Source organism: Jaculus jaculus, chromosome 7, assembly GCF_020740685.1.
Source record: "Jaculus jaculus isolate mJacJac1 chromosome 7, mJacJac1.mat.Y.cur, whole genome shotgun sequence".
NCBI classification, from domain to species: domain Eukaryota; kingdom Metazoa; phylum Chordata; class Mammalia; order Rodentia; family Dipodidae; genus Jaculus; species Jaculus jaculus.
This window is the reverse complement of record NC_059108.1, coordinates 22746597-22818448: the sequence shown is the minus strand read 5'-3', so window position 1 is coordinate 22818448 and position 71852 is coordinate 22746597. Positions and strand designations below refer to the sequence as shown.

The 71852-nt window shown below is 46.1% G+C and overlaps 1 protein-coding gene and 1 pseudogene across 1 annotated transcript; one reads left to right on the top strand and one right to left on the bottom strand.

Moving 5' to 3' along the window:
* Positions 1-13700: 13700 nt before the first annotated feature.
* On the bottom strand, positions 13701-35713 carry Tmem272 (transmembrane protein 272). Its single transcript, XM_045155536.1, has 3 exons — positions 35695-35713; positions 19714-19805; positions 13701-14057 (listed from the first exon to the last, which is right to left on the bottom strand). Exons 1-3 carry the CDS (start codon positions 35711-35713, stop codon positions 13701-13703), a joined length of 468 nt encoding a protein of 155 aa, XP_045011471.1.
* Positions 35714-38035: 2322 nt separating this feature from the next.
* On the top strand, positions 38036-42077 carry LOC101597309 (annotated as a pseudogene).
* The last annotated feature ends 29775 nt before the right edge of the window (positions 42078-71852 follow it).

Here is a 71852-nt window from a genome sequence, read left to right as displayed (position 1 = left end):
GGCGATGGAAATAATAGGCGTGAAGGGCTTCATCCGTGGCAGCATGGTCCATTATCTCACTTCATTCTCACAGTGATCCCCTAACGTTGATCCTGCTGCTGTCTTCATTGTACAGATTAGCCAACGGAAGGCTTAATTAATTGGTTGAGATCACAGGAAATAGACTATACAGCCAGGATTTGAAGCCAGGTGGTGTGGTTCTGGAGCCCGTGTTCCTCACTGTATAATAAACACTGTGTGGAGGCAAGCCTGCCCTGTTGGGCCCGTTTTCTCATTGAAAATAAAGGGAGTTGGATTTGATGACATCCAGGGCACTTCTAACTCCAACTTTCTGTAAGTCTACGAATTGTATCACGAAGATATTGCTGCATTCTGGACACAGTGTGTTCCCCCAAAAGTACATGCATTAGAGGCTGAATCTTCACTATGGTGACGCTGAGGTGGTGGAAGCTCCTTGGGTCAGTGCAGGTGTGTCCTAGAAGGGACTGAGATATGTTCCAGGGGACACTGCTTAGTTCTGATGAGAGGGTTGTTATAAAAGTCTGACCCCAGTCTCTCTTTGACTTCCTATTTGGAGATGGGATTTCTTTCCCAACAATTGCTATGGAGGATGAGGGATGGGCTGTTTGGATTGCAGCCTCCAAAACTGTGAGAAAAAAAAACAACAAAAAAACCTACCTATAAAGTTAGCCTGCCTTGGACAGCTCATTATGGAAACAAATCAGAATATAGATGTCCAGTAAATTAAGCCCAACATGCTTTTAGCAGCAGTATCAGAGCAGCGTGGCTGCTCCATTCCGCATGGGGACAAGCTGCTACGCTATTTCTTATCATCTCTGCCTCCAATTTGGCCACCTCAAAAGCCAAACAAAAGAGACATCCTCCCCAGCTTCTTTCCCATTTAGATCTCTGAGGCTAATTTCAACAAAATTGGGAGAAGCAAAGGCAGGCGCTAAGAAATTCTTGGAGATGTATATATCAGGAAGCTTGTGTCCTTTACCCTCCCCCCCCCATACACACCAGTGTTCATATTGCCTTCTGAGGATGCTCAATACCAGTTTCTCTAGTGAAGTTGTCATGGCAACACCAGCTGCCAATGAGATCATGGAATATGAGGTCATAATGGCAATGGTGCCTTAATATTTTACCTGGCAAAGCCACTTTGTTGATAAGATGAATAGCCATAAATCATAAGTCCAAAGGAAGCCAAGGCCCGTTCACTGTGCATGTTTTGTGTGCAGATGTGGGTGGGAAATAGAGATGAAAGAGAAGGGGAAAGGACAAAAGGAAGAGGGAACAAGGCAGTGGCTAGAAAAGAAGGTATCTGATAAGTCTTTATTTTTATGTTTTATTTTCCGAGGCAGGGTCTCACTCTGTAGCCTAGGCTGACCTGGAATTCACTGTGTACTCCCGGGTGGCCTCGAACTCGCAGCAATCCACCCACCTCTGCTGGGATTAAAGGCATGTGCCACCATGGCCGGCTTGGTATCTGATATTTCTTGTTCTCAGTGTAGACCACACACAGACCTGGCATCTTGAGCATGAATGAAGGAACTGGAACTAGGTTCTGCCTAAGGACAGGAAGGGATAGTAGGTTTCAAGCCTGAATCATAAAACAAAAGTCTTAGAACAAACCCAAGGCATGAGTTTTCTTTGATTCACACCAGCAGAGAGAAGCAGCCCAGAGAAGATGTGCATGGGGAGGGGACCAAACCACCCTCCTCCAGCCATTTGGTGGTTCACATTGTCACTATTTAGACACAAATTTCTTCCTTTGTCCCTTGATGCCTGTCAGTTTTTAGACTGGTTTGCCCCAGGGCTGTCTGTTGCCTATCCAAGCCACTTTCTAATGGGCAACTTTAATTTGATTTAAGGGTTCCTGCCCTTTCACAAGAAGCCAACCACAGTGCAAGCCTCTCCAAGAAAGCTGGTGGTGAGGAGCCAGGAGGGAGAGACTGCTCACACTAAATATCCCTTTCTACCTTTGGATTTTGTACCATATACATGAATCGCTTACTCAGATTTAAAAAAAAAAAAAAAAAGTGGGATGACGAGATGGCTTATTGGTTAAGGCACTTTCCTGCAAAGCCAAAGGACTCAGGTTTGATTCCTCAGGACCCACATAAGCCAGATGCACAGGGTGATGCATGTGTCTGGAGCTCATTTACAGCAGCTGGAGGCCCTGGTGCACCCATTTTCTCTCTCTCTGTCTGTCTGTCTGTCTCTCTCTTTCTCTCTTCCTGTTCCTCATTCTTAAATAAATAAAAATTAAAATGAGCAAAAAAAAAAAAACCCACCCACCAAATTAAAAAATAACATGTAAAGTTCTACCTTCCATCCCTAGCTGTTCACTGTACAGGGGCTGAACTCATGGCTGCAAGGAGACCCTAAAAGTGTTGAAATCTGGGATGTGAAGAGACATCTCGCCGGGTATGGTGGTAAACGCCTTTAATCCCAGCACCTGGGAGCCAGAAGTAGGAGGATCATCATGAGTTTGAGGCCATCCTGATACTACATAGTGAACTCCAGATCAGCCTGGGCTAGAGCAAGACCCTACCTCAAGAAAAAAAAAAAAAAAAAAAAAAAGGACATCTCTTCAAAAGAGACCCTTAACCTCTTTGAGCCTGTTTCCCCTCTACATGGGAATACAAGGGAAGTTTGCTGTTATTTAGTATGCTACACATACTATGCCAAGGCTTTTTCTAAGCTCCTTACAAATGAGGAAATGGAGGCATGAGAATTTAAGGAGTATGTTTGCAATCACAAGCACCTAGGAAGGAACATAGCCAAGATTCTGCTAGACTGGGTCCAGACACCTCTTTGTGCAAGAACCAAGATATGACCTATGGTGGCTTCTCCTCAGTTTCCTCTTTTATTAACTTCTGTGGGGCTGGAACCTCACACCATCCTATCTGGGCTGGTGGGCTTGTTCGTGTGTGACTGGTGGTCTCTGGTCACCATTCCTCCCTCTAGCAGCATTCTCCTTCCCAGCCATGAAGCCAGAGCCCCTTGAGGCCTGAAGTGGGTACTCCCTCTTCAGGTGACCAGTACTGCAAAGTGGTTTGTGCATGTGCCATGTGCCTTTTGGTGTGTACCCAATAACCCAGGGACCCTGTGCATGCTGGCTATTCAATAGAACTGGATAGAGGCTTTGCAGTATGTAATTTATTTATTTATTTATTTTGTCAGGAAGGGGTTGAAACAGGATCATGATATGTGCCCTAGGGTAGGCTCAAACTTGAAATCCTCTTGCCTCAGCTTCTTGAGTGCTAGGATTTTAGGAGTAAACCACCACCCCTAGCGCCATTTAAAAAAAATTTATGTAGCTGGGCATGGTGGCACACACCTTTAATCCCAGCACTGGGGAGGTAGGAGGATGGCCATGAGTTCGAGGCCACCCTGTGATTACATAGTGAATTCCGGGTCAGCCTGGGCTAGAGCGAGACCCTACCTCGAAGCCCCCACCCCACTGGAGGGATGGCTTAGCGGTTAAGGTGTTTGCCTGCAAAGCGAAAGGACCCAGGTCTTTACAGACACAGAGTTTCAGTTTGGGCAGATTGAAAAAGCAGAGCAATAAATAAATAAATAAATAACCAAACAAACTTCTCTCCAGCTTGGGAGCTCTGCCCCATTGTTGGGGACAGATAAGTCATATGCCTTTATCCAGAGGCTCTGTGACGATCAGGAATTTCAGTTCCATGGGAACTCACAAAGGGGAAAATGACAAATATTGTTTGGTTGTGTTCCTGTCATATTCTCCTCCTCAGTTCCCTCTCCCCACTCCCATCGGCTGAGGACCCTCCTCTCTGAACATAGCCTTTCTACTGGTTTGTTTTCTTTCCCTTTGTCCTCCTCCTCAGGAGCTCTTAGTTCATGTAGCAAGTAAAATTTCACTTTACTCGTGAATTACTTGACTACTGTTAATACTAATTTTAATCTTTTTCTTTTTGATTAACAGAAATAGGGAAAGAGGCTCTTTAAAGAAGGCTTATGATAGCCAGGCTGGTGGCACACACCTTGAGTCCCAGCACTTGGGAGGCAGAGGTAGGTGGATCGCTGTGAGTTCGAGGCCACCCTGAGACTCCATAGTGAATTCCAGGTCAGCCTGGGCTAGAGTGAGACCCTACCTCGAAAAAGCAAAAAAGGCTTACGAATATGGGTCTGTTGGAGGCAGACCTCAGCACCGCTTGTGGAAAAAAGCCCACGATCCAGGAAGCAGGAAAAAAGCAAGTTGCAGAGTCATATAAATAGTCTGCCATAATTTATGCAAAAGTACACATACCTGCTTAAATATACATAGACGTGTTCTGTAAGGACACTGGGAAATCAATGGTGATATCTTATTGGGGGGCTGTTGCTGGGAGTTGGGGTAGGGCTTGAAATCCTTTACGTTTTACCTCATATTAGGGCATTATTTGAGTTTCTAGCTATACAATGAATCATCTTTATAATAATGTTTAAAAATGGTCATTTTAGGAAACTAACGTGGGCTATAAAAGGGAATGTGTTAGTGATTCATCTCATGCCTCCCACTGGCTACTGGAAAAGCTCTGAGATGGTGCTCCCCATGTAGGGAGGCAGGGAGGACAAGGCCTCAGGAGACACCAGAGCTGCCGAGGGAGGAGTCAGGGAACTGGAAGTCCTGAGAAAGATCGAGGCTTCCGATGAAGTGTACTTCCGCCCACCAGATCCCTGGAGGGGTTGAAATGACAACCCAAGTTTGAAGCGGGATGTTGAGCTTTCCTTTCTCCTACTCACTCTGTCCCCTGTGGAGTGAGGCGTGGCCAGCCAGTGGGGAGAAGAGGGTGGCTGAGCCTTGAGGCTTAGGTTCCAGGTGAGCAAATCTCCAGAATGGAACCTTTACAGGCGACATTTGAGAGGACTGGGAACCACATGATACTTGGGGGTGGCGGGAGGAAGCGGGGAGACTGGGAACCACTTAACAGGAGACTGACAAAGGGATCCCAAAGGACCTGAGCCGCAATCCAGCAACTTGGGAATTGAACCAAAACTGGCCTCTTCGTAAACTGTAAATTGATTTATGGAATGCTTTTCTTCTTTCCTATGAGTGCGGAGACACGGCAGAAGTACGGATTTGCAAACTGTTTTAGAAGTTGAAATATCCAAGCGAAGAAATAGAGTAAAAAATATTCTTATTTTTAAAATTTTATTTAATTTTTTTTGTTTATTTATTTGAGAGTGACAGGTACAGAAAGAGGCAGATAGCAAAAATGGGCACGTCAGGGCCTCCAGCCACTATAAACGAACTCCAGACTCATGTGCCCCTTTGTGCATCTGGCTAACGTGGGTCCTGGGGAATCAAACCTCGAACCGGGGTCCTTATGCTTCCCAGGCAAGCGCTTAACCGCTAAGCCATCTGATCTCCAGGCCCCCAGAAATATTCTTTAAAAGAGACAAACACCTCAGTTTGGAAGAATCAATCAGATGGAGAGAGTTTTGTAACTGTGGTTAAAGGAAAGGCCTGGCTGCCAGGGTGTCTGCTCAGGAAGGGGACAGAGACTGTGCTGGCCCGCCTAGCCAAAGGGTGGTTTTGTTTTACCTCATGGACAATGTGTATCTCAACATTAGTTAGAACTCCCTTTCTGCTTTGATTAAGAAAATTCAAATTTACGGCTGGAGAGATGGCTTAGCAGTTAAGGCACTTGCTTGGGAAGCCTAAGGACCCAGTTTCTATTCCCCAGAACTCACGGAAGCCAGATGCACACGGTGGCACGTGTGTCTGGAGTTTGTTTGCAGTGTGGCTGGAGGCCTTGGTATGCCCATTTTCTCTCTCTCTCTCTTAAATATAAATAAATAAACAAATTTAAGATGTTCAAGGAGAGCACTGGGGAAGGAATTGTCCAAGGTTTATTTCATTGAAAATGAAACTACACAAAGAAATGAAGCCCACAGTTCAGTCAGACAAAAATAAAATCCATCAATACTTTGCCTCTTAGAATAGATGGAAGTGACTTGAAGTACCGCGGTTAGCATCATACTGTCCTCCTAGGGCATGCCACCCATCCTCCTGTGTGGCCTGGGTCACAGTTGGGTCTCTGGCTCACTGAATCTGAATCATCTCTGGGGCTGAGAGGATGAGTTTAAATAAGCCCTCGGGTAATTCTGTTGGTTTGCTGAGGTTTGCGAACCACTCATGTGACTGACTCCCGCAAAAGAGTCTCATTTATTACTGTTTCAACTGTCATTCCCACAGGCTGAGGCAAAGAACAGTTCTTTGGAACGATGTCCAATGTAGCAAATAAAGTGAAATGACTTCAGTATATGGTTTCTCTTTGCTGTAGGCTTTTCTCCGATCGGAACAACTCCCAGGCTTCATGTGCTGAAAGTTCAGGAGTCTCCAAGTCCATTTCTCCTAGAACTGTCATATTCCCACGAAGCAGTCATGGCAGGCTCTTTGGGTCAGTGTTTTGCGGGTACTTGAATCCTGCCTATTTAATGCTGCTGTTGGATGCCCGCCTCAGACTGTAGCAGCATGACAACCATGAGTGTCTTGGGTTCACCTATCAATATATTCCCCAAGAGGAGGAAAATGATTCCACCAGTGGTTAAGTGGTCACTTAAAGAACAGACAGCTCATAGCTTCCTGAACAAGTCAGCTCTGAATTAAACTAGACATTCAGAGAAGCATTGGTGTGGGCCCTGGAGCTTCTATCTTGAAATAGGCCTCATCATGACCACCTCACCATCCACTGAAGGAGGCCCTGATGAGTGATCAAAGTGATCAGAGTTGTGAATCTGTACAGCCTGCTGAAGACTTCACCCTCTGAGTCACTCAGGGCACCCTCTAGGCTTTGACACAAGAATGTTCTCTTTCACACAGCAGGACAGGAAGTGTCTTTTATTCTAGAGATGTTTGCTGTTCATCCTTCTGCTTTAGTGGCAATAAAACTCAGTCAGAAACCTAGACCAGGGCTGGAGGGATGGCTTAGCAGTTAAGGCGCTTGCCTGCTGTGGTGGTTTGATTCAGGTGTCCCTCATAAACTTGGGTGTTCTGAATGCCAGGTTCCCAGCTGATGGAGATTCGGGAATTAACATGTCCTGGAGGCAGTGTTATTGCTGGGGGCGGGCTTATGGGTTTTATTGCCAGCTTCCCTTTGCCAGTGTTTGGCACACTCTCCTGTTGCTGTTGTCCACCTTATGTTGGCCAGGGAGTGATGTCTACCCTCTGCTCATGCCATTGTTTTCCCTGCAATCATGGAGCTTCCCCCTCAAGCCTGTAAGCCAAAATAAACCTATTTTTCCCCCCACAAGCTGCTCTTGGTTGAGTGATTTCTACCAGCAGTGTGAACCTAAGAGCAACAGTAAAGTGGTCCCAAGGAGTGAGTGAGATTGCTGCTAGACAGCTGACTGTGTGGCTTTGGCCTTTTGGAGCTGATTGGAAGTATTTGAAACCTTGGCCTAAGAGATGCCTTGCAGTGCTGTAAGTACAGCTTGATGGACTATTCTGGACAGAACTGAAAGACCTGAAGGCAGTAAGAACTATGGACTGTGAGGTTTGGCTTATGAAGGTGAGAAAGAGCTTTGCTTGGACTGGGCTAGTAGTTTATGTGAGAGGCTTGCTGTTATGCCCGTGTCCTGAGAAGTTGTGCAGAGTTGCTTTGCATAGAAATGAACTGGTGTGAGCAGAGGAATATGGCACAGAAAAAAATGAAATCTTTGGGTGAATTGCTGCCTATTCAGCTGCAATTGAGAGATTATAACCATTGAGATTGGGCCAGCTGACCTGCACTGGGGCAACAGGAAGAATGTAGACTCTCTTGAAGGGGCCTAAGTGCCCAAGAAGTGTCCTGTTCTTCAAAATCTGCTTTATTCCCCCTGGATTAACAAATTGGCACCCTACCTAGTATTGTGGAGTATAAGAAATGCAGGAAAGAGAGGGTCATCGAGTTTGCAACATGGTCTCATGTTTTAGAAATGGCCATGGCAGTGTGAAGCAGGTTTGCTGGATGCCTGCATGGAGACCCCATGGGGCCATGAGGATGAGTAGTGGGCTGCAGTTGAGACCCACTGGAGATACCAAGACCAAGAGATGGCTGCCAAAGAAAGCTGCCAGCCCCAGATAAGGTTTGTCAGGACTTGTGAGTAGCCTAGCTGGAGGGGCAGAATTGGAACTCCAGAGACTTGTTGCTGGTTAGAATTACCAGACTTGAAGACTTGTTACTGGCTATATAAGGGTCCAAGAAGTGCTGAAGAAAGACCCCGGACTCAAATAGTATGTAAAAACAAAGAGCATTTATTCTGCAAAATCAGCCAGCATGTGGGGTCAACCATTCACATAAAATGGCGACCCTGGGAAGAGCACACAGGCCCCTTTTAAGCACAACTAGTGCAGTTCCAGGAAGGTTAGGGAATCTTTTTAAATGATTAGCTAGACAAGCAGCAGTTACAGTTGTAAGTCTTTGATTGGTTGGGGCAAAAGGCACAAAAGGGTTGTGAAAGACATGAAAGGGACATGTCTGGGCATGTTTGGACATGTCTCTAAGAACTGACTCAGCCCTTGGACGGCTATCTTCTCTGGCCACATGTCAGGGTCACTGTTGATTAACAGCCCACCCTTTCCCAGAAGTCTTGCCTGCTTCTCCGGGATACTGAAACTTAGGCCTAGTTAGGGTGGCATCTTACTGGAGCCTGTCAATGGTGTCAGTTTGGTCCCTTCAGCTAGAGTTGTTGGACTTGGAGCTACAGAGTTTGATGTTTGCTCTGTTTAAATCTTGTATTGGTGAATATTTCTTTGCTATGCCCAATGCCATCTTTTGCAGTGTGAATGTTTATTCTGTGCCATTATGGGTTTTTTTGAGGTTATTTTTTGTTTTTTTGAGGTAGGGTCTCACTCTAGCCCCCATATTTGGCACACTCTCCTGTTGCTATTGTCCACCTTACATTAGCCAGGGGGTGATATCCACCCTCTGCTCATGCCATCATTTTCCCTGCCATCATGGAGCTGTCCCTTCAAGCCTCTAAGCCAAAATAAACCTCTTTTTCCCCAGAAGCTATTCTTGGTTGGGTGATTTCTACCAGCCATGTGAACCTGACTGCAATACCTGCAAAGGCAAAGAACCCAGGTTCGATCCCCCAGGACCCACGTTAGCCAGATGCACAAAGAGGCGTATGCGTCTAGAGTTTGTTTGCAGCTGCCAAAGGTCCTGGTGTGCCCACTCTCTCTCACTCTGTCTCTCTCTTGCTATCTATCTATCTCTGAAACTTTAAAAAAGAAGCAGAAATGCTTTAATAATAATAATTTTTTAAAAAGCCTAAACCAAGTGTTGGCAGTTCTTTAGATCCCATGACAACTGGTGGAGATTGCGGGAGATGGGGTAGCATAAAGTTGAGAATGAGTCCGCTCCCACCACTCCATCAGGGTTGAGAGGACCGAGTGCTGGGAGATTGAGACCCTCTGATTTCTTTTTTTTTTTTTTAATTTTTTTGTTCATTTTTATTTATTTAGTTGAGAATGACAGAGAGAGAAAGAGGAAGAGAGAGAGAGAATGGGCGCACCAGGGCTTCCAGCCACTGCAAACGAACTCCAGATGCATGCACCCCGTTGTGCATCTGGCTAACGTGGGTCCTGGGGAATCGAGCCTCGAACCAGGGTCCTTAGGCTTCACAGGCAAGTGCTTAACCACTAAGCCATCTCTCCAGCCCGAGACCCTCTGATTTCTAATCATTGTAGCTCTTCCTGTAGTTCTTCTTCTTTTTTTAATCTTAAACATTTTATGTTTTTTCCTTTAATTATATGGAGTATAGTATTTAAAGACTCCAAATTTGTTTTGAAATAAGATATAGAGAAAGGAAAAATGACAAAGGTTTTCTTTTGCCACACCATTTCTGGGAAAGGGAATATTTTGCCACATTTACAGGTACATTTGATATATTGTCAGCTGTGTCAAGATAAAAGTCACTGCAATGCTCCAGGGATATCCAGACCTGTCCACAAACAAACTCCAGATGTATATGCTACCTTGTGCATCTGGCTTATGTGGGTCTTGGGGAATTGAACCAGGGTCCTTTGGCTTTGCAGCAAATGCCTTAACCACTAAGCCATCATCTCCAGTCCTAAATCCTTATCTTTATGCACACATATTAATGCTGTTCTCACTTTTGGTTAGAGAAGCTTATCTTTCCAGATGGTAGTGACTACTAGGGAGATTCAAAAACCCTATTAAATGAAACATCACTATCACACCCTCCACGGTTCAGAGTCCAGTGAGGAGGAGGTGGACAAAAGAATGTCAGAGTCAAAGGAAGAGGAGGAATGATTTGCAATACTATCTTCCAGACACAAAGTGGCCTTGATATTCATGACCTCACAGTGGCTAATGCTACCTACACAAGACCTGCAGAATAGTAGGGAAGAAAATGATGACATCAAAATAGAAGAGAGACTTGTTGGAAGGAAGAAGGGATTCAGTGGAGGAGGGGGAGTGGGAGGGAAGGACAGTTGTAGGAGGGAACTATGAGCGTGATATATTGTCTATATGTATGGAAGATGTCATGAAAAATAAATTTTAAAAACTGCATGTGGAAGCCAGGCATGGTGGCACACGCCTTTAATCCCAGCACTTGGGAGGCAGAGATAGGAGGATCGTCGTGAGTTCAAGGCCACCCTGAGACTCCATAGTGAATTCCAGGTCAGTCTAAGCTAGAGTGAGACCCTACCTCGAAAGCACCCCCGCCGCAAAAAAAACAAAAAGAAAAACCTGCATGTGGAGGCCAAAAGTCAGCTCTGGGCATCTTCTTCAATCACTTTCTATCTTTTTATTTATATTTTTATTTTTGTTAAAGACAGGGTCTTGCACTAAACCTGGAGTTCACTGATTCCGATCAATTGGCCAGACAGGAAGTCAGGGATCCTCCCGTCTCCACCTCCCCAGTGTTGGCATTACAGGCACATACTTCCTTGCCCAGACTCCGTGGGTTTAGGGTATTTGAGCTCAGGTTCTCACACTTCCACAGCAAGCATTTTACCCATGGGGGTCATATCCCTAGCCCAGCTCTTTCTCTTAGCGAGTCTGGGCCCAGCCTCCAAGTCATTCTCAACATAATGGACGGCCGTGAGCGGAGTGAGCAAGAGGAAACCAATGGTTTGCTTTCTTGTTTTGAGAAAATTAAACAGACTGCCCAGAGAGACAGGGCAGAATGAAAGCTGTTCCCTTTAATCCAGCAAAGAGGAGAGAAGAATGGAGGGGGCGGAGAAGGGAAAAGGAGAGAAGAGAGCAGAAGAAAAAAAAGATAAAAGGTGACAACTGATGACAAGGCTTCGAAAGTGCTCCCAAACCCGGTGGGAGGGTACCGAGTACTGAGAGCCAGGGAAAGGAGTGAGCCTCTGCTTTAAGCGGGCAGTTCTGCTGTCGGGAAGGCCTCACATTGAAGAGCACCACGGCCTGGCTTGATTATAAATCACCAGAAATTAAATGAAAAGCAGCCAAGCCTCACAGAGAGACAGCACACGGCCAAAACCAGAGCACAACTGAGCAGGCGTTGCACATCCCTACAAACATCCACAACAGCATCATCATGGGAAATTTGACGGCTGCAACTGGAGCTTAGTCATAGAACGCTTGCCTAACATGCGCCAGGCCTTTGGTTCATTCCCAGCACTGAAAAAAAAAAAAAAATCAACTAAAGGGCTAGAGAGATGGCTTAGCAGTTGAGGCACTTACTTGCAAAGCCTAAGGACCCAGGTTTGATTCCCCAGTACCCACATAAGCCAGATGCACAAGGGGGTACATGTATCTGGAGTTCATTTGCAGAGGCTAGAGGCCCTGGTACACCTATTCTCTCCCTCTCTGTCTCTCACACGCACACACATACACACAAATGAATAAAATATTTTTAAAAATTCAACTAAAGTAAGGGTGCTTCTGCTTCCCCTAAGAGGGAACACCCTCCATGCCCAGTGAAGACAGATGACTCAGAATTACAGCTCCCTGGAATGTCATATCATAAGGACAGCAACAAACAGAAATGCCCCTGGGTCTCCATTTGTGCTCCTAGATCCAGACAGCCTGGTTCAGAAAAGCCTTCCAAAGCTGGACTGGCTGTTGGGAAGAAGAATCAACTGTATAATATTTATACTCAAAAACCAAAACACCAAGCCGGGCATGGTGGCACATGCCTTTAATCCCAGCGCTTGGGAGACAGAGGTAGGAGGATTGCAGTGAGTTCGAGGCCACCCTGAGACTCCATAGTGAATTCCAGGTCAGCCTGGACCAGAGTGAGACCCTACCTCAGAAAAACAACAACAACAACAAAAAAAAAAAAAAAAAAAAAACACCTGCATGGACAGCGGTCCATGCAACTTGGCTGGAAGCGCACAAAGCTGGACAATGGTGCAGACCCATCCACAGGCACCATTGCTATACACAGCCAACCGGGCAAGAAACAGAGCAGAGGCTGAGTACGGAGCGTGCGGTGGCAGCCGCAGAACTCACCACCAAAGGAGTACTGCTCTCCACCATGCCCCGCCAGCCGGCCAGCCAGGGCTCCTCAGTGGCATCTACTTCCTTGAATTTGGCAGATGCTACACTGTCCTCAGGATGTCCCCACCCATCAGATCAAACCTTACTGATTTAGGATTGGGAAGGGCTGTTCCCCAACCTTCCCCAAAGGCAGCTGGAGTTAACAAAGGCCATCTGTGAATAGTCAGTGTTTTCTTTCATTTCCGCATGAACCCTTGAGGAAACTTAAAAGGAGGAAAGGTTTGTTTTGGCTCATGGTTTCTGAGGTTTCCATTTATGGTCAGTTTGCTCCACCGGCAGCAGGGGCACGCGGTGAAGCCTGGTGTGGGCTCCGGACCAGCGTGGGCTACACAGAACATTGAAGTAGATAAAGAAGAGAGACAGAGGAAAGAAAGAGGAGAGAGAGGAATGGAAAAAAGAAAAGAAAAGAAAAAGAAAGGAAGGAAAGTAAGAAAGTGGAACTCACCTCATGGTGGTCAGGAAGAGTGACAGGAAGGGGCCACAGGTGACAAGATGACATCATCTGTGGCCCACCCCAAGCGGGCCTCGCGTTCCACAGTCTCGCAACTTCCCCGTGGTCTGTTCGTATTCACTGGACTTCTCTGTTGATGGAGGCGGAATCCTCACGATCCAGCCACTTCCCAAAGGCCTAGTCTCTGAGCACTGAACACCGGGAGGCCCCAGCCTTCAATACATGAGCTTTTTTTATATCAAAACCATAATAGCATCTTTCTCCTTTTAATAACAGAAGACATTGTGCTAAAGCTAAGGTAGACTTGAGTTGAAGATCTACACTTCCGTAACTTTGGGAAGCCTGTCTGTAGATGAAGCCCCCCATCCCACCCCACCCCACCCCCGCCCCCAGCAGTAGCAATAATAATCACAGCTGACTGTGCTCTGTGACGGTCCTCACAACTGCACTGGGATTGGGAGGGGCCTCCCGTTCTTCACCTCCCTTGTCTCATCCCCTCAAAAAACAAAAAAAAAAAAATCCCTGTGAAAACACTCGTGAGTACAAATTTCCCACCTGGAGAAGAGTGTGAGCGCTTTCTGTATGTCCGTGTGAAGTTTCTTGAGTCTGTTAGAAGCCCCTGTGTGATTTGGGGTTTACGCAATGCCTGTGGGAAGGTTCTACCAACTCACCAATGAGCTTTTCTTCCAAAACTCTGTGTGTGTGTGTGTGTGTGTGTGTGTGTGTGTGTGTGGCTGGAAAGCGTGTTGTCAGTCTTCACTGGCAGCAAGTCTCCACCTGGCGCACACGTAGACATAGCCGTTGCCCAGGATGAGCATGGCCAGCACAGGGTGACTGAGCCCCAGCACCCCGACTGCAAAGAGACACAGGCTTCTCTCACAGCAAGCCTGAGGCTGCTGGATAGGCGGGATGAAGCTAGGCAGATACACAGAAAAGACCCAGTAATTTCCCAGAGTGAACCGGAGGAAGGGGCCGAGGCCGAGGTGGATGCAGTACTTGTGAGCGTTCTGTCTCCAGGGATAGTCATCTTCATCATCGTCGTCTATCAGCACAGCCTTGGACAGAAGGCGCCTCATCCTGGTGGAGTCATACAGCAGGAGGGACACCTGGGGCATGGGGCAAGGGGCAAGGGGCAAGGGGCAAGGGGCAGAGAGGCCGAGCAGTCTGGAGAAGGGAAGGTGGGGGAGAAAGAGACGGGGAACTTCACATTTACAACTAGAACTAAAACCGACAAGAAGAAAGGCGCAAGCCAGGACCAGCATCCTGGGATGACAATTTTCTCTTGGATACGGGAGCTGGTCCAGGATAAGGAGTTAACTGGCCTAAACATCTCTGTAGGGAGACTTGGGCTGACATTCTCTTTTATCGTCCAAGCACATGCACACTCTGGTACTGGGTAAAGTACTTAAGATACATTATCTTGATTAATTCTCAATCATCCTGAGGTGAAGGTATTAAAGGAGTTTGTGTACACAAGGCCTCAACCCAGAGTTATTCAGGCTCCAATGCTAACAGTGATTTCTTTTTTTTCTGGGTGGTATAATTTGCAGATAACTTTCATTTTCTTCGTGGTGCTTTTTTTGTATTTTTTTTTTTTTACAATGAAGAGCTATTCCTTATGAAAAGATAACAAATATTGACTTGGAGAAATGGCTAAGCGGTCAAGGTGCTTGCCTGCAAAGCCTAACCACCCAGGTTCAATTCCCCAGTACTCACATAAAGCCAGATGCATGAAGTGGTGCATGTATTTGGAGTTTGTTTGCAGTGGCTAGAGGCCCTGGAGTGCCCATATTCATTCTCTCTCTCGCTCTGTTTCTCTTATCTCTGCTTGCAAATAAATAAATAATATCTAAAAAAAATAGCAAAACTTAAGTGGTTAGACTGGCTGCCTTCCATGCCTGCATTAACTTGTGCATGTAATGACCCATGTCTCTCAGATGAGGAAACTAAGACTCAGAGAAGTTGAGGAACCCAGTCCACAGTTATTAAAGAGATGGTCCACACCGCCCAACTTCTGTCTACACCATCCTCTGAGGTGCTTAAATCCAAATGGTTATCAGGAGAGCACTCCTGCAGGCTCTCTGCATAGATTCTGCAGGAATAAGACATGCAGTCTGGCTGAGGGACAGAACTTTTCTATAGAAAAAGCAATGTGAGGACCTGGAAGAGCCGGAGGTCCAGAGCCAACTCTTCCAGGAAGGGCTTCCCATGAGCTGAGAGGTGGGAGGGTTCTCTGGAGATGAGGATGATGCAGTAAAGGGGGAGGGTGGAGGGTTTAGCGGAGAGGAGAAAACCAGTTTCACTTTGTTCAAGAGGCCAGGGTTGAGTCCCACCCTCATCTACCGAAGCTGGAAAGGATGGTCCAGGTTTAGTTTCTGTCTCTCCATACTATTTCTCTGCCTCCCAAGGCTCCATTCCCTGGACAAACACCCTTCCCATCTCATATCTAGGAAGGATAAATTGTGCCACCTGCCCTCCCAGAAGAACCCCTCCCTCACTCTTGGCATACCAGGGAGCCACAGGACACCCAAAACCTATGTATCTGGCTGTCCTCCAAGGACTGGTTCTGGATCTCAGCGATACCAGGAAAGAGAAGATAACAAGGGCTCACTCATGTCACCACCAATCCAAGGAAAGCCGCAAGAAGAGAGTCCTGCTGCCCAGGCTTTCTGGAAACATCTGGTTCCTTTCTCCTTCACTGACCTTTCAAGTGTGAGTTCTTCCAATAAATTACCTCTTAGGTTAGCCAGAGATTTTTTTCTTTTCTTTTTGGTTTGTTCTATTCAAAGACTCCTTCCTACCCTAAGTACCTCCCTCTGGGGATTTTTTGAAGACTGAATAAGTTCCATACGGCTCAGAAGCCAGTGTTTCAATTCATTTTTATTTATTTTTTATTATTATTTTTATTTATTTGACAGAGAAAGAAGGAGGGGGAGAGAGAGAGAGAGAGAGAGAGAAAGAATGGGCACGCCAGGGCCTCCAGCCACTGCAAACAAATTCCAGGTGCGTGCCCTCCCTTGTGCATCTGGCTAACATGGGTCCTGGAAAACTGAACCTGGGTTTTTTGGCTTTGCAGACAAATGACTTAACCGCTAAGCCATCCCTCCAGCCCATATTTATTTTATTATTTTTTTTTTAGAGAGAGAGAGAGAATTGGCGCACCAGGGCCTCAGGCACTGAAATCAAACTCCAGACGCTTGTGCCACCTAGTGGGCAGGTGTGACCTTGTGCTTGCCTCACCTTTGTGCATCTGGCTTCTATGGGATCTGGAGAGAGAACAATCATGGGTCCTTAGGCTTCACAGGCAAGCGCCTGAACTGCTAAGCCATCTCTCCAGCCCCATTTTTATTTTCTAAATTTTATTTGTGAAAAGAGAGAGATGACAAGAGAGAATGAGTACACCAAGGCCTCTTGTTGCTTGTGTGCAGTGGCAAACAAACTCCAGATGATACACCATTTTGTGAAGCTGGCTGTGTGTGGGTACTGGGGATTCAAACCTGGGTCCACAGGCTTTTCAAGCAAGAGCCTTCGACTGCTAAGCCAATCTCCCCAGCCCACAGTGCTTTTAGTGGAAGCACTTATCACCAAGATGTTGGACACTGGAAGTGGAGCGGACTGGTGGGCCACCACTTTCTTTGAAACTTTCTTCTAACATGGCCCATGGTAACAAATATATTTTACAACACAACCCAGCAATTTAGTGTCCTTGTGGGTTCAGAGAAGTTCTGGCCTCTGATCACTAAAGCCTCAGTACTCACACAGATGTGGTCCAGTTTGGATGACAAATGATACTTTCTCCAACACTCCCTGGATCTATGTATCAAACAATGCGTAACTCACGAGGCACATTAATATGCTCTGTTTCATTTCATTTCATTTGAAAAGCAGATCACAACCTACCAAATTCATTTCATGGTTTTCTAATGGGTCATGATCCTCAGTTCTTTTTGGTCACTGGGAAGTGTCCCCTTCATTTCTGAGATGTTTCTTCAATAGAATGCACTGGCGTGACACTACACAACATCGTTCAAAAGGATGCTGGGGTGCAATGTGCAGCGATCCAAGGGGGTCTCAAACAAAGCATTACCACCCCAAGGAAACAAACAAACCCGTTTGTTGTGCCGACGGTGGTAGACTCACTGTGAATTACCTTGCCGTGAGAAGCACACAGATTTACTCTGGCTTTAAACTGTTTTAGATTGCTAGGAGAAAAAAAAAAAAATCAATGCTGCTTATTAGGGCTCTGGTTTATTCATTAAAATAAATTACCTCTGGATTCTGGGCTGGCTTTCATAAAGGGGAAAAAATGGCTGTTTTGAGGAGGAACAGGCCCCACGGACAGTCACTTCTCCCAAGGAAAGCTCCACTTAGCAGCCTCATGATGAGGGCAGAGGTAATTACTGCTGAAAACTCTGCCCCTGTTTTGAGCATCTCCATGGTGCCCAAACCATTGGAGTGTTCACCTAACTCTGTCAGGCCACGGGGAATACACAGCTCTGCTGAGCTCAGAGCCTTCAGTCCCAGGAGGATACCAGCAGGATGTTGTCATAGGGATGATTGTGTGTATTTGTACATTCCAGAACACTGCCCACTGCTTCGGGAGACAAGGACATAAGGGCTCTAATGATTAGACATATTCTTTGATAGCATCAAGCTTATGGCTACTAATTGGATATGTGCATGCGTGTGTGTGTTTGTGTGTGTGTGTGTGTGTGTGTGTATGTATGTATGTATATATTTATGTGTATGTGTAATAGTATAGAGGGTCTTATGCATATTAGGCAAGCACTTTATATCTGAGCAACATCCCTAGCCTGAGAACATTTTTTTTTTTAATTGAGATAGGGTCACACCAGGGCCTCTAGCCACTGCAAATGTACTCCAGTTGCATGCACCACTTTGTGCATCTGGCTTTAGGTGGGTACTAGGGAATCAAACTCAGGTCATTAGGCTTTGCAGGCAAGTGACTTAACCACTGAGCCATCTCTCTAGCCCTCAGAACACATTTCTTTTTTTTTTTTTTTAGCAATTTTAAAAAATTTTTGTTTTTATTTATTTTTTGAGAGTGACAGAGAGAGAAAGTGGGAGAGACAGGGAGGGAGAGAATGGGCACACCAGGGCCTCCAGCCACTGCAAACTCCAGATGCATGTGCCACCTTGTACATCTGGCTTATGAGGGTCCTAGTGAATCAAGCCTCGAACCAAGGTCCTTAGGCTTCACAAGCAAGTGCTTAACCGCTAAGCCATCTCTCCAGCCCAAAGACTGAGGATTGAGTTGCTTTATTTCTTTTTCTTTTTCTTTTCTTTTCTTTTTTTTTTTTTTTTTTGAGATAGGGTCTCACTTTGATATAGAACTCACTATGTAGTCTCAGGGTGGCCTCGAACCCATGGTGCTTCTCCTACCTCTGCCTCCCAAGTGCTGAGATGAAAGGCGTGCACCACCACACCTGGCCCTCAGAACACATTTCTAAAAGACATTCCTTTGACGACCTAGGTCATCATGGCCAACACTGCTAACCAGCATCTTTGCAAAACCTCAGCATTCAGAAGCTGACAAAGAAACCAAAGAGTAGGGCCAAATAAATTTTATACATGGTACTTGATTCTGCTTTCTCGTGTGTTCATTTTTGCCTATCTTCTTTGGAAAAATCCAGATACTGTGTATTCTAGCTTTGATATAGGAAGCTGAGAGGGTTCGGCTGGTTGTGAAGTCGTTGGTAAATGCAGGCTGACCTAACAGACCTTTAGCAGGCTTACCACTTCCTGCCAGCCAGGGCTTCAGTGCCCTTTGCTATGTCTTCCCCAGTTGCTTTTCCTGTTTAGACAGAGACCATTACACTCCATGAGTAAATCCCTTCCTGTACTGACACTAGCTGAAGATCCAGAGAAACCCTTCTAGCCACACATGCGGGTTCACCAGTCAACGGGCAACTGAACCCAGCTAATTCTACATGACTGACTGACAACTAGGGGCTACAGGAAATTTAGGAGCATAAACCCCCGGATCAAAATCGTTTACCCAGGGCTGGAGAGATGGCTTAGCAGTTAAGCGCTTGCCTGCGAAGCCTAAGGACACCTGGTTCGAGGCTCGGTTCCCCAGGACCCACGTTAGCCAGATGCACAAGGGGGTGCACACGTCTGGAGTTTGTTTGCAGTGGCTGGAAGCCCTGGCGCGCCCATTCTCTCTCTCTGCCTCTTTCTCTCTGTGTCTTTCGCTCTCAAATAAATAAATAAATAAAAACAAACAAAAATTTAAAAAAATCGTTTACCCAAATGCAAATTCTCTTGCCCTAAACAGTTTTGTTTAAAAGAGGCACAGAGGGAGGTGAGTGTTGGGGTGAATACTTGAAGTGACAGCATTTGGAGCACTTGGAAGGCCGAGGCACAAGGAGTGTCTCTCAAGGTCATGGCCAATCTGGTCTACATAGCAAGTTCCCTAGGCCAGCCAGCTGACGCAGTTACAAGGCCTTGATTTTATTAGCTGAGTTCAATAGCCAACTAGCTCTCAGTTGTCACCTCACTGAAGCAACTCTTGTTAGACCAAAGCTGCAGCTTCGCACATCGAGCCTGACAGCAGCAAGGAATCTGTTGTGAAAATGCATAGCCCTGGGTGAGTGAGTTCTTCTGGAAAACTCTGTGCCCTTGTCACCCCACCCTCAGTGGGGGCCCGGCTGTTCTGGAGCTTCGGTGAGTGGTGCATCATGGATGTAACTCCACTGTGCCTGAAAGCCACCCGTCTACAAGCACTACAAACAGACAAACACACCTTCCCTCTAAGGCGCCGATGATCCCACCCCCTAGCAGATATGAAGGGATGAGGAGCTGTGTGGGGCAGTCCTCCAAAACCTTCACCCCTACGTGGGCAAGGAGAAAAGGAATGAGAGTGACGTGAGAGCGGAAGGTCTGGTGATGACCATGAATCAAACACCTACAAAAGCCCCAGTGTGCATTGCACAAACTATAAACTTATTCCCTGCCCTGTTGCCGGAATCTGCTCAGCCTCCACAGCCCTCCAATTTCTAGGATGCCCCTGGGGCTGACAGGGCAGAACCCCACTGTCCTGGCATCATGGTGAGAAGTGGACCCCTAACCAGAGCAGGGACAATGTCGCTGCTCCTTGTGTCTGAGTGTTAAGTGCCAATGGGTGCCCTCTGCTTTTATGAAAAGCCAAGAACGTGCTGGCTTAGTGGTTAAGACATTTGCCTGCAAAGCCAAAGGATCTCGGTTCAATTCCCTAGGACCCCCGTAAATCAGATACACAAGGTGGCATATGCTTCTGGAGTTTGTTTGCAGTGGCTGGAGACCCTAGTGCTCCCATTCTCTCTCTATTTCCCTCTTTCTCTCTCACTCTGTCAAATAAATAAATATTTAAAAAAAAAAAAAGAAGGAAAGGGCTGGAGAGATGGCTTAGCGGTTAAGCACTTGCCTGTGAAGCCTGAGAATCCCAGTTCGAGGCTCGATTTTCCAGGACCCACGTTAGCCAGATGCACAAGGGGGTGCACGTGTCTGGAGTTTGGATTGCAGTGGCTGGAGGCCCTGGCACACCCATTTCTCTCTTTCTATCTGCCTCTTTCTCTCTCTCTGTCACTCTCAAATAAGTAAAAGTAAACAAAAAAAGAAGGAAAAAGAAAAGCCAAAGAAGTATGACACTTTGTTTTCAAAGATCCATTTGACAGAAGTACTCCAAAAAAAAAAAAAAAAAATCCCAGCTTCCTAGATACGCTTAAAATAAAACTCAATTCATGGATAGCATTCTCAAAATGTATGCACAGTGTAAATTGGGGCTCTTTTTCTTACACTGTGCCCAGGAGCCAGGAGGAGCCAACAGGGAACGCTTCCCTCTGTGTGGCGTTAGTCACCATCACCTGATCACCACTGACTATTTCCCGTCACTGGACCCCAAGCTGGGAAACGTGTGTCTTTGTGAGCGATTAGAAATGAACTTCTGCCAAACTAGCAGGCTCAGACCGCTACCCTTTCTTTTTGGTAACCTGTTCCAAGGCAGTCTCTTCTTAGGTCTTTGTAGGCCTGTCATTAACTAGCCAGAAATGCCTGTTTTGCTCAGTCACCATGGCTTGAGTAGCCAGGCTGCAGAAGGGTTCTAAGACACAGCTTTGCTGTGCACAAAATATTGATGGGTGGCCCACCTCTAGGGGTACACAGAGCTGTGTGACTAGCTCTGCCCAATGGGTTGTGGGTCGCTTGGGACCAAACCATTTGGAAACTGATACGTGGTCCATTATTTCCTTTCTCTGGAAAACTCGAGTTGCACTGGTCCCTCTCAGGATTGAGGCAGCTTGGAATACTGAGTCATCACATTACCTGGAGGAATCCCCTGGGACTCTGGGGGTGCCCCGAGTCGCGGTGGAGTTTGCATAAACAAGAACAAAACCTTATCAAGTTAAGCCACCGAGGATCGAGGGTAATTTATTACCACAGCTCAGTTAAATGACCTTGACTAATCCATTTATCGGAATTCTCACTGGAGAGCTAGTCTCCTGTTTAAGACATTTTAAAGTTTTAACTTGGGCATTGTCCCCCATGAACGCCGTGATGAGAAGGAACTGCAGCAGAGGGAATGAACGCTTTTCCTATGATCGCATCATATCCCATCAATATCAATAAAAATGTCTAGGGATACAGACAGCTATAAACTCAGGGCTGAAAACAGAGCGAAACATGCATGTTGATCCAATCATCTTCAAGTGTGGAGACGTGCCCTTCTAGCTATCTCTCACATTCAGCTGAATCCATTATTAGGTGGTAACATGTTCCAAATCTCAACACAAAGACCTTCAAGTACCTGATGCCAAATCTGCTGGATATGAACTGCCTTTCAATTCAAAGCCCAGCTGTGAAATGAGCATTGAGTAATGACTTAAATATCCGCTCATTCCTAATGGATAAAAGCAGCTGTTCCACACAGGAGAGTCAGCCACACACAGATGGTTTCAAAGGACGCCAGTCATTTAATAAACACTGCCTTCCTCCCCGGGTTCCTCCCGCCCTGCTCTGCACCTACCTTAACTCATTTAATCGGCAGAGCCCCAATGCCACCTTTGGCACTTTCATTCTCGCCAGTGGAGCTGACGAGATCGCAGACATTATATGGTGTTTGGATTTTTCTTTTTACATTTTTTATGTGACGTAATAGTTTTAAAAGTGGGGCCTTAAGGCTGGAGAGATGGCTTAGGGGTTAAGGCGCTTGCCTGTGAAGTCTAAGGACTCATGTTCTACTCTCCAGATCCAACGAAAGCCAGACACACAAAGGTGAGGCAAACACAAGGTAGCACATGCCCACTAGGTGGTGCAAGTGTCTGGGGTTTGATCTTGCTCTCTGTAAAAAAAATTTTTAAAATTAATTATAATTTTAAAAAATGGGCATGGTGGCACATTCCTTTCATTCTAGTACTAGGGAGGCAGGGGTAGGAAGATCACTGTGAGTTCAAGGCCAACCTGAAACTACATAGTGAATTTCAGGTCAGCCTGGGCTAGACTCTACCTCCAAAAAATAAACAAAGAAGCAACTTTAGCCCTTTGAAGAGTACAATTAAGTGGTATTCATTATGTTCACCAGAAGCCTCTTCTTCTTTGAATAACTCTCCACTACCCCAAACTCAAGCTTCCTTCTCCGCAGTGGACAAGGGGACTTTAGTACAATGCCCACAGGAATTGGCGATATGGGATCTTGTCTCACTGAGGCAGCCTTGCTGAATGAATGGTTCTGTTAACTTCATACAGCAGCTAGCTAGCCACGGCCCCCTCAGGTCCTCTTCCTCCTTACGTTTTGCACAGAATACTCTTTTAAAGGCATTCCTGACTCCTAAACAGAATAACCCTAAATCTTATGAATTCTTCTGGAAAGAATAGAGCTAGAAATGTAAATTTTTAATTAAATAATTTCTATTGTTATGGCATGCATGGGTACATGGTGTGGGCACATGTGTGTTCAAATGTGTGTGGGCACATATGTGTGTGTGGGTACGCATGCTCATGTGTACACATGGTGTGGAGGTCACAGATCAACATCAGGAGTCTTTCTTAGTCACTCTTCACTTTATTAATTGAGATAGGGTCTCTTTTATTTAATTTTTTAAAATATTCATTTATTTATATTTATTTATTTGGCAGAGAAAGAAGGAAAGAGAGAGTGAGAAAGAGAATGGGCGTGCCAGGGCCTCTAGCCACTCCAAACAAACTCCAGATGTGTGTGCCCCCTTGTGCATCTGGCTAACATGGGTCCTGGGTACTTGAACCCAGGTCCTTCAGTTTTGCAGGCAAATGCCTTAACCACTAAGCCATCCCTCCAGCCCTCTTTTTTTTTTAATTTTAAAAATATTGGATTTATTTATTTCAAAGAGAGAGAGAGGAAGAGGCAGATAGAGAGGCAGAATGGGCACACCAAGGCCTTACACCACTGCAAAGGAACTCCAGACACATGCCTCCTTGTGCATCTGGTTTACATGGGTCCTGGGGAATTGAACCTGGGTCCTTAGGCTTCACAGGCAAGCACCTTAACCTCTAAGCCATCTCTCCAGGCCAAGAATCTAGAGCTCATCTAGTCAGCTAGAGTAATTACCCAGGGATTCTCTATTTTTGCCTCCCTAGTGCTGGCATTGCAGGGATGTGCCACTCACCCAGCATTTTACGTGGGTCCCAGGGCTCCAAACTCAGGTCCTCATGCTTGTGTGGCAAGCGCATTATCCACTGAGCTATCTATCCAGTCCCAGACCCGTTGAACTGGCCCAGTTATTTGCCATAATATATTAAATAGCCACGGGTTATACTGTGGTTTTATTCCTGGCAGTTTAAGTTTTGTTTCCTTATACCTGTTAGTCCATCATCTTTCAGATCTAAGGTTCAGTTTTTTTTTTTTTAAATTGTTGCATTCTGCCAGGCGTGGTGGCGCCCGCCTTTAATCCCGGCACTCAGGAGGCAGAGGTAGGAGGATTGCCTTGAGTTTGAGGTCACCCTGAGACTCCATAGTGAATTCCAGGTCAGCCTGGGCCAGAGTGAGTCCCTACCTTGAAAAAAAAAAAAAATGTTGCATTTTGGCTTGAGAGATAGCTCGGTGGTTAAAGGTGCTTGCTTGCAGGGCCCGCGGGCCCACGGTTCAATTCCCCAGGACTCACGTAAAGTCAAATACACAAAGTGATACGTTTGTCTGAAGTTCCTTTTGCAGTCTCAGGAAGTCCTGGCATGCTCACTGTACGTGTGTGTGTGTGTGTTTATGAATATAAGTAAATTAAAACATCTTTAAAAAGAATTGTTACATTTGTAAGATAAGAGTGACAGAATACAGAATTATCTATTTTAAAGAGAGTGATTCAGTGGGGTTTAGTATGTTCACAATGTTGTGTCACCACCACTTATAGGCTGTCCCAACACTTTTTTTAAAGTCTTATTTAAAGAAGCAGAGACAGATAGAATGAGCCCGCCAGGGCTTCCAGAAGCACACACCACCTTGTGCATCTGGCCTGTGTGGGTCCTGAAGAATCGAACCTTGGTCCTTTGGCTTTGCAGGCAAGTGCCTTAACCGCTAAGCCATCGCTGTAGCCCTGTCCCAAAACTTCTTAATCCTCCCCAAAAGGAAGCCACCGAAAAGCAACAAGAGTGCTGAGATTTTTTTGGTGTTATCCTGGGCTTTTCAACAGCTCCTGTGCCCTTTTTAACTTCTGTAGAGCCTAGAACACTAGCTTGCTAGGGCTTTAGGTGAATGGCTGGATTCTATACCCAGAGTTTAGGAGTTTCCTTTTGCATGTTCAGGAACACGAGATTAAATTCACTGACAGGTGACAATAAATTTTGGGGGGGTTGAGATAGGGTCTCACTCTAGCCCAGGCTGACCTGAAACTCACTATGTAGTCTCAGGGTGGCCTTGAAGTCACGGCGATCCTCCGACCTCTGCCTCCCGAGAGCTGGGATTAAAGGCGTGCGCCACCACGCCCGGCTTGTGACAATGATTTTGAGGTACTCAAAGAATGTACCCCTACTCCCCTCCCTACTTCTTCCCGTATACTTCACACTTCTAGATTCCACATTCAGCAAAGCAACAAATATGGAGCTGGAGAGATGGCTTAACATCTAAGGCACTTGCCTACAAAGCCAAAGGGCCCAGGTTTGATTCCCCAGGACGCAGGTAAGCCAGATGCACAAGGTGGCGCATACGTCTGGAATTTGTTTGCGCTGGCTAGAGGCCTCGGCATGCCCATTCTCTATATATGCCTCTTTCTCTCTCAAAAATAAATAAATAAAGTAGTTAAAAAAACAACAAATGCTAGAGTGTTGCATGCAGGGCCTCAGTATGAGATGCATTCGCATACTGCGTACCACAGCCTTCCACAAGGGAACATGAGAGCCCGAAAGGGGCTTTGGGCAATCTGGAGCCCAGAGGTTCCCAAGCCCAGACTGGGGAATAGAATCATTTTGGGTCAGAGTTGTTTTTCGTTTTTCTTTTTTTTTTTTTTTTTTTCTAGGTAGGGTCTCACTCTAGCTCAGGCTGACCTGGGATTCACTATGTAGTCTCAGGGTGACCTGGAACTCATGGCAATCTTCCAACCTCTGCCTCCCAAGTGCTGGGATTAAAGGCGTGCACCACCACTCTGGCTTGGGCCAGAGTTTTAAAAAGCAGATACCTGTCCCCACCCCAGACATATCGCATCAGTATCTCCCAGGGTGGGTCCCTGAAATGTGTATTTTTAAGTCATTCTGTGACAGCAAACAGGTATTTGGGAATCACTGATTTGAGCAGCTCATCCTTCCCTTCTTCTCTTTTCCCGCTTTCTCTCCTCTCCCTCCCTCTTTTTCCTTCCCTGCCTTCCTCCTTCCCCTTCCCTCCCTTCTTTACTCCCTCTGCCCTCCCTCCCCTTCCTCTTTCCCTAGCCTTCCTTATTTGCAGTACTGGGGATGGAACCCAGACCCTCCCACACACACTTCCAATATGCACTCAAGTTCTGACACCCAGCCCACGGCAGCCTCCCCACATGTTCAAGCCATGGGCAGCAGCAGGGCCAGAGAAGCAAGGAGCGCAAAAGCCGAACAGGCTGCAGGGAGACGGAGCTGGGCTAGAAACACACTCCCTTTCATTTCCTTTCCATTGCAGTTTACTTTGCGTCCTACAAAGCCTGACCTTCTCTCAAGTCTGGAGTCAGCAGATGGGGGAGAAGGTCATTACTCGCCTGGGGCTGACACAAGGTACATACAAGCCAAGACTGGCTTTGCTAAAGATCCCAGTGCTGCTGCCAATCCTAGGGCCCCGATTTCCTGTACCAGCTCCCCACGTCTGTGGCTTAGAGAAAGGGAGGCTATGTACGGCTTCTCTGTTCGTGCAGATGCTGGAAGCCACCCCTGTACTTCCTATGGGGCGGGGGCAGATGGTTCTAGTCTTTCTTTTTTAAAAATAAAACTTCTTTTAAATAATTTTATTTTTATTTATTTACTTGAGAGAGAGAGAGAGGAGAGAAACAGGCAGATAGAGATAGTGGCCTCCACCCACTGCAAACAAACTCCAGATTCATGTGCCCCTTGTGCATCTGGCTTACGTGGGTCCTGAGGAGTTGAACCTGGGGCCTTTGGCTTTGCAGACAAACGCCTTAACAGCTAAGCCATCTCTCCAGCCCTCTCGTCTTTCTTAAAACAGTTCACTGGTGGTGTGCTTTCTCGCTTACAGAATTTGCTTCAAGCAGGGAGTGGTGGTGCACGCCTTTAATCCCAGTGCTCGGGGAGGCAGAGGTAGGGGGATCGCCATGAGTTCAAGGCCACCCTGAGATTACAGAGTGAATTCCAGGTCAGCCTGAGCTAGAGTGAGACCCTACCTCAAAAAAACAAACAAAAAAGAATTTGCTGCAGAGATGGCTCAGTGAGGATCCACAGCACCTCTGTTTAAGCAGGGCAGGTGGTAGGTACTTGTAATTCCAGGGCTGGGAAGGCAGAGACAGAAGGACCCCTACGACTTCCTGCTTAACTCATTTGGCTGAATAGGTGTGAGCTCTAGATTTAGGAAGAGACACTGAGAAAACAAGGTGGAGGCCATCCGACATCGACCTTTGCCTACACACACATGCAACACACAGCACATGCACATGCAAAAATAATTTGCTTCATTAGATCCTTTCTTTACATTTATACCTGGCTACATGTACCATGTATATGACATTAAAGTTTCCTATGGTTTGAATTGTGTCCCCAAAAGGCTGCTGCGCTAGAAGCCTGGTCTTCAGTGAGGTGGTGGTGAAAAGTGTTGGACTACTTAAGAGGTGACGCCTAGTGGGAGGTAACTGGGCCACTGCGTGTGCGCCCTTGAGGGGATTGTCTCACTTTCCTCTCCTCCACCGTGTTGTGATACAGCAAGGGCCACAATAGCCCCTTTCCAAGACGCTTGATCTTGGACTTGGAGCCTCCAAATCTGCCAGCCAAATAAACCTTGGTTTCCCGTTTAAAGTCCTCAGCCTTGTACTTTGTTTCAGCGACAGAACACAAGCTCATACAAGTGGCCACCTAAGGCCTCCTGATCATGCTTGGTGTAACAGAGCTCTGAACGGCCCGGAGGCGTTCCTTCGTGTTCATGCCATCAATTAAACTCACCTTTTAGGCGACAGACAATGATCGAGGTGTGGGAGATAGACAGATGTTTGGGGAGGGGGGAGGTCTAATTTATAGGCCCATCTCTCATTATTAGTGTGGCTTTGGGCAAATTTTCTGACCTCCTAAGGCTCATTATCCTCCTCTGTAAATGAATTAGCAGGTACATAACCTGAGAGGGTCAGCATATGGCAACTATTACAGATAAGCAATTGCTCCCCCTCTTTTGTTCCTCAGCTATTAAATGACCTATAAATACAGATCTTGCTTGAGCAGAATTATTTTTTTTAATATTTATTTATTTATTTATTTATTTAAGGAGAGAGAGAGAGAATGGGCATGCCAGGGTCTTAGCCACTGCAAACACACTCCAGACACCTTGTGTCACAGTGTGTATCTGGTTTACATGGGTACTGGAGAATCATGTCTGGGTCCTTAGGCTTCGCAGGCAAATGCTTTAACCACTAAGCCCCAGCATTTTGTTTGTTTGTTTATTTTTGTTTTTTGAGGTAGGGTCTCCCTCTAGCTCAAAATAGACTGCATAGCTGTAATTCGCTATGCAATCTCAGGATGGCCTTGAATTCATGGCAATCCTCCTACCTCTGCCTCCTGAGTGCTGGGATTAAAGGAGTGTGCCACCATGCCCGGCTTCACAGAATTACTTTGTTTTAATAACCCAGTGATAGTAATTTAATACCAATAAGTACATTAATGCATCAACCTAGATGAACGGTCAACACCTTACAGATTTGAATATTTCTAATTACACAGCAAATGTATATATATGATGCTTGAAATATCTTTCGGGTGGACTTACACCCAGCTCCACTTTCAACATCTAGACAGAAGCACAAAGGTGAGGCAAGTGCAAGGCCACACATGTCCACTAGGTGGCACAAGTATCTGGCGTTCCATATCAGTAGTTGAGGCTCTGGCTCACCAACTCTTTCTCTCTAAAAATGTGGGGCATGCTGGGCCTGGTGGCACATGCCTTTAATCCCAGCACTCAGGAGGCAGAGATAGGAGAATCACTGAGAGTTCGAGGCCACCCTGAGAATACATAGTGAATTCCAGGTCAGCCTGGGCTAGAGGGAGACCCTACCTCAAAAAAAAAACAAAAACAAAAAAAAAGGTAGGGGGAATGATGTCTTTAGTGGGTCACCTTGGTGCCACTGGATAGGCTATCAGTTGATGGATGGGCTCTGTGGTGGATTGATTCAGGTGTCCCCCATAAACTTAGGTGTTCTGAATCCCCTCCTAAATTAGCTTGGGTTGGGTTTCTATGGTTACACTAAACCCACTATGACTGGTTTAATCTGTAAGGTCTGTTTTATGCTTTTTTAGTTTTTATTTTTACCTTTTGGTTTTTCAAGGTAGGGTCTTGCTCTAGCCCAGGCTGACCTGGAATTCACTGTGTAGTCTCAGGGTGGCCTCAGACTCACAGCGATTCTCCCACCTCTGCCTCCCCATTGCTGGGATTAAAGGCGTGCGGCTCCATTTCAGTTCTGAATTAGCAGATTCACCGCAGATCTCAGTCCCCTCAAGGAGAAAAGATCCAGAGCTATGAGTGCCTCCACCTGGTGGTGGGTTTCACAGACTCCACAACCAACACAGTGCCATGACCCTGATACCACCCAGCCCCACAGAGCAGGAGGGAGGGGGCAGGGCTGCTCTTCCCCTCTAGGGCCCCCCTGAAATTGCTCTCTGTGCCAATCTCGATCGTCACTTCCAGGAAGGCCAGACACGCAGAAGGCTTTTCCCTCCTTCCCTCTGCACCCCTCACACAGTCACTCTCTGCATTGGTGAGAATCCTGGCCATCAGGCTGGCTTCGTGGGCACACGGCCTGTGCTTTCAAGACCCACCATTTGGCTCTTCTCAGTGTCTTTCTGTTGCCATCTTGAAATTCTCAATGACCTTTCCTTGGAACTTGTGTCTTTTTGTTGTTTGTTTGTTTGCTTGTTTTGTTTTATTTATTTATTTATTTGAGAGCGACAGACACAGAGAGAAAGACAGACAGAGGGGGAGAGAGAGAATGGGCGCGCCAGGGCTTCCAGCCTCTGCAAACGAACTCCAGACGCGTGCGCCCCCTTGTGCATCTGGCTAGCGTGGGACCTGGGGAAGCAAGCCTCGAACCGGGGTCCTTAGGCTTCATAGGCAAGCGCTTAACCACTAAGCCATCTCTCCAGCCCTTGTTTTGGTTTTTCTAGGCAGGGTCTCACTCTAGCTCAGGCTGACCTGGAATTCACTATGGAGTCTCAGGGTGGCCTCGAACTCACAGCGAGCCTCCTACCTCTGCCTCCCGAGTGGAAACTTGTATTTTTCAAGTGCCATCTAATGGGATGGTGAAGCACGTATATGAACAGAAAGCACCTACAATGTATATGCCACTCCTTGCTGCCACGTTTTCATACAGTACTGGAGAAATTGACGTGCTCCTGGCACGTGGGAGTTCCTTGGGATTCGAATGAATACGAGGTAAGTTAGGTGGTGTTTTTGGTGGACTAAGCCGGGGCACTGAGCGGCCACACGCTCCTTTCAATCAGAAGTGCTTCAACTGAAGGCAGGGGACAAGGCGGTTCCAAGAAACACAACAACCAAGGAACACGTCACCTCCCTGTTGACTCATGCAATGCCCCTACATCAGCCAACGACTCACCCTGCCAAGGATGACATAGAGAGGAAAGAAAGCCACCCAGGGCTCTTGTTCCCTTGGGCTGGGCTTACGCACCGGTGAGCAGAAGGCGCTGTGTTGGCGGTAGGTGTGTGTTTCAAGACGCGAAATGAAAATAGTTAAGTTGCTTTTGTGTAGTGTTTCCTCTGCTTTGGTAAAAACAAAAATATATGCAATCATCAGCGCTGTATGACACAGAACGTGTCATTTGGTGACTCCACACATAAGGCAAATGTTTATGGAGTTGCTTTCAGCACTGGCATTACTCAGGGTGCAGTGCTGCATGCCCGTATACCAGCAGAGGCAGAATTTTGAGTGAATTTGGGGCTAGCCGGGGCTACGTAGCAAGACCTTGTCTCAAGAAATATGATACGATGATGGGGCTGGAGAGGTGGCTTTGTGGTTAAGGTGTTTGTCTGCAAAGCCAAAGGACCCAGGTTCAGTTCCAGGACCCACGTAAGCCACATGCACAAGGAGGCGCATGCATCTGGAGTTCATTTGCAGTGGCTGGAGGCCCTGGTGTGCCCATTCTCTCTCTCTCTTTCTCTCTCTCTCTGCCTCTTTCTCCCTCTCAAATATATAAATAAAGAAATAAAAATACAATACAATACAATGAGATGGGTGTTTTTAATTTATTTATTTATTAAATTTATTTTTTAATGTATTATTTCTTTATTTGAGAGAAAGAAAATGGGTGCTCCAGGGACTCCAGCCACTGCAAACTCCAGACACATGTGCCACCTTGTGCATCTGGCTTTCAGGTGTCCTGGGGAATCGAACCATACTCCTTAGACTTCACAGGCAAACGCCTTAACCACTAAGCCAATTTTCCCAGCCCAAATTTTATTTATTTATCAGAGGAAGAGAGAGGGAGGACGGGTGTGCCACGACCTCTAGCCACTGCAAACAAACTCCAGACACATGTGCCACCATGGGCATCTGGCTTACATGGGCTCTGGGGAGTTGAACCTGGGTCCTTAGGATTTGCAGGCAAGCACCTTAACTGCTAAGCCATCTCTCCAGCCCTAAAATGGGCATTTTAAAGACTGGTAATGTGGCTCAGTGGCAGAATATTTGCCCACATGTGGGCTCCATCCCTAGCACTTCAAAACAACAACAGAAGTACAGATCAATGGCTTCCTGGTGTGTGAGTTACTTTTCTCCTTTCGGTGACCAAATACCCGAGACAAAGCAACTTAACTCAGGAGTTGGGTTTCACGGGCGGATGCTCTCCAGCCAGCAGGAGCTCTGTGAGCCTCTTGACGCTGTGCGGTCTGGGTAGGGGAAGAATCTAGCTTTTGGCGAGTTTGTTTCAAGGTTCCTCAGGCTCCGTTTCCTGTAACAAGCAGGTACACGCTACTCACTTGCTTAAATCGTTTAGTGGAGAAACTGTGACCAGGGCCACGTCTGTTTTCCCGGTAGCGCTGTCCTCTAGGGTTTCCACTGAGCTACCAAATCCACAGGAGGCAACTGGCAGAGGGCAGGAAGATGAATTCAAACAAAATTCTCTTCCAAATCCCTCTCTTCCTTGACTTTAATGGCTCCAAGCCCTCAGTCGCCTAGAGCGCGTCCGCCCTCTCCTGGTAGATCCAGTAATTCTCTCCACCTTGTGGTCAGCATCAGTCCCTTTATCGGAGCCCAGCAGTAGGTGGTCTATTCCATAGCCACCCACTAATCGCCAGAGGTCATGGTCAAGAGCAATTGGCATTTGACAGCATTTTTCTTTTTATTATTTAAAAATATATTTTGTTTATTTATTTGAGAGAGAGAGAGAGAGAGAGAATGAATGGGAGCTCCAGGTCCCCTAGCCACTGCAAACGAACTCCTTAAGCACTTGAACATGTGGCTTTACATGGGTACTGAGGAATTGAACCCTGGCCCTTAGGCTTTGCAGGCAAGTGCCTTAATCACTGAGCCATCTTTATAGCCCCATTTGTCTCTTTTTGGTTCCTAACCTGCTTTAAATGGGGAAGAACTCCTTTTTATAAATATTCAACCATTCACTCTTGTTGACAAAGGCTGAAGGCAAGTTGGGTGTGGTGGCACGTACCATCGATCCCAGTGCTCAGGAGGCCGAGGTAGGAGGATTGCTGTGAGTTCAAGGCCAGCCTGTGACTACACAGTGAATTCCAGGTCAGCCTGGAGTAGAATAAGAATGTTACCTCAAAAAAAAATAATAATAATAAAGGTTGAAGGAACGATTTGGGCTTCACGAACCTTACAAGTGACACTGCGGTGTGGAAGGGGCTAGAAGCCGGGCATAAGGAGTGACGAAGCCAGGATGGGGCGGGCTGGAGGAGTCCTGAGGAAACCAAGGAAGGCTTCAAGGAGAAGGCGCTAACAGCAGTGGGTGTCGGATGCTGGCAATCTCTGTAAGGAGATGGGTTTTCAATGAAAGGGTGGGGCAGCCTAGAGGACGTAGCTCATCAGTACAGCAGGTGCATAGCATATACAAGGCCCTGGGTTTTAACACCAGCGGTAAATGATAAATAAATAACGTGCTCTTGAGCCGGGCGTGGTGGCGCATGCCTTTAATCCCAGCACTCGGGAGGCAGAGGTAGGAGGATCGCTGTGAGTTCGAGGCCACCCTGAGACTACATAGTGAATTCCGGGTCAGCCTGAGCCAGAGTGAGACCCTACCACGAAAAACCAAAAACAAAAAAACAAAAAAACCCAACAAATAAAAAATAATAATGTGCTCTTTCTCATCAAAAGGATTATAGACTAAAACCCACTGTTCTCTACTGTATGTGTGTGCGTGTTGAGATAGGGTTTCATTATACTGTAGCCCAGGCTAGCCTAGAACTCACCATCCTCCTACTTCAGCCACCTCAGTACTGAGATGACAGGTTTGTGTCACCATGCCTGGCTTCCTATTCATTATACTGATTTGCATCTCTTAGGAGCTCTGGGCAACACGGTTCCCTGACTCCTGCCTTGAGCCCGGACTTTAGGGGGCTTCTTTATCCACGGGGAGTTAAACATGGCTTCTGAGCACCCCTCCCAAGACAGGTGCAACTGCCCAAATTCACTGTGCCTGTCGCATTTAATTGAGTTATCTTGTGAGGAGGGCTGGAGGCCGCTGCACACCACACAGGCATCCGTCAAGACTTCATTGCATCCCAAGCCTGCGAGTGAGCCTCCAGGCAGCAGCAGGGAGCGGGCAAGCCAGTGTCCTCGGGCAGAGGAGCTTGTCAGAGACAACAGACCAGATGGGGGATGGGGGGGGATGGGGGGCTGGCAGCCAGCACAGCACAGTGGCCCCGGGAGAGTGCCAGAAAGTTCCCTCCAGCAACTCACTGGGGTCCAAAAGCACAGGAAACTGAAAAGCCACTCAGCGATGGCCTCGACCCCCACCACTGAGCTGACTTCATGCCAATCCAAGGGGGTGCCTGAAGGCTCTTCTTAAAACAGAAGTTTCTCCCCAATTACATACCATGTGGTACCTTATAGAAAATGTAGAAAAAATTATTCAGAAGGATTTTTTTTCTATGTTTGAAGGGAATATACTATGGCTTATATTTACATATTTGGGTACTGTTTTATTAAATTTGGGAGCAGGCCAAAGTAATTGTATAACTTCTTAAGTATTCCTAAAAGTATAGAGAGTAATAGAGCAAACATTCAGATATCCGCTCTTGACGTTTTTGACTTTGGGCATCTTAAAGTTTTCTATGTTTTAGAAAGAAATTATCCCTGCATATATTTCCTGAGGACCTTGTAGTTTTGTTTTGTTTTTCTTTTTTGGTTTTTCCAGGTAAGATCTCACTCTGGTCCAGGCTGATCTGGAATTCACTATGGAGACTCAGGGTGGCCTTGAACTCACGGCGATCCTCCTACCTCTGCCTCCCCAGTGCTGGGATTAAAGGCGTGCGCCACCACACCCAGCTAGATTTTGTAGTTTTCTTAATCTACCATGTATATTCCAAGGTCCATACTCTAACCAAATCCCTGGAGCCAATCCAGAGTTGAGTATCACTTTTTTTTTTTTTTTTCTGGAGATAGAGAGACAGAGACAGAGAAAGAGAGAGAGAATTGGCACACCAGGACCTCAGCCACTGATATCTAACTCCAGACACTTGTGCCACCTAGTGAGCATATGTGACCTTGTGCTTTCCTCACCTTTGTGTGTCTGGCTAATGTGGGATCTGGAGAGTTGAACATGGGTCCTTAAGCTTTTCAGGCAAACGCCTTAACCACTAAGCCATCTCCCCAGCCTGAGTGTCACTTTTTGTTGTCATAGCTCACTTACCTTTACTAGAGTCTGAGCATGTCCCCCAGAGCTCATGTATTATAAACCCGAGCCCCTGTACAGCAGTTTTGGAAGGCGAGGGCTCTACAGGATGTGAAAAAGACAGAGGGCAGAGTGAATGGATTAATTCTGTTGCCACAAGGGTGAGTTAGTTATTATAGGAATGGGTTCATTATTAAAAGAGGGATTTTGATCTATCTGTCTACATCTCTCTATCATCTCTCTTTCCTTCCCCTCCCCTATTTGATGCCTTTTCCACAGGATGACACAGCAACATACAGTCCCCACCAAATGCCAGCCTCTCAACCTTGGACGACGACCCAGCCTCCAGAACCATAAGCCAGCAAATTTCTGTTCATTATAAATTACACACTCTGGGCTGCAGAGATGGCTTAGTGGTTAAGCGCTTGCCTGTGAAGCCTAAGGACGCCGGTTCGAGGCTCGATTCCCCAGGACCCACGTTAGCCAGATGCACAAGGGGGCGCACGCGTCTGGAGTTCGTTTGCAGTGGCTGGAGGCCCTGGCACGCCCATTCTCTCTCTCTCTCTCTCTGTCTGCCTCTTTCTCTCTATGCCTGTCACTTTCAAATAAATACAAATAAACAAGAAAATTTTAAAAACATAATGTAGACTCCTTAAAAAAATAAATAAATAAATTACACACTCTCCCTATTCCTGAGGACTCTACATGCTTCAGTTGCAGGACACTGAGAAATCAAGCTGGTCCTGAGCTGGAAGCCTCCTCTCTGCTGGCTAGCTGTCACCGTGCTGGAAAGTTCTATGCAGGCTGCTGGGAAAGAAAAGTCATCAGCAGTCTTAACCCGCAGTGGATCCTGTGAGCTTTACACCTATCCGGTCAGCCAGGCACGATGTGCCCACTGCTGCAATAGTGGTGTGACTGTTATGGAGCAGCCAGCTGCTACTGGATTTGAGGCCTGCTCCGTGGGGGAGAGTTTATGCCTGGTAATGTAAACCTAGCCAAAAGCTGTGGCTGAGACAGTCATAGGCCCTAGGGAGAAAGTTATTACTGCTGTTTGGCTAAATGGATATATTGTGCCCATCAAATTACCCTCTAAATATTTATGTTTATGCCAATATGTTCGTGCTGTTGTTACTTTGGGTCAGAGAAGCTGCTTTTTCAGATGATGGTGACTATGGTAGAGAGACTCAAAACTCATCAAAGTGCTGAGAAGAGGTGACAGTTGAATGCTCAGCACTCAATGAGACCTCTCTGTCACACCTTCCAGGCTCAGGAACATTGCCGAAGAGGTGGTAGAAAGGACGTAAGAGCCAAAGGGAGGGGAGCAGTGCTTTGGGATGCTATTGCATTCAGCACCTCACAGGGACTGTCATTACCTGCATCAGACCTGTACAAGAATATTGGGTCCATCAATGTGTCATGGGTGATGGAGGAAGGCAAAAAATGACATCAAAATAGAAAAGGGGCTAGGAAAGAAGAAGGGGTTCAGTGGAAGAAGGCAGGGAGGACAAAACAAACTAATGAGGGTTGGAGAGGTGGTTCAGTGGTCAAGGCACTTGCCTGTGAAGCCTAAGGACCCAAGTTCAATTCCTCAGTACCCACATAAGCCAGATGCTCATGGTGGCACATGCATTTGGAGTTTGTTTACAGTGGCTAGAGGCCCTGGAACGTCCATTCTCTCTTCCTCTCTTTCTCTCATAAATAATAAATATAAAATAGTATTTAAAAAAAAATTACATGAGGGGGCTGGAGAGATTGCTTACCAGTTAAGGCGTTTGCCTGGAAAGCCAAAGGACCTTTGTTGAATTCACCAGGACCCACATAAGCCAGATGCACAAGGCAATGCATGCATCTGGAGTTCATTTGCAGTGGCTGGAGGCCCTAGAGCACCCATTCTCTCCCTCTCTCTCTCTCTCTGCCTCTTTTTCTCTCACTCTCTTAAATAAATAAATAAAAATTTAAAAAATTATATGAATGAAATTTTCCAATCAAAAGCTTTTTTAAAAATAAATTATCCAGGGCTGGAGAGATGGCTTGGTCATTAAGTGCTTGCCTGTGAAGCCTAAGGACCCTGGCTCGAGGCTTGATTCCTCAGGACCCACGTTAGCCAGCTGCACAAGCGGGCACATGCATCTGGAGTTCATTTGCAGTGGTTGGAGGCCCTGGCTTGCCCATTCTCTCTCTCTCTGTGTCTCTTTCTCTGTCTGTCACTCTCAAATAAATAAATAAAAATAAACCAAAAAAAAGGTGTGTTGCCATTATACCTGGCTTAAATTTTAAAAAGTAATAATAAATTATCTAGTCTCTACTGTTGTTATAGCAGTACAAAACAAACTAAGACAGCCCCATGGAAACTTTTTTGTTTTGTTTTCTATGATCTTTAGGGTTTTTTTGTTGTGCTTGTTATTCGGTTTGTTGTTGTTGTTTTGGTTGTTTGTTTTTCACAGTAGGGTCTTACTGAAACCCAGGCTGACCTGGAATTCACTATGGAGTCTCAGGCTGGCCTTGAACTCACAGGGCTCCTCCTACCTCTGCCTCCTGAGTGCTGGGATTAAAAGCGTGCGCCACCACGCCCGGCTTTGAGTTTGAGATGTTTGAAGCGCGCAGTCCTTTCCGCGGTGTTTAACGCTCCTCGCTCTGGGTTCGTTGGTGCTCCCTGTGTGTAGACTAACGTGCTACTTTCTGGGCCAGTGGTAGTTGCTTTTCTTGTTGCTGAGAAAACTGCGTGCTGGAAGCCACTTGGGGTGGTTTATTTTGGGGCATCACATTCTGCCCATCACGTCACGGTGGGGAGGACATGGCATGGTGGATCAGGAAGACAGGGCAGGACTGGAAGCAGGGCAAGCCCACAGCCCTTAAGGCCTGTTGGCAGTGGCCTTTATCTGCCAGCTGAGGCCAACAGCCCAAAGACTCCACAAGTCCCTTCAGCAAAGGGGGTCAAGTATTCAAACGCATGGGCCCATGGGGTGCATTTCACATCCAAAACATAAGAGCTGGACGAGTGCACAGCGAGAGCTATCTGCCCCTTGTTGGTAATGTTAATTTTGAACTCCAAAGGTGGGCTCCATTTCTCCGTTGCATAATCACTATTTTCCCTTCTTTTGCCATCAATAAGGGTCCGCGGTTAGACTTTCGGACAACTCCCTGCCTGTCATCAAAATCTCCTCTTAGACTAAACATCTACTGATGAAGCTGGGCGCGGTGGAGCACGCCTTTAATCCCAGCGCTTGGGAGACAGAGGTAGGAGGATTGCAGTGAGTTCGAGGCCACCCTGAGACTCCATAGTGAATTCCAGGTCAGCCTGGGCTAGAGTGAGACCCTACCTCGAAAAACCAAAAAAAAAAAAAAAAACAAAACATCTACTGATGGTTCTTGCCTGCTCCAGCCTTTACCTGGTTGGGGTGGGGGCAGGTGGGAAGGAGTCTGGGCAGAGATGTGCCTGTTTGAAATTTCAGGGGACAAACTAAATGTCATGTTTTCAGGGAGGCTAAAATATTTCTGTCCTGCTGTGTTTTCCAGAGGGAGAAAGGAAAGAAGTGAGTTAAGAGGAAGCAGGGAGACCGGGGGATGCGTCCGTGGGTCAAGTGCTTGCCGTACAAGCATGATAACGTGGGCTCGGATCCGCAGCACCTATGTAAATGCCTGGGACAGCAAAGAGGGCCTGGAATCCCTGTGTAAGGGAGGCAGAGACGGGAGGATCCCAGGGTTTGCTGACCAGCTCGCCTAACTGAATGGGTGAGCTCCAGGCTCAATGAGACTTTGGGAGAGATGACTCAGCAGTGAAAGGTGCTTGCTTGTAAAGCCTGTCAGTCTGGGTTCAAGTCCCAGGTCCCCACGCACAAAGTGGCACATGCATCTAGCATTCATTTGTGGTGGCAAGGGGTCCTGATGCATCCATTCTTTCTCTCTCCTGTGCACGTTCTCTCTCTAATAAACAAAAATATTTTAAAGGGCTAGAGAGATGGCTTAGCGTTAAGGTGATTGCCTGCAAAGCCTAAGGACACAGGTTCAATTCCCTGTTACCCACATAAACCAGATGCTCAAGGTGACACATGTGACCAGAGTTTGTTTGCAGTGGCTGGAGGCCCTGGCATGCTTATTCTCTCCCTGTCTGCCTATCCAAGTCCATGGTGAGCCAGTGAGTTTATTAAGGTGACTTCTAGAAGTAACAGTGAGGGGTTAGTTACAGGTGCATGAATGAACCCAAACAGTTGCATCACCAGAAAGTCCTACCTCAGTATGGTGACACTCTCCAGAAGGCTGTGTCAATGACGTTCCCTCTTCAGTTAAACGTCCACCTCCTGTGCGCAACCACAGCTCCCTGGACCACTTGCAACTAAGTGGGACAGTAGGCAGGAGGGGGTGGCTGGAATCTCAGCTGAAGTCCAGTGACCCTCCCCAACCCTCTTTCTGTGAGGGAACATCAACAGATCCTAGCCTGTGAGGGTTTCACACACGTGGTCACAGCTGCTGTGATGTCAAGATGGCAATGCCACATAATGTCTTCGGGCAAGTGCCTTTCACCACAGAGTCCTCCCCACAGGCCCCCTGTCCTGTCTGGAGGCATTTGGATTTTGCCCACTCAGGACAGAGACTTCTGTTTTCTGTGAATCCTGAAGAATAGTGTCTCACTGCAAAAAAAAAAAAAAAAAAAAGTACGGCTATTGATTTTTTTATTTGACTATCTTGCATTGATGAATCTCTTTAGCCGCTAAGTGCAAATGACAGTAGAAACATCAATTTAAAGGAAAAAAAAAAAGCCAATATCCTAATTGGGAGCACTATTAGACCCAATCAAGTGGCAGCCAATCAAAGAGGTTATTACATCCATTTTATAAATGAGGCAATTCTTTCTCCTTTAAGCTGTTTATTTCTGTAACTGGAAAGATGGGCATGAATGAATGAAAAAAGAATGATGTGCTGTTAATCCTGTCACACCTTAAAGAATGCCCCCCAGGGTCTAGAGAGATGGCTTAGTGGTTAATGTGCTTGCCTGCAAAGCCTAACAACCCTGGTTTGGTTCCCCAGTGCCCATCTAAAACCAGAACAGTGGGGCATGCATCCGGAGTTCATTTACATTGCTAGAGGACCTGGCATGCCCATTCTCTCTCTCTCTCTCTCTCTCTTTCTCTCTCTACCCCCCCACCGTAAAAAAAAAACAAAACAATAATTCAGATAACCCCAGTTGCTCAGGGAATAAAACCACTGATCAACCACTGGGACTTCATGAAATTACAAAGCTTTTGTACAGCAAAGGACACTGTGAATAGAGCAAAGAGGCAATTTACAGAATGGGAGAAAATGTTTGCCAGCTATACATCTGACAGGGGATTAATATCCAGGATATACAAAAAACTCAGAAAACTAAATAAGAAATAAAACAACCCAATTTAAAAAATGGCTATGGAACTAAATAGAAAGTTCTCAAAAGAAGAAATACAGATGGCATATAAACATCTAAAAAAAAAAGTTCTACATGCTTAGCCATCAGGGAAATGCAAATTAAAACGACTTTGAGATTCCATCTTACTCCTGTCAGAATGGCTACCATCATGAAAACAAATGACCATAAATGCTGGCGAGGATGCAGCAAAAGAGGAACCCTTCAGGGCCCTGACCCAGCCAGGGGAGACTTGCTAGGGGCTGGAGTGGCCACCGGCTACCTTGGGGCTGTTGGCTTCTCACAACCCCGTTGCCCTGCCCCCGAGGTTGGATCACCATGGCCACCCACATCCAGCCTGCTCTGGGATGGTGAGTAGCGAGGCAGATTCACCTCGAAAGGTGGTGATTTCAAGCCCAGGAATCTTTTTTTTTTTTTTTAATTGTTTTTATTTATTTATTTATTTGAGAGCGACAGACACAGAGAGAAAGACAGATAGAGGGAGAGAGAGAGAATGGGCGCGCCAGGGCCTCCAGCCTCTGCAAACGAACTCCAGACGCGTGCACCCCCTTGTGCATCTGGCTAACGTGGGACCTGGGGAACCGAGCCTCGAACCGGGGTCCTTAGGCTTCACAGGCAAGCGCTTAACCACTAAGCCATCTCTCCAGCCCAAGCCCAGGAATCTTACCCATCTTCTTCACCGATATGGTTTGTGGACTCTGATGATCCAAATCTGACCTTAGGGGCTGGAGAGACAGCTTAGCGGTAAAGGTATTTGCTTGTAAAAACAAAGGACCCAGGTTTGATTCCCCAGGCCCCACATAAGCCAGATGCACAAGGGACACATGTATCTGTAGTTCATTTGCAGTTGGCTACAGGCCCTGGCATGCCCGTTCTCTTGTTATCTCTCTCTCTTCTCTCTATCTCTCTCTGCTTGCAAATAAATAAATAATTTTTTTTTTTAAAAAAACTACATCTGACATCAGTTCTGGAGCATCTAGAAGATACTAAGAACAAAACTTGAATGGGAAAAGGGAAGAAGTGACTTCAGAAGAGAAGGAGGAAGAAGAGATGGCTGAAGATATAGGACACTTGGATCACTCTGAGATGAAAGGAAGAGTCCATCTGAAAGACCCCCCAGAGGGAGACCTTCACTCAAGTCTCGAGATAGCACGCACCCAAAGACACTCGGGAGACCTACCTTGCTGCAAAAGCATGAGGCTTTATTCCGGAAACCAGAGCTCTGGGGTCGACACGTATCTCATGCAGGAGACAGAGGAGTCGACCCTGAGCCCTGTTGGGTGTTTCTTTTCATAGGGTTTTTAGCAAGGAAGGGAAAGGGGAGGGGGTTTCACAAGGGTATTTGCCAAGCTTGCACAGTTATGTCTACATATCTTATTTGTGCATAACCAGAGTTTAAGTACTTGGTCAGGCTGTCTTGGAAAACTATTTTTTTTTCTCTTCCTGGGACATAAAGTTTAGGTTGACCCGACCAACCCATATCTTGGGCCACCCGCAGCCAGCCTATCTTTTAGCTTATCTTTGATTTACTTCTTCCAGGAATATACAGTTCAGGCTGACCCCTAGCTGTTTCTTCACTAAGTTTACTTAAAAATTTTCCATCCTGCCTTTCACATCAATGGGAAAAAGTCAGAGGATGACGGAATTGAAAAAGAAAATTTGGCAATATTGGAGAAAATTAGGAAGACTCAAAGGCAAGACCATTTAAATGGTGCAGCGTCTGGGTCACTGCAGGCTTCGGATAGAATTATGAAAGAGCTCAGGGACATATATAGATCACAGAGTTCTGAAACAGGGATTTATTCCGTGGAACTGAGAGCTTATATGGCTGGCATGTTGAACTACAGAAGGTTGCCCTGGATAGTCCTTTACATAGCGATCTTCAGATCTTGGAAGAAAAAGAAGGCATGGAATATATTTTGCTTAACTTTGCTTTTAAGGATAAGTTTCCATTTGAGCCTCAATTTGTTCAAGTTGTGTTACCGGATTTCTCAGGAAGGTATGTTTTGGGTGGAGGAGCATTATGTATGGAACTGTTCACAAAATAGGGCTGGAGCAGGGCCTACTTAATAGAATCGGCCATCATGCAGGTAAATGCTACCTTCGTGAAAAGAAAAGCCAAAGTGCAGTTCAGAACAAACCAGAATCAATATAATCTAGCATGGGCCCAGCCGTCCTGTAATTCTGTCATACAGATGCATGAGAAAAATGGCTGTATACTCCTCCAAAGGAAGATGGCTAAATACGTTGACTGTCATATATCTGGACCAGTGTTGCTTTAAAGAAAATATTTCCGGGCTGGAAAGATGGCTTAGCGGTTAAGTGCTTGCCTGTGAAGCCTAAGGACCCCGGTTCGAGGCTCGATTCCCCAGGACCCACGTTAGCCAGATGCACAAGGGGGGCACACGCGTCTGGAGTTTGTTTGCAGTGGCTGGAGGACCTGGTGTGCCCATTCTCTCTATCTCGTCCTCTTTCTCTCTGTTGCTCTCAAATAAATAAATAAATAAATAATAAATGAATAAATAAATAAAATATATTTTAAAAAAAGAAAATATTTCCAGCAGCAGACACAAGCTTTGAGTGACCCTATAACAGCAGTACCAAAGATGTTAGCTAATAGATAATTTAGTGGATAATCTGTGAACTGACATGCAGACCAAGTTACAACCTTCTCATTCTGCTCATGTTAGGTATCTTGGACTGAGCAGTGGGGTCTTTACTGTGTTTTTTTTTCCTGATAAATACACGTACTGGCCACTCTTTATCACCTCTTTCTTGAAAAGTGAAATCTTGTGAGAGGAAAGCCAGCATCAGTTTGCTGCAGTTGTAACTTTACAGTAACTTTCCTATGTTGAGCCTATGGGATGTGAGGATTTGCACAATATTGTTCATTTAGAGCCAATAAAAATTTAATTGATGTTCAAAAAACAAAAAACAAAAAAAAAAAAAGAGGACCCCTTCTACACTGTTGGTGGGAATGCAATCTAGTTCAGCCATTGTGGAAATCAGTGTGGAGGTTCCTGAGACAGCTAAAAATAGATCTACCATATGACCCAGCTATAGCACTCCTAGGCATATATCCTAAGGACTTGTCTCACTACCTTAGAGATACTTGCTCAACCATGTTAATCGCCGTTCTATTCACAATAGCTGGGAAATGGAAGCAGCCTAGATGTCCCTCAACTGATGATGCATAATGAAGATGTGGCACAATAGAGTTCTACTCAGTGGTAAAGAAATATGAAGTTGTGAAATTTGCAGGAAAATGGATTATTAATCCATTTGGATTAAATGGAAAGGATTATACTTAGTGACATAACCCAGGCCCAGAAAACCAAAGGTCACATGTTCTCTCTCATATGTGGATCCTAGCTACAAATAATTGGACTTCTGAGTGAGTTGGAATAAAACTCAATAGCAAAGGCCAGCAAGCTATAAAGAAAGAAATAAAAGAAAGAAATAAAAAGGGAGGGAGGGGGAGACTTAATAGGATGGTATTGTATATATGTAAGTAGAATAGATTAATGGGGGTGAAAAGGCCTAAGTGAGGTGAGGGGAAGAGATTGAGTAAAGGAAAGGTGGAGGGAGGGCTAATCAAAATCTAAGAGGATATAAATAAGTCATGTGAAAACTTACTTTTTGTACAATGGAATACCCAGAAGCCATAGATTGTTATTAGAAAACTTTCAGTGCCAAGGATAGGATTTCTTCCAGTCAGTTGTTGGCCAACTGATCAGATCCCTGATGCCCACAAAACATTGCAGGCCATTGCTGAGGCTCTGGTATGCCACCAGAGATAGATGGTAAGACCCTACTGCTGAAGACTACACATACTTGGGCTGCAAGGTCACTGAGAAATCTTACTGGAGCTGAGCTGAAAATCTCCTCCATGTAGACCAGCTGACAAAAAGCTAGAAAAAGTCACACTGCATGCAGTTCAATGGGACAAAGAGAAATCACCAGTAGAGATACTCAACAGTGGACACATCAAGCCTTAAATTTGGCCAGCCAGGCCAAATGAACCAACAGGTGCAATAGTAGCATGTCTGTTATGGGGGAAACAAACCACCCTCTAATTGGACTGGAGGCCCGCTCCATGTGAGGGAATACATGCTGGATACTGCAAACCTATGACAGGGGAAGTCATGAGCCCTACTGGTGTAACATCTGCTGGTATCTGGCTAAATGTATATATTCTGCTCACCAAACTGCCCAGGAAGCACTTCTCTTAATATTCATACCCATGTATTAATGCTACTCTCATTTTTGGTTAGAGAAGCTTCTCCTTTAACATGGCAGGGACCTTGGGATGACTCAGAAGGCACCATGGTGCTGAGAAGAAGTGACAGAGGAGTGCTCAGCACTGCAATATCTCTATCACACCTTCCAAGGCTCAGGGTCCATTGTGGAAGAGGTGGTGGAAAGAACATAAGAGCCAAAGGAAGGGTAGAACTCCTTACGATGTGCTCCTCCAGACACAAAATGGCCTGGATACCCATGACCTCAAAGTTCCTGACACTACCTACACAAGACCATCATAATAGGAGGAAAAGATGATGACATCAAAATAAAAGAGACTGATTGAGAAAGGGAAGGGGCACGATGGGGAGTGGAGTTGCAAAGGAGAAAATCGGGGGTGGGATTCCCATGGCATATTGTTTATAATTATGGAAGTTTTCAATAAAAAATTCAATAGAAGAGAAGTAGCTTTCAGAGGAACTGTATTTGGCACCCAACCAAAGAGGGAAGACATCTCTCACTGAGAACCCCCAAAGGCTGGCCGACTAATCCAGAATCTCGGGTCCAGTTTCACTTACAAGGCATGAAGTGCTTACCCAAATAACTGTGAGGCATGGGCAAAGCTTACAAAGTTGAGGATTTCCGTGAGGTAGGAAGGAAACTGAGCTAGGACGTCCATGAATATGCAAATATTCTGGGGTGCGGGATATTCAGCATACAACCTATCACGATTGTCAAGGGCGGGGTGATACACAGAGATGGCATGATGATTTCAATGATGTGTTGGTGCCTAGAAATGTGGGTAAATGCCCCAGGAAGGGTCAGAAGCCCCATCAAATCACTGTTCACAGCTGCTCCCTATGAAGAGGGGCAGGGAAACGGACAGTGATAAGAGGCAGGTGTGGGCAATTCTTCCATATCTACTTTATAACCAGCACAGCCTGGCCTTCCCCGTGTCCAGGTTTTACCTATATGATTCGAAGCTTCTCTGTGCGTCATTAATTGTGTGTATGTCTGGTGTGTATATGTCAGGTGTGTGCAGTGTTTGTGTGATGCAAGTGTGTGTGCAGCTGTGCACGTCATGTGTGTGTGTAGGCCAGAGGAGAACGTGAGGTGTCCTATGCTTATTGATTATTCACGTATTTCCTCGAGGAGCAGTCCCTCCTTCAAGCTGCGGTCCATCAGGTCCATCAGGGAGCCCCAGCAATTCTTCCATCTTCACCCCTCCCAGCCACCTGTGGACCACGGTTACAGGTGTGCATGGTTACTAGTCAGCTTTTTTTGTTTGTTTGTTTGTTTGTTTTTGTTTCTTTTTTTTTTTTTGATGTAGGGTCTCACTCCAGCCCAGGCTGACCTAAAATTCACTATGGAGTCTCAGGGTGGCCTCAAACTCATGGCAATCCTCCTACCTCTGCCTCCTGAATGCTGGGATTAAAGGCATGCACCACCACGCCCGGCTCTCTAGTCAGCTTTTGACATGGGTTCTGGGGAGTCAAACTTGGCTGTGTCTAGCCCAACTCAGGATACAGAGAGAAGTAGGAGGATCGCCGTGAGTTCAAGGCCACCCTGAGACTACATAGTGAATTCCTGGACAGCCTGGGCTAGAGTGAGACCCTACCTCAAAAAAGTAAAAAAGAAAAGAAAAATAAACAAAGACATAGCACAGTAGTACAGAACTTGTCTAGCATCCATTAGGTTAAATCTCCATTACCTACTCCCCCAAACTTATAACTATAAATTAGCAGAAAAGTAGGTCATAAACAAAGAGAATACCATTCTTCATTACAAACAACCACAGAACTCCTAGCCCAACTGGAGTGTTTGAGAACGTTATTTATTCTTTTATTCTATTAAGAGAGAAAAAGAGGCAGAGAGAGAGAGAGAATGGGCATGCCAAGGTCTTCAGCCACTGCAAACAAACTCCAGATATATGCACCACCTTGTACATCCGGCTTACGTGGGTCCTGGGGAATTGAACCTGGGTCCTTTGGCTTCGCAGGCAAATGCCTTAACTGCTAAGCCATCTCTCCAGCCCAGAGAACCTTTTTTTTTTTTTTTTCCAAAAGGATGCTTATGCTGGGCTGGGGATAGAGACAGAGGTAGAGCCTCAGCCTGAGATGTACAAAACCCGAGTTTGATCCTCAGCCTGGCAAAAATAAATAAATAAGCAGCCACACATGTATATGTACAGTAGGGTCACGCTTGTCTTAGATGGCAATCATCAGGCATGTTAATGCTATATTTTGACCTAAGAATCCTTTCTATTGCTGTGTGGGCTTTAGTCTATCATTTCCAATGTTGTTTCCCATTCTATACTTAATCATATCCTCTTGTTGGGTATGTATTCATCATTGTTCACTATTATATTATCAGTAATATATATTATTACTATATTATATATTATTACTAAAACCTATTTTCCACAAAAATGGCTTGCTTTCATACATTAAATAGCTGCTTTAAAATAATTGGGTGTGTTGTGGTAGAAAAGAAGCTGAAAGTTGGACTGGTTTACTAAGTTACTGAAGAGCTGAACTTATCTTTGTCAGCAGATGAAAACATCCCAAAGAGAAAACTGTCCAGAAAGAGCCCTGCTCTGCAATCAGGTTCACATTGCTGGCAGAAATCACCTGAACAAGAGCATCTTGTGGGGAAAAAAAAAAAAAAAAAGGTTCATTTTGGCTTATAGACTCAAGGGGAAGCTCCCCGATGGCAGGGGAAAATGACCACATGAGCAGAGGGTGGACATCACCCCCTGGCCAACATAAGTTGGACAATAGCAACAGGAGAGTGTGCCAAACACTGGCATGGGGAAACTGGCTATAACACCCATAAGCCCACCCCCAACAATACATTGCCTCCAGGAGGCATTAATTCCCAAATCTCCATCAGCTGGGACCTTAGCATTCAGAACACCTAAGTTTATGGGGGACACCTGAATCAATTCACCACATTCTGCCTCTGGCCCCCATAAACTGATAACCATCCATGATGTAAAATGCAATGTATTCAGTCCATCTTTAAAAGTCCTCATATTTGCCAGGCATGGTAGCACACGCCTTTAATCCCAGCACTCGGGAGGCAGTGGTAGGAGAATCACCCTGAGTTCAAGGCTACCCTGAGACTGCACAGTGAATGCCAGCTCAGCCTGAGCTAGAGTGAGATCCTACCTCGAAAAACAAAACAAAACAAATAAAGTCCCCATATTTTTTATAAATCCTAATGATGTTCAAACATCCTCATAGTCCAAGGACTTTTAACTGAGCCATAATACCAAACTATCCCTCAAAAACCCATAATAGCACAGAATAAACATTCACACTGTAAAATATACCGTTGGGCATAGCAAAGAAATATTCAACAAATATAAGACTTAAAATAACTAGGTCAAACAGCAAATTCTGTAGTTCTAAGTTCAACAACTCTAGTCAATGACAACTCTACAAGTCTGATAATTATAACCAACAACAAGTCTCTGGAGTTTCAATTCTACCCCTCCAGCTAGGCTACTCACAGTCCTGGGAAACTTCGTCCAGGGCCGGCAGCTTTCCTTAGAAGCCATTTCATGGTCCCAGCAACTCCACTGGGTATCCAGTGCAACCCACCATTCACCCTCATGGCTCCATAGGGTCTCCATGCAGACAATCCTGCTTCACACTGCCCATGACCATTTCCAAACCACAAGACCATTGCAAATTCAATGACCCTCTTTTTCCTGTATTTCTTCTACTCCATAATACCAGGTAGGGTGCAAATTTCTTAATCCAGGTGGGAATAAAGCAGACTTTGAAGAACAGGACACTCCTTAAGCACTCAGGCCCCTTCAAAAGAGTCTACATTCTTCCTGTTGCTCCAGTGCAGGTCAGCTGGCCCAATCTCAAAGGTTGTAATCTCTCATATAATTGCAGCTGAATAGGCAGAAGTTTCAGCCCAAAGATCTCACTTCTGTGCCATATCCCTCTGCTCACACCAGTCCACTTTTACACAATGCAACCCTGCACAAGTTATCAGAACATGGGCATGACAGCTAGCCTCTCACACAAACTGCTTCTATCCCAGTACAAGCAAAGCTCTTTCTCACCCTCACAAGCCAAACCTCACAGTCCATAGTTCTTATTGCATTCAGGTCTTTCATTTCTGACCAGAAAAGTCTGTCAAGCTCTATTTACATACAGCACTGCAAGGCTTCTCTTAGGCCAAGGTTTCAAATCCTCCCACATTCCTCTTGAAAATCAGCTCCAAAAAGGCCCAAAGCCACAGCCAGGTGTCTAGCAACAATTGACACCACTCCTCAGTACCAACATTACTGTTGCAGTCAGGTTCACATTGCTGGCAGAAATCATTTAACCAAGAGCAGCTTTTGGGAAAAAAGGGTTTATTTTGGCTTACAGACTTGAGGGGAAGCTCCATGATGGCAGGGAAAACAATGGCATGAGCAGAGGGTGGACATCACACCCTGGCCAACATAAGGTGGACAATGGCAACAGGAAAGGCGGCAAACTCTGCCAAGGGGACGCTGGCTATAACACCCATAAGCTTACTCCCAACAATACACTGCTTCCAGGAGGCATTAATCCCCAAATCTCCATCAGCTGGGAACCTAGTATTCAGAATACTTAAGTTTATGGAGAACACTTGAATCAAACCACTGCAAGCCCAGAGGGGAAATAAGAGGGAAGGCCATTTTAGGCTAAAATAAAGTCAAATAGAGCTCATGTTAGGTGACCTGACCATAGGAATGAGTGATATGCAGGTTTTGAAAAAATTGTTTTTGGAAACGTACAGATGCCCCAAACTAACTCAGCTAACTGTCACATCTTGCTTCTATAAAACCCAGCTACTCTGCTCTCCCCCCATCTATGAAAATTATAAAATGAAAGTAAAACCTCAGCTCCAGGTCGGAGCTCTTCCAACTCTTGGCCCCCCGGGTAAATGAGCTCCTCTACTTTCATTCCTACTGGCTTTGGAGTGAGCTTGTCAGAGAAGCTCCACAACAATGGGAATGTTGAAGTTAAAGGCATGACGAGGGCTGGAGAGATGGCTTAGCACTTAAGCGCTTGCCTGTGAAGCCTAAGGACCCTGGTTTGAGGCTCGGTTCCCCAGGACCCACGTTAGCCAGATGCACAAGGGGGCGCACGCGTCTGGAGTTCGTTTGCAGAGGCTGGAGGCCCTGGTGTGCCCATTTTCTGTCTCTCTATCTGCCTCTTTCTCTTTTTCTCTCTGTCACTTTCAAATAAATAAATATAAATAAACAAAAAAATTTTAATAAATAAATAAAGGCATGATGAACTTTTCAGCTTTTTTTTTTTTTTTTTTGGTAGGGTTTTGACCTGGAATTCACTGTGTATTCTCAGGGTAGCCTTGAACTCACAACAGTCCTCCTACCTCTGCCTCCCGACTGCTGTGATTAAAGGTGTGTGCCACCAGGTTCCGCTAGCAGCTTTTAAGATAAAATTAATTTCCAAAGGTGTCATTTCCATCTATGATGCCACCAGATAGACGTGGCACATGCCTGTTTCTCCACATTCAGCACTGCGTGTGTTTACAAGCATTTCTGTTACTTTTGTAGACAAAAATGAAATTTGTTGGGCTGGAGATATGGTTTAGCAGCTAAGCCAGTTGTCTGCAAAGCCAAAGAACCCACGTTCAATCCTGCAGGACCCACGTAAGCCAGACGCACAAGGTGGCACATGCATCTGGAGAATGTTTGCAGTAGCTGGAGGCCCTGATCCACCCATTATTTATCTATCTGCCTCTCTCTCACACACTCTCTCTCAAAGAAATAAATCAACAAAAACGGAATTTGTTGTTTCAATATGTGTTTGAAAACCTTTTTATCTGGGGCTGGAGAGATGGCTTAGCAGTTAGGGAATTTGCCTGCAAAGCTAAAGGACCCAGGTTCAATTCCCCACAACCCACATAAGCCAGATGCACAAGGGGCACATGAGTCTGGAGTTCATTTGCAGTGTCTGCAAGCCCTGGTGTGTCCATTCTCTCTCTGCCTGTCTCTATTCTCTCTCTCTCTCTCTCTCTCTCTCTCTCTCTCTCTCTCTCTCTCCCTCTCGCACACATGCTTTCTGCTTGCAAATAAACAAATAAAAATTAAAAAATATATTTGTATTTATTTATTTACAAGCAGAAAGAGAGGGAAGGAAAGAAAAAAGAGAGACGGGAAAATGAGCACACCAGGGCCTCCAGCCACTGCAGGTGAACTCCAGATGTATGTGCCACTTTGTGCATTTGGCTGGGTCCTTAGGCTTTGCAGGCAAGCACCTTAACTGATGATCCCTGTCTTCAGCCCCTACATTTTTTCATCACAGTTGATATTGCTTGTTTCCTCATGGTTGTTCTCCTTTGTGAATTAGTTTGTTGACCTTTGATAGGGATATATATCCATTCAAAGCCAAAAAAGAGCCCCACCCCATATATCTGTGGAGTGCCGAGCCCATAAAAACCTGCGTTTTGAGAGACTGGCAGCGAATCTGCACTTTTATTCATAGAACTCATCATGTGAAAGAACAGATTCAAATATACTCAGAAAGTCCTATTCACTACTAACGACAATGGGAACTTGAAAAGCACACGAAGCCAACCAAGGACACAGTTTTTCATGCAAAGGGTGGAGGCGAAGATCGAGGTACATAGACAGTCAAAATATGGAGAATAAGCGACTGTGCTCAGCCCTACACACGACATCTGAACCACACCCTGCAAGGCTCGGGGAGCCTCATGGAAGAGGGAACAGAGGGGACGTGAGAGAAGAAGGAAGGGAAGTGGGGCTGTGGGGAGCTGTCGTCCGGGTGGGTCGGGCACAGCACACTCATGACCTCACAGCAGGTGGGGCTTCCTGCACGTGACTGATGACGGAGGGGTTCATGAGAGCCCACCCTCCCAGAGTGAGGAGGGGAAAGAGGTGTTTAGTGGGACAGGGAGAGCCACGTCCGTCAGGAATGTAGCCACTGGTGAGTTGTCCATGCCGCAGTAAATAACCTCCCACCCATGATTATGCAAGCAACTCTAATTTAAAGCAGTGGGTCAAAAAAAAGGGGGGGGGAGCGAGGAGGAAACAAGGCATGAAATCAGGATGGCAATCCAAGGGCAAGAAGAAAGGTATAGTGGGAAAAGAAGGGAGAGAAAGGGTCATGGCGGAGTGGGATCAAGAAGCATTGTAGGGGCTGGAGAGATGGCTTAGAGGTTAAGCGCTTGCCTGTGAAGCCTAAGGACCCAGGTTCGAGGCTTGATTCCCCAGGACCCACATAAGCCAGATGCACAAGGGGGCACATGCGTCTGGTGTTCATTTGCAGGGGCTGGAAGCCCTGGTGTGCCCACTCTCCCTCTCTCTCTCTCTCTCTCTCTCTCTGTTGCTCTCAAATAAATAAATAAAAATAAACAAAAAATTAAAAATAAAAGAAGCATTGTAGGGGCTGGAGAGATGGCTTAGTGGTTAAGGCACTTGCCTGCAAAGCTAAAGGACCCAGGTTTGATTCCCCAGTATCCACATAAGCCAGATGCACATGGTGGTGCATGTGTCTGGAGTCTGTTTGCTGTGGCTACAGACCATGGCATGCTCATTCTTTCTCTCTTTCTCTCTCTCTCTTGCTCCCTCTCTCTCTCTCTCTGTGTCATAAATAAATAAATAAATGCATTGCACACATGCATGAAAATGTAAAAAACAGATAAGGGGGAGTAGAGAGCTCAGCTGTGAACAGCACTGGGTTCCTACTATAAGGAAAGGAGGAAGTGCCCCGTGGCAAGCCCCCCGGCTGGCACGGGTTTCACTCAATCTCTTAGCTTTCTCAGAATTTAGAAAATGCACACTTGTCTTATTTGGTAGGTTTCTTTTCTTTGATAAGAATCTGAAATGGGGAGAGCTGATGGTGGAAGGCTGGGCAGTACCATCTTCCCAGTGTGAACAGAGCCCATCCTGGGTGTGCCCATGATTGACCTGGGTGGCACACTCCATCATGGTGGTACTACTGTATGTCTGTAATCGCAGCATCTGGGAGGCTGAGGCAGGAATATTATTATAAATTCTGGGCCATCCGGGGCTACACAATGAGACCTTGTCTCAAAAAAAATAAATCTAAGAATACCAGGCATGGTGGTACACACCTTTAATCCCAGCACTTGGGAGGGTCTCTGTAAGTTTGAGTCCAGCCTGAGACTCTATAGTGAATTCCAGATCAGCCTGGACCAGAGCGAGACCCTACCTCAAGAAACAAAAGCAAACAAAAAGCCAAGAACAAGGGCTGGGGAGATGGCTCGGTGGTTAAAGGCACTTACTTGCAAAACCTGTCAACCTGGGTTCAGTTCCCTAGAATTGAAAGTAAAGCCAGCTGCACAAAGTGGCAGATGTGTCTAGAGTTTGGTTGCAGCAGCAAGAAGCCCTGGTGTGCTCTCCCTCTCTCCTGCATATATATAATTTTCTTTTAACCCAAAAGCAAGGTGCTGAGGAGATGGCTCAGCAGTTAAAGGCTCTATGAATTTATCAACCCAAGCTTGATCTCCAGCACCTACTCAGAGTCTGTAATTCAAACATGCCTATGGCATTGGGAGTTTGGGTCAGGAAAATTTTTTAAAATTTATTTTTTTATTTACTTATTTGAGAGAGCGAGAGAAAGAGACAGAATTAAAACCACTGCAAATGAACTCCAGATGCATGCGTTACCTTGTGCATCTGGCTTACATGGGTCCTGGGGAATTGAACCAGGATCCTTTGGCTTTGCAAGCAAGCACCTTCATTACTAAGCCATCTCTCCAACCCCTTTTTTGAGGTAGGGTCCTGCTCTAGGCCACGATGACCTGGAATTCACTACGTAGTCTCAGCATAACTTTGAACTCATGGCGGTCCTCCTACCTCTGCCTCCCAAGTGCTGGGATTAAAGGTATGTGCCACCACGCCCAGCCCAAGTCAGGAGAATTTTGAAGCTCATGTGCCAGCTAGACTGACCTTCCCAGAGACAAAAACAAGGGAGACTGTCACAAACAAGGTAAAAGGGGAAAACCAAGGCTGTCCTCTGACCCCATACCTGTACACATTACACACACTACACACACACACTACACACACACACACACACACACACACACACACACACACACGACACAGAGAGAGAAGCATGCAGGGAATTAATTTTCTGACAAGTACTAGGTGACAGTCTCAAGTTTCCGTCTATGTGGTGTAGCCAGGTTGAAGGGACGGTTGGTATTTTGGTATTGTCCAGAGACAGACATTTCTCATAGCTGTAGCTGGTGGGAGATGTGCTTAACAGAGACGGGAGATAACACTCCTCGAACAGGGAGCAGGACAGTTCCCCAACACAGAAGTTTCTAGTCCAAAATATCTGCAGGGCTGTGTCTGAGAAATCCTTCTATATTTACCTAATATACCTAGTTTCAGTGCTCAAATCCATTTTTATTTTCAAACCCCAACTGTGCCAGAAACTCAAAACTGAACTTGTGGGTATATATATGGCTTGTAGCAGATAGTACCAGGTTGGTATCATTAATTTCATCCCAAAACTTCAACCTGAAGCAAAGACACAACTTTGCCTTGGTGAATGTATATATATTTGAGAGAAAAGGGGAGAGAGAGAGAGAGAGAATGGGCACACCAGGGCCTCCAGCCACTGCAAACGAACTCCAGACGCGTGCGCCCCCTTGTGCATCTGGCTTACGTGGGTCTTGGAGAGTTGAACCGGGATCCTTTGGCTTTGCAGGCAAACGCCTTAACCGCTAAGCCATCTCTCCAGCCCGGTGATCATGTTTTCAATGGTCTTTCCCTAACTTCTATGTGAGGAAGACGCGACCTTGACTCATGAATGAATAATAGCACCGCATGTGAAACATTAGCCCTGTCCATTCCCGGTCCGCCCAAGGTCCCACGCGAACAGCATCGCTCTTTCCAGCAGGTCTTCTGAACACACACCCCTGTGCCCCAGCTCTCTGGGCACCCTATGGGGGGGGGGGGCTACCTTTCAAACTCTTCTCTCAAGGTTGGATTCGGTGGGCACTACATTTGTTCCAGAAGTCATTGCACCACCACCTTGTTCACCACTCGTTTTCTACAAAATGAAAAAACAACAAAACAAAAAAAAAACAAAAAAAAACAAAAAAAAAAAACCTCTCTTCCGCACGTTTTAAAGCGAATCAAAGCCACCTGCTCTGAGACCCACCAGGTCAAGACATGGGGACCATTCCGGTACTTCCCACCCACCGCGCTACAGTTTGCAAAGGGATCGCAGCAATCCCGCGCACCCCGCTTCCGCAAGCTCACAGTTCCTGCACCGTGAACCCCTGGGGAGAATTCGTGTTCCCCAGACTCGGTGACATGCTCTTTCCCTCCGCACAGTCGCGGCCAGCGCTCCCGCGGGGCTGTGCTGTGAACGGGAGCCAGACCGCCGCTGCGAGGAGCGCCCCTCCCCTGGGCTGGGCTGACCCTCACCTTCCCTGGGTCAGTCCCGAACCGCTGCACGCAGGGATCCTGGGCTCCGGGGCTAAATCTGCAAGCCACCCCCCGCCCCTTCACTTGCAGCTCTCCTCCCTCCCTCTTCTCGCTGTGTGTGTGTGTGTGTGTGTGTGTGTGTGTGTGTGTGTGTGTGTGTGTGTGTGTGTGTGTGTGTTTTCCTGACTTGCTTAGGATTTCTCCCCTGCAGCATGACAGCAACTCGTGGTTTTTATTCTAAGGGGCGGATTATCCACGGCGCCCGCTCCCACGTGGAGCCCCCTCCCCGCTGCACATCCCTGCAGTACCTCCCAGCGCCGCAAGGGGACAGCAGAGCAGCCCCGGGACTCAAGAGCTGGGATTCCTGCTCTCCTGCCCAGGGAGTATTGGGTTCAGGGCTTTGGGTTTGGAGACTCGTCACGTCTTCACACTACCTGTTTTCCTCGTGGGCCAAAGGTGAAGGGTGAGCTGAACAGGGACTGCTTAGTAAGAATTACGAGCTACCCGGGCTGGAGAGATGGCTTAGCGGTTAAAGCACATGACTGTGAAGCTTAAGGACCCAGGTTCGATTCTCCAGGTCCCACTTAAGCCAGGGGCACATGGCGGCGCATGCATATGGAATTCGTTTGCAGTGGCTAGGGGCCCTGAGGCCCATTCTCACTCTCTCTCTGTGTGTCTCTAATAAATAAATAAATAATTTAAAAAGAATATGAGCTATTCAAAGTGGGGCTTAGACCATGGGAGGTGTCTCGTACTTGAAGGCTGCCAGGCAGAAATGGGAGTTAACTGTTCCATCCTAACCTAAGGTAACAGGGGAGCAGAATTTTCCCCTGCAGAATAACTTCTTCCCCCCCTCCTTTTTTTTTTTTTTTTTTGCTGTTTTTTTGGAGTCATTCTCCACATGTAGCCTTAAATTCCAGTCACCCACCGCCCTTTGCCCAGAGTTCTGAGATTGCAAGTGTGTGACACACAGACAGCTTAGATAGAATACACTAACGGCTGCCACACACACCCACACCTGAAGTAGGCTGCTTCTCCAGGCTGTGCTGCCTGTTTGGGGTAAGCACCAGGAAGGAGAAATTCTCAAGCTGAGTGGGGTGACCCCAGCCTGTGACCCCAGTACTAGGGAGACCGAGGCGGGAGGATCCTTGGGGCTTGCTGGTCAGCTAGTCTGGTGAATCCATGAGTGCCAGGCTCGGTGAGAGATCCTGTCTCAGAAAATAAGGTAGACAGCAATTCAGGAAGACCCCTGACATGGGACTTCTGGTCTCCACATGCATGTGCACTCGCACACGCATTACAGACATGCACACATACGCCACACACACGCGCACATTCACAAAAGGAAAACCGCAGACTCCGGTGACATTTAAGGCATCCTCCATCCCTGACAGCCTAGGTTTTGTTGTTTGAATGGAAGAGTCCAGTTGACAGGAAGTGACAAGGGTGCACCAAGAGCGACTCCTCTCCCACAGCTTTTTAAAAATACGTTTGTTTATTTTTATTTATTTGAGAGCGACAGAGAAAGAGGCAGAGAGAGAGAGAGAGAGAGAGAGGGAGGGAGGGAGGGAGGGAGGGAGGGAGGGCGAGAGAGAGAGAGAGAGAGAGAATGAATGGGCGCGCCAGGGCCTCCAGCCACTGCAAACAAACTCCAGATGTGAGCGCCCCCTTGTGCATCTGGCTAACGTGGATCCAGGGGAATCGAGCCTCAAACTGGGGTCCTTAGGCTTCACAGGCAAGCGCTTAACCGCTAAGCCATCTCTCCAGCCCAAAGTGCACAGTTTTGAAGGCTACTTCTGCTGCTGCCAGGCCAGGGGATTAATGCCACCTTAACTTCTGTGCCCTGGGTCATGTTATTGCCTCGTTGTGGCCTTGGGGTCTGCCAGTGTCCCAGAGCCGAGTGTAAGCTGGCCATCTCACACCAGGCGGTGGGATGGAGCAGAGGGTGTTAGGGGAGGGAGTGTCGGAGGAAATAATATACAGGAAGGAAGACAGACATGAGGGTTCGTTCCAATCGTTGGCCAAGCTATCCAATGCGAAAGTGTGGTGTCTCAGGGGTTCCCTGCTATGCAGGGAGGGTCTGGGAATCACTGAACCCAGCTATGACAATGAATCTTCATCCTCGACTTGACTGGCTTTTTTGGGGGGGAGGGGTTTTCGAGGTAGTGTCTCACTCTAGCCCAGGCTAACCTGGAATTCACTATGGATTCCCAGGGTGGCCTTGAACTCACAGTGATCCTCCTACCTCTGCCTCCAGAGTGCTGGGATTAAAGGCGTGCGCCACCACACCCGTTGACTGGCTTTTTGGGTATGTTTCACCAAAGGGTCAAAACAGTCAGAATTCCAGATGCTAGAACAGTCTTCCTGGGAAATAAGCAAGAGATAGAATTCTGGTTGGTCCCCCCAGAGCTGTCCCACATGCGGGAAAAACAGCAAAGAGTATTTTTCTCCAAAGCCAGACAGCTGTACAGTGAAGTACAGAAACAGATAGAAAAATGAGCCTTTGGGTAGTGGCTATGAAATCCCCAAACAAAGTGACACTACTTAATAATAATAACAATAGGGGCTGGAGAGATGGCTTTGCCGTTAAACCACTTGCCTGCAAAGCCTAAGGACCCAGGTTCAATTCCCCAGTACCCATGTAAGCCAAATGCATAACGTGGCACATGCGTCTGGAGTTTGTTTGCAGTGGCTGGAGGCCCTGGCACACCACACCCATTCTCTTTCTCTTTCTCTCTCCCTCTCTCTCTCTCTCTCTCTCTCTCTCTCTCTCTCTCTCTGATTCTTTCTCAAGTAAATAAATAAAATAGTTTAACGAACAATAATAGTAACAAAAGAAGTAGTAGCTGTACCACTTAAGTAAACAGAGGGAATCTAATGTTAAGAATTAGTTACAGGGCTGGAGAGATGGCTTAGCGGTTAAGCCACTTGCCTGCAAAGCCTAAGGACCCAGGTTCTATTCCCCAATACCCATGTAAGCCAGATGCACAAGGTGGCACATGTGTCTGGGGTTTGTTTGCAGTGGATGGAGGCCCTGGCATACCCATTCCCTCTCTCTATGTGCCTCTTCCTCCCTCTCTCTCTCTCTGTTTCTCAAATAAGTAAATTTTAAAAATAGTTACAAAAGCCATGGAGGAGACAGAAATGAAATGGAAGATGTGGTCGTTATAGTGGGGTTCCCCTAGGGGTTACAAGTGACACATGAGCAGCTTTGGTTCCACAAAGATGAGCACAGAAGTTCAGGAGGAATGCTGCCCAAATCCAGGACGATGGTGAGAATAGCCGTGCTTCCCAGCTGTGCAGGGTGAGGCTCAGAGAGATGGCATCACAAGCTACCCAGTGAGTCAGGAACTTACATTCAGGCAGGGGAATGCAGAGGCCATTTTCTGGACCAACTATGCTGATTGCTGTATGAATTAAGGATGTGCTGGGGGGAAATGCTAGTGGAACTGAGTGGAAATTGAGTGCTGAGTATAAACTTTATTATGCGTGATATTAGCCGAAATGACCTTGCTGGGAAGTTCATTGTTTTCATTAAACAAAGTACTGCTGACTTCCAGCCAGACACTATGAAGAAAAGAATCATCCCATGAGATCCAATGTATCCCATAAGGAATTTTAATTCGAAAGAGCGGGTTAATGAGCATACACCTGGGCTTAATTATAAAGGAATGAGAGCTAATGAGGGCATATGTGACTTCTTGACAGAAGTCACAGGCATGAAGAAAATTAATAAGTTGGCCAGAGATGGACATTCGCTGCCCACAAGAGGTAAGTAGAGAGCAAGACGCTGGCCCCTGGCTCACGAGGGTGGGTCTCCGTGCCCGCCCTGGCTGGTGATGCTGGCAGGAGCCGTGAGGAAGACCTCCCAGTCCCACGGTCCCAGAGGAACCACTGGCCGTCAGCGCCTGTCCACTCTCCAGTGGGCTTCTCAGGAAACGAGCGCAGCGCAAGTCGGGGAGCAGCCTTTGACCTTTGCGCTGAACTCGAAGCAGTCCTTCCCCTGTGGGTTTCCATGGAGTCCGAGTCTGCTGAAGGTCGTTTGTTTTCATCTAGAGACTGCATCTGCATGATCCAAAACCGAACCTTCTAGAAAGATGATCACGGAGGAGTCTTGCTCATGCTACTACCAGAGGCTCATCCGTAAATAACCACTTTTAGGGATGGAGAGATGGCTTAGTGGTTAAGGTGTTTGCCTGAAAAACCAAAGGACCTTCGTTCAATTCCCCAGGACCCACGTAAGCCAGCTGCCCAAGGCGGCGCACGCATCTGGAGTTCGTTAAAGAGAGGATTTCTCCCTGGCTCCCCAGTGCTGGGATTACAAGTGCACCCCACCACACTTGGCATTTTTACACAGGTTCTCTGAATTAAAGTGTGTGTGGCAAGCGTCTCACCCACTGAGCTGTCTCCCCAGCCCCATGGGGGTCTTCTGATTCTAAATCTACACTGGGGTTTCACGCTGAGCAGTGGCGGGCCAGGTGGATAAGGGGGCGCATCCCGGCCAGAACTCGAAGCACAGGGTGAAGAAGGGAAGTTATTGAGACACTGACATGAACAAGGAGTGAGGGCACTTGAGGCGAGCCCAGCACTCGGGTATTCTTTTTTTCTCGAGCCATTTATTGAGTCAAAGGAGGGAAGCAGTGAATGAAAACCTTTGACGTTTGAGCACTGTGAAGGACTCCCTAGGGGATAGGATTGCTGCAGAGCACCCAGCGGTGGGGAGGGGTTGTGGGAAACCAGTAAGCCCTTAGAACAAAGGCCAGCCGAAGATGCATCCTTCCCAGAGTGAAGTCATCTCAGGACCATCTCAGGCTCTGACTGCATTGAAGTCGTTGGTTTCCAGTCTCTCCACTACCAGAAGCAAAAATAAACCCCTATGGAAGAAAGTCAATATTATACAAAGCTTGGGGATATTGGCACTCAATCTAGATAGCAACTAAAATCAGAAAAATGAGGGTTTGTTTTTGTATTTGTTTTTAACCTAAATATAGCCAGTGTCTGTAGTCTCAGCTCTTCACGAGGTTGCGAGGACGGGTCCCAGGAGTTCAAGACCAACCTCGACAACATAGCAAGATCCTGTCTCCAAAAACAAACATGTTATTGTTTAAATAAAATGTATCACCCAAGAGACTTATAGCATGAAAAGCTCCCAGCTGCTGATACAATTGAGAAATTATTGAACCATAAGACTGTTAAATTCACGTGTGGGTTCATCCACTCATGAATAGCTGCGTAGGCTACAAGGAGGTAGAACCCGGTCTGAGAAAGGACGTCGCTGGGGTTATAATGTTGAAGGGAATTATTTTGTCTCTGGTCTCCCCACCCCGCTCCTTCTCTCCTCTGTTTCATGGCTGTGATAAAGAGAGCAATTGTATTTTAACAAGACTTCCCACCAAATGTTTTTGTCTCATTTCAGGCCCACAGCAATGGAGCCAGCTGCAACTTTTGAAACTATGAACCCCAATAAATCTTTCCTCCTTTAAATCGATTGTCTTGGGTATTTTGCTAGAACAATTAATTACATTAGCTACTTTCCTTACTGTTGTGACAAACTGTCTGATAAAAAGCAATTTATGGGAGGAAGGATTTATTCTGACTCACAGTCATAAACTTAGGTGTTCTGAATGCTGGTCTCCCCAGCTGATGGCAGTTGGGAATTAACACCTCCTGGCGGCAGTGTATTGTTGGGGGTGGGATTATGGGTATTATCCAGTGTCCCCTTGCCAGTGCTTGGCACACTCTCCTGTTCCTGTTGTCCACCTGATGTTGGCCAGGGGGTGATGTCCACCCTCTTCATGTCATAGTTGTCCCTGCCATTGTGGAGCTTCCCCTTGAGCCTGTAAGCCAAAATAAACCTTTTCCCACAAGCTGCTCTTGGTCAGGTGATTTCTTCCAGCAAAGCAAACTTGACTGCAACAGTAATGTTAGTACTGAGGAATGGTGTCATTTGCTGCTAGACACCTGACTGTGTGGCTTTGGCCTTTTGGAGCTGATTTTCAAGAGGAATGTGAGGGCTGGAGAGAAGGCTTAGCGGTTAAGCGCTTGCCTGTGAAGCCTAAGGACCCTGGTTCGAGGCTCGGTTCCCCAGGTCCCACGTTAGCCAGATGCACAAGGGGGCGCACGCGTCTGGAGTTCGTTTGCAGAGGCTGGAAGCCCTGGCGCGCCCATTCTCTCTCTCTCCCTCTATCTGTCTTTCTCTCAGTGTCTGTCGCTCTCAAATAAATAAAAAAAAAAAAAATTTAAAAAAAAAAAAAAAGAATACAAGAGGAATGTGAAAGGATTTGAAACCTTGGTCTAAGAGATGCCTTGCAGTGCTGTAAGTACAGCTTGATAGATTATTCTGTTCAGAACTGGAAGACATGAATGCAATAAGAACCATGGACTATGAGGGTTGGCTTATGTGGGTGAGAAAGCTTTGCCTGGACTGGGCTAGAAACAGTTTGTGAGAGAGGCTTGCTGTTATGCTCGTGTCCTGAGAATTTGTGCAGGATTGCTTTGTGTAGAAATGGACTGGTGAGAGCAGAGGGATATGGCACAGAAAGAAATATTTAGGCTGAAACTGCTGCCTGTTCAGCTGCAATTGAGAGATTATAACCATTGAAATTGGGCCAGCTGACCTGCATTGGGACAACAGAAAGAATGCAGTCTTTTAAAGGGGCCTGAATGCTGAAGAAGTGTCCTGTTCTTCAAAGTCTGCTTTGTTCTCCCCTGGATTAACAAATTGGCACCTACCTGGTATTATGGGGCATAAGAAATGCAGGAAAAAGAGGGCCATTGAGTTTGCAACACGGTCTTGTGTTTTGGAAACCGCATGGGCAGTGTGAAGCAGGTTTGCTGGATGCCTGCATGGAGACCTGATAGAGCCGTGAGGATGGACCGTGGGTTGCAGTGGAGACCAGTGAAGGTGCCAGGATCACAAGATGGCTGCCAAGGAGAGCTGCATGCCCGGGATAAAGTTTTCCAGGACTGTGAGTAGCCTACCTGGAGGGGTAGAATTGGAGCTCCAGAGACTTGTTGCTGGTCAGGACTTAGAGACTTGTCACTGGCTAGAATTATTGGTCTTGGAGATACAAAGTTTGATGTTTTCCCTGGCTGCTTCAAATCTTGTATTGGTCAAATATTTCTTTGCTATGCCCAATGCCATCTTTTGCAGTGTAAACCTTTATTCCATGCCATTATGGGTTTGGGGTAGGGATTTTTATTTTTTTGGTATTATGGTTCAGTTAAAAGATCTCTGGATGGGCTGGAGAGATGGATTAGGGGTTAAGCCGTTTGCCTGCAAAGCCAAAGGATACTGGTTCGATTCTCCAGGACCCACGTAAGCTAGATACACAAGGGGGCACATGCATCTGGTGTTCATTTGCAGTGGCTAGAGGCTCTGACATGTCCATTCTCTCTCTCTTTCTCTGCCTATTTCTCTCAAATAAATAAAACAAATACATTTAAAAAAGATCTCTGAATATGGGACTATCTGAACATCATTAGGATTGTTAAAAAATGTGGGGACTTTGGGCTGGAGAGATGGCTTAGCGGTTAAGTGCTTGCCTGTGAAGCCTAACGACCCCGGTTCGAGGCTCAGTTCCCCAGGTCCCACGTTAGCCAGATGCACAAGGGGGCGCACGCGTCTGGAGTTCGTTTGCAGAGGCTGGAAGCCCTGGCGCGCCCATTCTCTCTCTCTCCCTCTATCTGTCTTTCTCTCTGTGTCTGTCGCTCTCAAATTAAAAAAAAAAAAATGTGGGGACTTTGAAAGTCGGACTGAATGCATTGCATTTTATATCATGGATGGTTAACAGTTTATGGGTGACAGGGGTAGAATGTGGTGGTTTGATTCAGGTGTCCCCCATAAACTTAGGTATTTTGAATGCTAGTCTCCCCAGTTGATGGCAGTGTATTGTTGGGGACAGGCATATGGTGTCCCCTTACAAGTGTTTGGCACACTCTCCTGTTGCTATTGTCCACCTTATGTTGACCAGGGGGTGATGTCCACCCTCTGCTCATACCATTGTTTTCCCCTGCCATCATGGAGCTTCCCCCAGAACCTGTAAGCCAAAATAAACCTGTCTTTATTTTTCCCCACAAGCTGCTCCTGGTTGGGTGATTTCTACCAGCAATGCAAACCTGACTGCAACCGTGTATTAGCAGAGGCAGAAGCATGGCTGGGAATCCTCACGTCTCAGAAGAGCAGGAAGCAGGATGCTGCCACTCACCTGGCTTTCCCATTTTGCCCCTTATATTCAGTCTGGGCCCTCAAGCCATCAGATGGTGCCAACCCCATTCAGGGTGGGTCTTCCCTCCACAGTTGATCTTCTCTGGAAATGCCCCCACAGACACACTCAGAAGTGCATCTTCTGGTGATTCTAAGCCTAATCAGGTTGACAATGAAGATTAACCATCACGGTGGTGAAAAGCAAATTAACACATTATTGTTTATTTTAAAAAGAAGGGGCTGAAGAGACGGCTTAGTCATTAAGGCGCTTGCCTGTGAAGCCTAAGGACTCATGTGCAACTCTCCAGATCTCATGTAAGCCAGATGCACAAAGGTGAGACAAACGCAAAGTCACACATGCCCGGTAGGTGGCACAAGTGTCTGAAGTTCAATGGCAGTGGCTGAGGCCCTGGTGTACCAATTCTCTCTCTCTCTCCCATGTGTGCATGCTTTCTAAAAATAAAATGTATAAACTGGGTGTGGCGGCGCACGCCTCTAATCCCAGCACTTGGGAGGCAGAGGTAGGAGGATCGCTGTGAGTTCGAGGCCACCCTGAGATTCCATAGTGAATTCCAGGTCAGCCTGGGCTAGAGTGAGACCCTACCTCAAAAAAACCAAAATAAAATAAAAAATCAGAAAAATAAAATGTATAAAAAAAGAAAAGGGTTGGGTGTGGTGGTCCACACCTTTAATCCCAGCACTCAGGAGACAGAGGTTGAAGGATCGTCATGAGTTCAAGGCCAGCCTGAGAATACATGATGGCTCATGCGTGTAGTCCCAATGCTGGGGTAGAAGAGATGGGAGAATTCCTGAAGTTTGATGGCCAGCTATTTCTGCTAAATCAATAAGCTCCAGGTTCAATAATAGTGTCTGTCTCAAAAACTAAAGTGGAGGGCTGGAGAGATGGCTCAGCAGTTAAAGGTGCTTATGTGAAAAGCCTGATGGCCCAGGCTCAGTTCCCCAGTACCCAAGTAAAGCCAAATGCACAAAATGGCACATGTGTCTGGAGCTCATTTGCAGTGTCAGGAGGCCCTGGCATGCCAATTCTCTCTCTCCATCTCTCCCTCTCTCTCTGTCTGCCTCTCTCAAGTGAATACATAAAAATGCTTTTAAAAAATAAGGTAGAAAGCCGGGCGTGGTGGTGCATGCCTTTAATCCCAGCACTCGGGAGGCAGAGGTAGGAGGATTGCCATGAGTTCGAGGCCACCCTAAGACTCCATACTGAATTCCAGGTCAGCCTGGGCTAGAGTGAGACCCTACCTCGAAGAACCAAAATAAATAAATAAATAAATAAATAAATAAATAAATAAATAAGGTAGAGAATGATTGAGGAAGTTTCCAACATTGACTTCTGGCCTCCACATGCACACATGAGCATGTACACCCCCATCCAATCCACATACATGAACATACACACACACACACACACACACACACATACACACAAATTTACTTCTTACCCATGTTTTTAAATTGTTTTTATAAAAATATTTTTAGGGCTGGAGAGATGGCTTAGCATTTAAGACATTTGCCTGCAAGACCAAAGGACCCAGGTTCAATTCCCCAGGACCCACATAAGCCAGATGCACAAGGTGGTGCATGTGTCTGGAGTTCATTTACAGCAGCTAAAGGCCCTAGCATGCCTATTCTCTCTCTCTCTCTCTCTCTCTCTCTCTCTCTCTCTCTCTCTTTCTCTCTCTCTCTGAAATAAATAATAATTTTAAAAATTAGTTTTAGTTATTTGTGGGAAGAGAGAGAATGGGCATACCAGAGCCTCTTGCCAGAGCAAATGAACTCTAAACACATGTGCCACTTTGTGCATCTGGCTTTACTTGGGTACTGGGGAATGGAACCTGGACAATAAGACTTTGCAACCAAGCACTTCCCACCCGGAGCCATCTTCCCAACCCCTTAACCAGATTTTTTTGCAGGACAAACATCTGACCAGAAGCAGCTTATGTGAGGAAAGGGTTTATTTCAGGCTTGAAATCCAGGGAAACACCATTATGGCAAAAGAAGCTGGCTCCCTTCCACAGATGCACAGTAGACCCCACCAAACAGCCAGCAAACATGAACAACCACAGATCAAACTGCTTTTCTCCTTAAACCTAGTAGGGCTGAACAACAACATCTGTCCCCGCTCCTCCTGCTCCGTGACATCTCCTCTCCAGCAGGGCCCTGCCCACTGGAGACTCAAGAGGCAAACTCAATTTTAATCAAGAATTCCTGAGGCTATGAGAGACATACATTAACACAGATGCCACAAAAGCATCCAAAATCTGAACAACACAGTTACAAACTTAATCTAATTTCTGTACAAAGAGAAGCACCACATTAAACAACTGAGGAATATCAATTGTTTACAGCTGGACATGAAACAATTATTAAAATTGGATGCATGGTACCACAGAGCAGAACAAGTCTTAACAAACGGAGTGATTGAAATCACAGTGTAAACACCACATGTTACATGCAGCGAATTGAGCTGAGCTAAAAATCTGTAAGGAAAAGGCAATTGGAAAAATGTTCGCATACTTAAAAAGTAAGCAGTATACTTGTAAGTGGCAAGTGGAACAAAGAAGAAACTATAGTACATATCAGAAAGGACTGTTTTTTGTTGTTATTGTTTTAATTTAGAAGGGGGGGCAGATATTTGCGCCACCTAGTGGTCATGTGCGACCTTGTGTTTGCCTCACCTTTGTCCATCTGGCTAATGTGTGTGGTATCTGGAGAGTCAAACATGGGTCCATAGGCTTTGCAGGCAAGAGCCTTGATGGCTAAGCCGTCTCTGCAGCCCAAGATTATTTTTCTGAGATATGGTATCACTTTGTAGCCCAGACTGGCTTCCAACTTGTGATCCTTCTGTCTCAAGAATCCTAAGTGTTATGATTACTGGCACGTGCCACCACATCTGCCTCAGAAGAGATTTCCCTTGAATAGTAATTAAAATGTTACTTATTGGGCTGGGGAGATGGCTTAGCCATTAAGGCACTTGCTTGGGAAGCCTAAGGACCCACGTTTGATTCTCCAGACCCCACGTAATCCAGATGCACAAAGGTGAGGGAGTGCAAGGTCACACATGCCCACAAGATGGCGCAAGCATCTGCAGTGTGATTACAGTGGCTGAGGCCCTGGCACACCAATTCTCTGTCTCTTCTCATAAAAAGTTACAAAACTATGTTTTTAAAATTGTTTTTGTTTATTTTTATTTAATTACATGAGAGTGACAGACAGAAAGAGACAGAGAGATAGAGAGAATGGGCGCGCCAGGGCTTCCAGCCTCTGCAAACGAACTCCAGACCCGTGCGCCCCCTTGTGCATGTGGCTAACGTGGGTCCTGGGGAATCGAGCCTCGAACCGGGGTCCTTAGGTTTCACAGGCAAGCGCTTAACCACTAAGCCATCTCTCCAGCCCACAAAATCTATGTTTTTTTATCAGACCATATGAGACGCAGGGATGCATCAAGAGAAACTGATAGTCTTAAGCACATACCGTACTCCTTCTTTCCTTATCCATGGTGTCACTTTCCATGCTTTTAGATAGCATAGTCAAGCACAATCTAGAGATACTACATAGGAATTTCCAGGAAAAAAAAAAAAAACTCAGAAGTTTAGGGCTGTGCAACAAGCTGAGGAGCACATGGACTCTCATGCATTCTGGTTCACGCCAATTCAGGACGTAAATCCTTCTTGTGTCCAGCATGGCACACCGTGATGTACTACCCGCCAATCAGGAGCCATCTCAGCTACCAGACTCATCATCATAGTGCCACAGTTTTTGTGTCCAGGTAATCCTTATTTAGCTGCATGTTGGCCCTACAATGCCAGAGTGGTGATGCCAGCAATTCAGACTATTACAAAGCGAAGATAGTCAAATGGTTCTTTGAAGTGAAAAGGTGAAGGGCAAAATTTCGATGAAGATCACATCCATATAATTTTTATTACTATATATTGCTGTAATTGTTCTTTTTTTTTTGTCTTGTTTTGTTTTGTTTTTTGAGGTAGGGTCTCACTCTAGCTCAAGCTGACCTGGAATTCACTAGACAGTCTCATGGGGGTCCTCAAACTCATGGCAAGCCTCTTACCTCTGCCTCTCAGGTGCTGGGATTAGAGGCGTGCACCACCACACCCAGATAATTGTTTTTATTATTGCTTATTCTTGTTCACCTTCTTAAAATTTTTAAAAATATTTTATTTATTTGAGAGAGAGAGAGAGAGAATGGGTATGCCAGGGCCTCTAGCCACTGCAGATGAACTCCAGATGTCTGCACTACCTAGTGCATCTGGCTTTATGTGGGTAGTGGGGAATGGAACATGGGTCCTTCGGCTTTACAAGCAAGCGCCTTAATCACATCATCAGCCCTCTTATTCACCTTCTATTATGCTTACCTTGTAAGTTATTTTGTCATAGGTTTATGGTTTGGATAAGAAGTGTCCTCCAAAAGGTTCATGTGCTGAAGGTGTGGAGGTGACTGGATCATGAGGATTGAAGGATTCATGCTTTGAGGACATTAGTGTAGATGGTGTAGATGGGATCTGATTGGAAAAAGTAGACCACTGGGGAAGATTTTGTCTTACATAACTTGTATATCTTGTCCTAGGTTCCCTTCTCAGACCCTTTCTGCTTCCTGCCTGCCACAGGTGATCAGCTCTGCCCCATTCATGCCCTTCCACCATGAAGCTGTGCCTTACCACACGCCAGAGACAGCGGAGCCAACCAAGTGACCATGGACTGAGACCTCTGAAACTATTCACCAAGATATATCCTTCCCCTCTTAGGTTGTGCTCTGTAGTATGTTGTCACCATGATTTAAAACAATACAGTACTGGGCTGGAGGGGTGGCTCAGAGGTTAATTCACTTGCCTGAAAAGCCTAACTACCCGAGTTTGATCCCCCAGTACCCACGTAAAGCTGGATGCACAAAGTGGCATATGCATCTGGAGCTCGTTTGCAGTGGATTGGGGAGGAAGAGGAAGAGAAGGAGGAGGGGGACAGCCCCATCTGTGAGATTACAGAAAGGGTTACATTCCATGAAAGAAATGGACAAAGAAGAAACAAGAAATAATCGACTGTGCCCAGCACAACAAATCAGTATAATATTGGCAGAAAAAGAAAAGAAATGCCAACAATCCAGCCAATGAGAACATCTCCAGACAAAATATTAGAGAACAGCAAGCCTCTTTCTATAATAACCATGAATGTAAATGGCCTCAACACACCAGTAAAAGGACACACTGAATGACTGGATTAGAAAACAAGACCCAACTATTTTTTGCCTCCAAGAAACTCATCTAGCCAACAAAAGTGTTCATAAGCTGAGTAGAAAAGAATGGAAAACAAGCTATCATGCAAATGGAAACTGTAAACAAACAGGAAAAGCATCCTTGTATCATAGTAGACTTCAAACCAAAACAAAGCAGAAAAGACAAATGAGGACATTTCATTTAAAGAAAGAGCACAATTTTCTGGGCGTGGTGGCGCACACCTATAATCCCAGCACTTGGGAGGCAGAGGTAGAAGGATCGCTGTGAGTTCAAGGCCACCCTGAGACTACCTAGTTAATTCCAGATCAGTCTGGACCAGAGTGAGACCCTACCTTGAGAAACCAAAAAAAAAAAAAAAGAATAATTCATCAAGAAGAAATTATAGTTGCAAACATTTATGCACCAAATATTGGGGCCCTTAATTTATGAAACAAACACTAAGGTTGGAGAGAAGGCTTAGCTGTTAAAGGTGCTTGCTTGCAAAGCTGACTGCTCCAGTTCAATTCCCCAGCAACCGTATAAAGCCAGATGCACAAAGTAGTTCATACATCTGGAGTTTCTTTACAATGTCAGAAAGCCTTGGCATGCCCATTTTCTCTCTTCTGCCTGTTTCTTTCTTTATCTCTCAAGTAAATAAAATTTAAAAATAATTTTAAAAATTAAGATCTGAAACAAACATTTGCAGAGTATGGTGGCACACACCTTTAATCCCAGCACTTGGGAGGCAGAGGTAGGGGGATTGCCATGAGTTCGAGGCCACCTTGAGATTATATAATAAATTACAGGTCAGCCTGGATTAGAGTGAGACCCTACCTCAAAAAAAATTAACAAAAATTAAATACTTAAGAATAAATCTAACAAAATATGTGAAAGATCTCTACAATGAAAACTTCAAGAAACTTTTTTAAAAAGACATCAAAGAGTACACTACATCATGAAAAGATGGTCCATGCTTCCGAATTGGCAGAATTAGCATAGTGAAATGGCTATCCTACCAATGGTAACCTGAGATTCAATGTAATTTCAATCAAAAACCTAATGATGTCCCTCACTGAGCTAGAAAAAGTAATTCAAGAATCCACATAGAACCACAACCCACATATAACCAACATAATCCTAAAGAGAAAGAAGGCAGCTGGAGGCGTCCCACTACCTGATCTCAAATCATACTAGAGGGCAATGGTGTTAAAGACAGCATGGTACTGACCCCAAAATAGACAATGTAAACCAGTAGAACAGAACAGAGGACCCAGAAATAAATCCACACTGCTTTGGCCAACTAATCTTTGACAAATGAGCCAAAATTATTGAGTGGAAAAGGACAGCTCGTTCACCACAAAACTGGATGTCTACCTTCAGAAGAATGGAATATGATCCGTATTTCTCTCCTTGTACAAATATCAATTCAAAGTGTACCAAAGACCCAAATGTAAAACCCGAAACACAGAAAGTGCTAGAAGAAGATGAAAAAAAGGGGAACTTGCTCCAGGACCTAGGCATAGGCAAGAACTTTCAGAGCAGGACTCCAATGGTGAAGGGGCACAGGAGCAGGATGGCTTTTCATAGGCAATCAACAAGCGACAGACGCCCAAAGAGATGCCACCATGGGCCCTTCCCTATCCAGCTACCTAAAAACAAAACTACCTATTTCTCGCTCAATATAAAATTTAAAAATTTTTATTTATTTTTTGTTTGTTTTTTTTTTGAGGTTGGGTCTCACTCTAGCCCAGGCTGACCTGGAATTCACTTTCTAGTCTCAGGGTGGCCTCGAGCTCATGGCGATCCTCCTACCTCTGCCTTCCAAGTGCTGGGATTAAAGGCGTTGCGTCACCACGCCCGGCTTTGTTTATTTTTATTTATTTATTTGAGAGCAACAGACAGACAGAAAGAGGCAGACAGATTGAGAATGGGTGCGCCAGGGCCTCCAGCCACTGCAAACGAACTCCAGATGCATGTGCCACCTTGTGCATCTGGCTTTCATGGGTCCTGGGGAATCGAGCCTTGAACCGGAGTCCTTAGGCTTCACAGGCGAGCGCTTAACCACTAAGCCATCTCTCCAGTCCCCTCAATATAACTTTTAAAAATGTGTTTCACGCTGGGCATGATGGCACATTCCTTTAATCCCAGCACTTAAGAGGCTGAGGTAGGAGGATCACTGTGAGTTTGAGGCCAGCCTGAGACCAATTCCAGGTCAGCCTGGGCTAGAGTGAGACCATTTAAATCCAAGAAGGTAAAATCCAAAGCAGTCTTTCTTCCTAGAGGAAGCTAAGAGAAATGGTTTCCAGGCTAGATACAGATAAAACCCCATCAGCTTGGTGGGTCACTAAGTTGTAAGCGCAGATGAGACCCAAGTCTGATTGTTAACATTTTTGGGCACTGTAGTTATTCCATGTAGGAGAACAGACTTAAAGACAAAATAAACGAAGTCTCAAAGCAGGGTAGGAAAATCGCAGGGATCAGTGTCCTAGATAGTCTGATTTCAGTTTTTCTTCCCTTGGTCTCTGACAATTTCCAGGAACGCGTCTTAAGGGTATCATAAGACAGGAATGAGGGAAGACATTCCTCCCCTCCCCTTCTCTTTATCAAAGTAGGTGCCAGGCTCACAGCACAGATACCAGGCCCACAGCACCGGACACAAGCCCCTTGAGAAACTAAGATTCCTTTGATCTTTAAAAGGCTGGAGAAGCTTTCTAACCTATCTCTGCTCCATTGCTTGACAGGCCTACAATTGTAAGAGACTAACCACTTGGCCACCTCTTCTGGTTCTCCAGGAAGACAAATGCCCTTTTGTTCAAGTCTGTAATTACAAGGGTAACATCTTAGAACAGATGACGCTTCTCTGTTCTATCACTTCTTGCTCATGGCAATGTAAATTTTTTTAATTTTTTATTTTATTTTATTTATTTATTTATTTGAGAGTGAAGACAGAGAGAGAAAGAGACGGAGAGAAAGAGAACAGACATGTCAGGGCCTCCGGCCACTGCAAACAAACTCCAGGTGCGTGCGCCCCCTTGTGCATCTGGCTTACCTGGACAGTCATGTGCTGCTTAACGATGTTACAAGTTGGCTGTGAGTTCAGGGTCAAGTGCTCCCCTGCCTCAGGTCCAGGCTGGCTTAAAATTAATTCATTGTGTTCCCCAAGATTTCCTTCTCTTGAGACAGACCTGGCCCTCTGACTCAACGACAACAAAAATGGGGAACAAGCAGATCAAGTGTAATATTGGTGCAGGATTCTGGGGTTCAGGGGAGTCCCCAGCCTGTGATCGATCCACAACCATGGAGTTCTTGCCTGTCTTAACAACAAAAACAAAACCGTGAGAAAACACTCTGAATAGGGTAAATTATGAATTATTGAGTTTATTGGTGGAGAAATTACGAAGCCGACTCAGAGGGAATTAGGATCCAGGGAGAAGGCTAATTGAAAGACTAGGGACAGAAATGGAGTTCACCCCTCCTTGGCGGGCTGGAAAAAAAGGAAATGGGAGGACGGAGTTAGGAAACACTCCAAGAGAAAAGCCCGTGAAAGAGGCACGAAATCGTAGAAGGCAAAACACAAGAGCGAGGCCAGGAGATTTAGAAGAAAATGTGTGCGCGCACACTTGGGATCAACGCACAAGGGGGCCAGCTCTTCACCTTCGCCTTGACCTAGGGGTCAGGAAAGGCCAAGTCTGCAAATGCAGCCGCAGAGGACGCTTCCAAGGGGAGCCACACGCTCGGCGCAGCCCCGACTCACCCCAGTAGATGGCGCACTTGAGCAGAGAGCCACGCAGACCCTCCCTGGTCCCTCAGTGCTGCTCTACAGAGCCACACGGGGGCATCAAAAACACTGTGTTTTTAAATTTTGGCAACTACCTGGTTTTAAAC

Excerpts from the sequence above, each read along its gene's own strand:
- Tmem272 (XM_045155536.1), bottom strand. Across the intron at positions 14,058-19,713 it reads GCGCCTTAGAGGGAAGGTGT|GTGTCCCTCCTGCTGTATGA; the intron begins GTTTGTCTGTTT and ends CCCATGCCCCAG.